Consider the following 72,089-nt stretch of genomic DNA (forward strand, 5'->3'; position numbering starts at 1 on the left):
CCGTGGCTTACGGCTTCTTTAGCCTGATGTCTCAGAGTAATGGCCAACACAGACATGCAGAACTGCTGGAACTGTGTGTAAGTAACACAAGGCTTGCAAATATTTGCTTGTCATCATTCCTAGGGGATGCCCACTTAAGAATAATTATGTACATTGTACTCAAGATGCCTTTTTTTTTTTTTTTTTTTTTTTTTTGCCAGACTGGATAATGAGACATTTTCTCTGCACATCCAAGGAAAGTACATGATGTGATTCTTGGACTCAATGGTCCTGATGCGTTCCTTCCAAGTCAGCATACTCTGTGATTCTAAGAACCTGCAAAACCTAGGGGAAGATATTCCAGGGCATCTCTCTTTGGATTTGGCATTGACTGTAGCGTTCAGAAGTTAACCACACAGCTAATAAAAGAATGTGCAGTAATTCATTTTTAATGATCGTTTCCTGGGTGTGGCAAGTGGTTTTGTCGCTTTAAATTCTTATGCAAATAAAATCAGGCTAATCTTCTTAAATAGGTAGCTGTAGCTGTGTCAGCCTATTCCGAGCTGGCAGGAGAGCTGCATAATACTTGGAATTCTCTAAATTGTTCATGTCAGTGGGATATCAACTATCAGCACAATAATAATGATAATAGGCATGTGTTTGCTTGCAAAGACGTTATTGCATAATTAAGGGCCTCATTAAGGGTTTTCAGTACCTCAGAAGAATGCCCTAACTTTCTGGTTGTTTTCATCCTATTAATACCAACATCACACAAGCCACTCCCCAAGCGACTTGTTGTTTTAATCACTGGTTAGCTGGGAAATTCAGATGCAGCAACATACCTGAAATGAATTAACAGTGCAATTATGACCGAAGTGCTTTCATTAACAGGGAAGAATGCCTGCTTGTGAGACTGCCATCCCTTCGAAGTGATGCTCTCTCATTCTGGCTTTCTTGGATCGTGCAACCATGCTCCTAATATGATTCCAGTCATCCCACATAAGTGGCATGGGAACAGTACTTGCTAAATGTAAACCTTCTAGTATTTTCAATTCCACTAAAAAAAGTGAATAGTACCAACACCTTCCCCCCCGCCTCTGCCCCCTCCGCCACCCCCTCCCGGGAACACAGGAAACCAAATGACATTGCTGTGCCACCCAGGAAAGGTCACCCACATCCAAAAATCCAGGGCATCGCAACCATAAGCATCCTGCAGGCTGACAAGTTCCAGGGAGCATCCATATCCCAGTCCTCATCACAAGGTGCTCCATCACCCAAAACAATCTGAAAACCTGCTGCAGCATAGGGAAAGAACCAAGAGAGAGGAACAGCACAGCCAGAATTCCAAATTGCACACTTACAAGGATTCTATTAGGTGGAGATGCCCGGACCACAGAGCATGAAGGATGCTGAGAGCTCTGAGGATGCCTTGTGATGGAGGCTCTGCACAGGGGCACAAAGTGGCAGCAATCACTATCAGAGGCAGGCCTGAGACCTGCAAGTTTGGGCCTACAATTCCACCTGTGGACCTAAAGCCTGGGTCATTAGCATTTCTTAAGATGGCAGTAGATAATCTAGGAAGCCAACCACAATCCACACTGTGAAGCAAGGGAAACAAAAACAACACAATCGTCCCTGCCAATATGACCTGGGGCAAAATTCCTTCCTGACCCTAGATCTGGCGATTGGTTTAACCCAAGTATGTGAACCACACCTGCCCACAGGTACTTGAGAAATTTTCCAATACCACTACAAGCATAAGCATGCTTGTCCAGCCTCCTTTTTTTTCAGCCAGGGCAGCACCGGTACTTCAAAAGTGAAATTAAACTTTATGATGTGGGTGATAAATCATAGGAGTTGTGAAGACTGTTTCTTCCTAGTCCTCAGGCAGCCAGCAAGCATGAAGTCTGTGACAGGCATTAGATAAATACAGTACAGAAAATGGCATCTGAGTCACCTTCAAACTCCTTTTGCTCATCCTCATTACAGCATTGAGAATAACAACACATAAACCCCAGCACCAACTTCAGCTTTGTAGGAGAAAGCAACTCCAATGGCACAAAATCCTCAAAAGAGTCTTTAGCACAAATACCGGTAAAAAAACTTCAACCACACAAATATTTCTGGTAATAAATTTTCAACCATCCTTTCTCAGGTAGCTGCCTTCAGGACTTCTTAACTGCTGTGATGAGCTTTACTGCCTCAGACACATTAGGCACAGATTTTCTGTCCACTCATATGCAGTGCAAACAGCAGCATTGTGTTCACTCCATATTCCAGCACGAGTGTGTGAAAAAGCAGCATAATCACAGGCAGCTGAAGTTCCTCCCATCCAGTCAGTTCCTCACTCATGTCTTCAGGATCCAACAGACAGATCCTTCCACAGAGGGAACAGACCTGGGGTATCTCTACTTCAGAGTTTTTCTGCTCCACCAGCATCTCTGAACTGATTGCAGATAGGGCCAGATTCTCTTCCCTTTGAAGTGAAGAGCAAAACTGCTTTTGTCTTTTGCTTCTGAACAGGCTCAGTCCCCATGAAGTCTGTGGGATGGAGGCTCCTAAAAGTCCGAGTGCTGTGTGAAATTTGTACATCAGTTCCAAGGTCAGGTGGCTGCTTTTGAAAGTTTGTGTGCTCTGCTCCTCAGTTAAGGCTCTGTGACTGTTGGCAGTTCAGGGGACAGACAAAGTGTAGCTCATTTACACCTTTGTTCCTTGTCCTTCTCACCCTGAACTTGACAAAGACTCATCACCACCATAACCGCGTAGTAATTACTACAGGTGTTGTACCACCAGCTCTCAACTTGAAACACAGCCATTACTGTAAATGATAACAACAACAACCTTATATCTGAAGGTTGTGCATAAATATCAGCCTACCTGTGCTTTTACCACTCCTGCTGTGGAATGGAAGGCAGCTCCCTTTTTCCTCTGAAATTAGAATGGCTCCATGGATGTTAGCATAAAACAGTGCAAAGCAGACAAGACAATCACAGCACTTTGTGAAAATTGGAAGGTCTGTGTTCTGCATTTTAACTCTGTCAAGCTGTATTAAAAAGAAAAGAAAATTGGCTGCACCTTTGTTTTTAAACTCTTATTCTGACAGCCTAAGATAAGGTCAGGGCTAGGAGTAGGAGCAAGGCTGGGGAAAGAATTATGGTTAAGGATAAACACACCCAGAACTTCGGAAGTAAGGCAAAATGAGCATGTGCTGTTCTCCTTAGGTTATCCTGAATCCTGGTAATCCTGAATACACATAAGACATCAGGTGGCCAGCAAATAGAAATTGGATCATGTTATTTATGAAGCTATAATTTTCACATATCTTACAAATCTGGTTGTGTGTTATAGCAACAGGTAGGAAAATAATAACCTGCTCAGTGCAGGGGAGCAGCTTCACCCTGATTGTTACAAGCAAGGTGTGAGGTGTTTGGACTCAGTTCCACCCTGGACATGGACTTGCTGCAGGAACTCCATCAAGTCCCTCATCCAGGTTTCTGCTTCCCCCTCACCTTTGGTCTGGTGTTATTTAGTCTGAAAGCCTGGGAACAGGCACTTTTTTCAACACGTGTTTTCTTCAGTGCCTGGCATGACAGTGTCTGATTTCACAAGGAGACTTTCCATCCTACAGAAAAGAGACAAAAGCTGCACTAAAAGAACATAGTTTACGCTGTGATTATCTCTAACACTGTGGTCCAGCAGTAAAATATGTGGGCAAACTCATCTGCTAGGCAGGAAAGGGGACAGACTCTGCCCCATCTAGGAAAATATTAAATCCCCCGCCCTCCCTTTATCCCTATTTCCATGGCTTGGACAATCAGCATGTGTCACTTCCTCACTTCTAGATACATGGCTGTGCCAGTTCAGCAAGCCTGGTTTTGTACCTGTTTCCCTTGGATTAATTTAGAAGTAAAACATTACAAGATGTCAGAATCCTCCTACTCATCAACCTCACCAGGGAAGAGTTTTTCACCCAGAATACCTAGGACTGCAACATGCATCCCTATGGCTTTGTCTTCAGGCCTGTGCTCAGTCTCAGCAGAAATCCTGGAAGCTCAGGAATGGTTTCTTCATGCAGTGTCAGTGGGCCTGCATGAAAAATAAAGGCCAGATGCCTCTGTAAGAAGCTACCACCAGATATTCCCAAAGGAACACTGCTCTGAAGTGACATTTCATACTCTTACAGGGCACTTCAAGTGTCTGTGTCTAGTGGTATTGTGGAGATTTTCCTGACAATAATAGAGAAAGAGCAAAAGGATTTTTAAAGCCCTTTCAAAAGCTAAATCTGTCTGGAGTTTCTTAGGAGACAACAGGTTTTCCCATGTCAAAACTTGCCTTGGGTACATTTCAAAGGTCTACCATAATAGAGGAAAGCACAGATAGGGGTCATCATTTCTCCATCCTGTAACTTCAGCAACAACACCAGCATAAGATAGACTCAGCAACAAGGTCTACAGATCTGATTTGGAGCTGACAAGGCTACTCTGTTGAAAGCAGTGGAGTTATTTCCATGTAAGTGAGAGGAGAAACCAGGCAGTGTTTTGTCCTGTAGAGCTGAGGCACCACGACCAACACGGTTGTCTCCTGCTTTTTCTGCAGGACCACAGGTGACATTGCAGTGGCAGCAGCTGAAACTGAACCCAAATACTTAGATTTGACAGTAGAATGAAACATGTCTCAAAGAAGGCTCCAGCAACTCAGTCTTTCAGGCACTGGAGGAGTAACAAGCCATCGAGGCAGTGCTTTAACATACTGAGATGTTTCTGAGAGAATGCCTTCTGAGAAAGAGATCAAATGAGAATCTGTTTTGCATGGCTGTGTTTTGAACCACTGCCTCCAAAATTGTGCAGCTCTTTCTTCCTTGTTTTTGCTCCAGATTGTACCAAGAGTGTCTCACATCGCATCGGGTGCTTCTTAGGAGCCCTTTCAATAGGAGCAGGATAATTGAGGCATCAAATTGCATCCTGTGGGAGTTCCAGGATTAGGCCACAGAGCAGGTCATGTTCTGTGTTCGAAAGGACAAAGAGCATTTTATGTTTTGTCTGTTCACTTAGCTATGAAATGGTGAATTTTGGCTTGAAATACCTATCATTTGCCTTAATCTTGTTCTCCTAGACTGCCACACCCCAAGTGGTTTTTGCTAGGATGGTATATTATACTCATCATCTCCTGATGCAACAAATTGAATCACAGAGTGGTTTAGGTTGGTAGGGACCTTAAAAGATCATTTCTTTCAACACCCTGCCATGAGCCTTCCACTAGACCAGGTTGCTCAGACCCCCATCTAACCTGGCCTTGAACACTGCCAGCTTGTGTGGGAGCATGAACATGGCATGAGGGACTAAACATCAAGGCTTCAGTATCTGGCCTTTTCAAACACTAGGCCTGAATACTCAGTGGGTTGGCTCTGGACTTCACTCTTTCCTTTGCACACAGTTCAAAGCAGGAAAACCACGATCCCTTTGGACCACTAAAGGACTGCCCTGGAGAATTTATCTTTTCCTCTTGTGCAGCAAGTTAAGCTTCTGCCTTTTACCCTGCCAGACCAGAGGCTGGTGGATAGTTATGGTAATTTTTGTGGCTGGTGAATTATCCTGGGGAAGAATTCTTGTACTGTTGCTATTATTTATTATTTGCTGAGTGTTGGCAACATGTTTCCATGCTGAAAAAGAGACTTTATGCAGAGAAACTTCTTTATCTGCATGTGCACATGTACATGAATATGCTCTCACTTCTGCCCTTTGATCCTTCTGGACTTGGGAGCCACAGCCCAAAAGCTCTGGGGCAGCTCCCTTTAAACTCAAGCTGGAATCCAATATGAGCATGAAAAATACAAGCTGCACATTAGTCTCTATTGTTTATTTTGATATTGAGGAACATTTATCTTAGCCTTTCTCTAAACATCCTCAGCAGTCTTCTGCTGAAGTAGGAAGAGCAGCACAAGGAATACCGCAAATACCAAGGTAATGTTATCTGTTTTTTCTACAGCAAACTTGGCGGATTTTGAAAGGATACCCACTGTGGCAAATTCAAGGCTTCAATAAAACCTTTTGATAATGAAAATAAGGAATGTCAGATATCAATAATGAGGCCAGATTCTGTGTTTTGTTGTGGCCTTTTTAGACTGGGGCAGAAAAGGATCCATTCAGCTTTGCAGCAATGGAGTGTGAGAGAGAAAATCAGGGATGTACCCTCCCCTATAGCACTTGGACCAAGGGACTCGCCAGGGAGATACAGAGATGTGCTGGGAGCACATAGCTTCAGCTGCTAAAACAGCATGGAAGGCTGGGTCAAACTGTCTAGGGAGGCATCAGTAAGTGTTCAAGGACAGGTTGGATGGGGCTTTGAGCAACCTGGGACAGTGGAAGGTGTCCCTGCCCATGGCAGGGGGTTGGAATTAGATGATCTTTAAGGCTCCTTGCAACCCAAATCATTCTATGATTCATGAGTAATATTTTCTTTTTGCATCTCTTTGAATCTCAACTGACCCAGTAATTTCCAACTGAACCATACGTGGACATTGGGCTGTATGGAGAATCTGGCCATTGAACTGCTAATTAAACATTTCAGAAAACTTTTAACTTTGTTCATTCTGCCATTTACTGTCATGATAGGGCTGCTTGTGAACACTTGCTCCCTCCTCTTTGGGCAAACAGATGCATATGCAGCACATTATCAAAAGAGAGACAATTTAGGCCAGAAGACTGAGGAAAATATGATGATAATGATGAGACATATTTGCCTACTGAGTAGCATCACTATTTAAAGAAGATGCTGTATTTGAAGCACTGAGGACTTTAACATTTAAAACCCTAGATCCCACACGTGAATGGTCACACCATATGCCCTAGCAAATTTTTCTCTCCCTGAATGTGCAATGTAGACAGCTCTGAGGAAGAAACCTCTGTCTTTGTTCCCTTTTGTAGAAGGACTTTGTATCCAGGCTGGAAGCTGGCTCTGTTTGTGTTGGCCGGAGATAAAGCAGTCCCTTTGCATCCATCGGTGTGTTTGTTTTCACCTCTACCTATGCACGGGTACCACAGCGAATGTTTCTAAACAGCAGATTAATCAGAAAGCACGAGGCACAGCTGCAGCCAGACTGTGGTTTCTTCTCTCTCTCTTTGAGGCACAGAGCATTTGTAACCACTTTCCTGTCTTCACAGAGCTGCTGATGATCGCATCTTCTTGGAATTTGCTGCTTGTGCTGGCGCACAGCGACAGCAGAACCACGGCGGCCGCCGGGGGCTCGCTGATTGTCTCTCTTCTCCTGGGGCTTGCCGGGGTCACTCCAGTTCCTGCGTCCAGGGAAGGGGAGCCCGGAGCGAGGGTTGTGTGATCTGGCTCCAACTAAACTCACGGAGGAGAGCAAAGTCGGGGTGGAAGGAAATGGAAGTGAAGGGGGACTAACTCCGCTGGAGGAAGTGAAACCCCACAAGGTGCTGAAACCCGCAGCGGCAGCTGATGGGCGACAGGGCGGGTGTGGGACATTTGGTCATTACCTCGCCACATCAAAGCTCCTGAGGAAAAAACACCGCATCCTGTGAAAACGGGAGGGCAATTCACCAGAGCGACAGTGCCTCTCCTACGGAGAGCCGGCACTTCTAACAAAAGGCAGCTGATCAGGGCAGGGGGGCCTGAATGCAGCTTAGGGAAGAAGTCTTGGCGTTGAACTTCTGATGAAGTCTTTGTGTGGCCTCCGAGGTCCATGGGCTCCTGACCTCTCCCTGAGCAGGGGGTGGTCGTGGGCTCCGACAGAAGCAGCAGCAGCAGAACACTCACGTAAAGTTTGCCTCTTGCCATCAGCACACTGGGTCGGGTCTCAGCTGGGATGAGTCCTTAGCCCCTCTGGTGGGAGAGCTTTCCCAGTTCTCTCCAGGTGAGGATTTGGCTCATGTCCTGTGGTACTCATTCAGTAATAGCCAGTATTTGGAAAAGAATACCCTGAGGAGTTTCCCCTTTTCTGATGAAATCTCTCTGCCTCTAATCTGTCTATCTGTCGCTAATCTTGCCTGTCAGGATGTATCTCTCTATCATGCCGTTTAAAGCTGGAAGCTGGTCATCCTTTTTTATTTCTTTTTTTCCTTTTTCCTCCCCCCCCTCCCCAATTGAGTTATATCCAGTCAGGAACACGTGTGCTTGCACTAGTGCTGCTCCCTGTTGGGAAGCTGCTGGGGGGGTGCAGGCTGTTGATACCCAGAGAAGAAACAAGGAGGTTAGACCCTGTGGACCACCTTTTGCAGCTCCTTCTGCCCGGGCTGCCTGTGTGACCTCCTCATGGGCTCTGCCGTGACTTGTGCAACCCACGGCCTCTGAAGAGCAGCAGCTTGAGGGAGGGAAGTGACTGCTCAGTTTTGCCCAGGCCTGCTCAGCCTTTAAAGTATGTTTTGCTTGTTTGCAGCCTCTTTAAGCACATGCAGCAGGGTGGGTGCCAGCCTCCTCACGCTGATCCATCAGCTGTTTTGGCCTGATGCTTCCAGGGAAGGAGTGCTGGAAATTATGTGGATCTCCCTGTCTCTCTGGCTGAAAACATCCCCTCCCCCGTGCCAGCATTCTTGCTTGAAAAGCTGTGTGGGTGTCAGATCTGGGACCCAATCCATTGACAGATAAACCTGGGATAGTAAATGATTTGTTTTCAGCCAGGCTAGCTCCCCCATTCATCTGACTCTGTCACAGCCTGAGATCTCACAGAGCTACAGCACAGTGGGCACAAGCAGCCAGAGCAAAGGAAGGAAGGAGAGGGCCATCACTTTTAATGGCTTCCCAGCTAAAAGTCATTTTATCTTGGCTGAGAAAACCACATCCTTGCTATTGCCTTTGTTCTGAATATCCTGAGTCCTGAATCTTGCTCCCACTTTTCATGCAGTCCCATCTGTCCTTTCCCATCCAGCTGTGCTAGACACATCACTCTCCCTCAGCTCTGGATCTTCTGCCTCCTCACCTCAGACCTTCCGATGTGCAGTTCTCAGCCTTTCCCCAGTGAATTGCTCCCTGAAGGTTGATTATCATCATGGCTGACACAATTAATTGAAGCTGCACTGGCCAAATCTTCTACCAAAAGCATCCCCATGCTCTTAGAACAAGAGAATACTTGGTCCTACTGCACCAAGCAGGAGGACAGTATGAGTAATTAATGCTAAGAAACGAAACAGAAGGTTACAACTGAAAAAACCCGCCCAAACCCCAGGATATTGGGCTGAACACAGATCTGCTGCAAAAATAGTGTGTGTGTTTCCATCAGTATCCAGGGATGACATATATTGCTGAGAAGGGCAATGGGGAAATCAAGATGTAGCCCTAAACAGTACATGGGAGCTCCCTCCTGGAGGAAAAGGGGAGGCAGAACTAGGGGGAAAAATTATTCTCATGCTTCAAGAATTTTTTCTGGATTCCTTGGGGTGTGTCAGGCTCACAGCATGCCAGCAGCTGGAAAGTGCACACTGTGAATGCTCTTCTTTGCCATAACCTCCCACTGCTAATCGGACAAATAAAGGACCTTCACTTCATCTGACTTACTCAGTAGTGCTATTGGAATATCCCTCTTGAATTGTAAAGTCACTGCCCAAAGGGCTCTCAGCCTGGGGAAAAAGGTGTTGTCCACTAGATCAAAACACTGGGATCTCTTTTAGATGAGTACCTTTAGGTGTTGAGAACAGGAATGACTGAAGAAGGCATTCACTGCTGTTCCTCTTTATATTCCATTTCAGCCTTAATTCAGAATGATGGAAATGTGTCTGCCTGACTTAGGGGCAGATCCCAAGTCTGGATACTCATAGAAGATCCTCAAATTGGCTGCCTGCTGGCACTGGAAAACTTGTGATTTTTGTTAGCACCCGTGATCTCTAACACAAGCAGCAAAAGCAAATTGAAAAAAAACACAACCAAAACCACATTTAGTCTGAGAACTAAACAGATAAATAAAGAGCAGATTAAATGTAAAAAAATGTGCCAGGTCGAAATATCAGACAGATCTATGTCCTTTGCACATCAAAGGCTGCAATACCCTGAAAGGCAACAGCCACCCCAATTCTATTTAACCTTGGTAATGAGGAGAGGAATTCAGGTGTGACTTACGCAGGTGAGTTAAACCACAAACCAAGAGCTGTTCCACACTTGGAGTAAAGTGATTAGTAAAAACCCAAGTGCTGGAGGAGAGGCGCACAGGATCCACAGGGGTTTCACAGGTGGGTGCTGGTTCTTTCTGAAGTCCACGATCACTTGGAGCAGTGACAAGAGGATGGGAGCACTGAGGAGCTTCCTGACTGCATTCTTGAATCCTCCTAAAAAGACTTGCCTCCTCAGGATCGCTCTAATCTATAACCAGAGCACAGGAGGTATAGCTAAAGGATGCTAAAGGATGCTCAGGACAGATAAAAGGAGGAATTTCAGTTCAGGAATTTGTAAACAGAGGGCTGAGAAACAGAGTTAAGTATAAAGCTGAATCAGACTGAGGTCCTCCACAACTTCCTGCATGTGAGCAGGAGGCTCACAGGGTCACCACTCTCATTAGGGAGTGCATGACACCCTCTGTGTTTGTTCTTGTGTCCGTCCTTCCATGCACACCTTCCAGTTTAAGGAAGAGAGAGACCACATGCTAACACAGGCCCAATCCCAATGGTCTATGGCACTCCTGCCAACCCCAGCACCAACACTGCCGAGGAATGACCAGGCAGCAGAACCTGGGGCTGTGGTGTGCCAAAGTGACACTGCTGGGGTGTGTAATGGGCTGCACATGTGTTGTCTGCTTTGTGTGTGTGTGTGAGTGGGCATGAGACATGCCTCAGCCTTCATGGTTTTGAATGACTTTCTTCTGCTTTGGCCAGCATGGGAAGGCTGCCTCCCACTGCTCACCACAGCCTCTCCCCCCTCCCTGGCTGCTGCAAACCTTTCAGCTGCATCCATCGAACCCACGCGAATATTAAAGCTGTTAAATTGATGGGCTGAGTAAATAGGATTAGCTCCTTGTGCCCAAGGGGGGAGGCCACTGCTTGCACAGACTAATAGGGAGGCAGGGGGGAAGGCTGAGGAGGAGAGGGCTGCTTTCAAGCCAACAAGAATATGCTATCTGGGAGGTACACGGATAGCTTCCAATCTGCCCCTGATTGGATTAGACATGCTCCTAAATGTGAAGTGCCTATACAAGTCTGGGGCTTAGCTGGTGCCGGGCTGCTGAGAACCTGCCGAGGTGCTCCCCAAGGATTGCTGCCACCCCAGCAGGCCCTGGAGACGTCTGACTGTCAGGGGGCAGAAAGCCCCTGCTGCTGGGCCCTGTCTCGCCCACCGTCCCAGGCGTCGGATCTTTAACCCGCTCCCGTGAAAGCTGAGATCCTTTGCCTCCATCTGTTCACATGGGATGGCTTTACAATTCCCCTCTAACCTACCAAAGGGAAGCGTGAAGTGATCTCTTGCTGCCTGGTGGAAGGAAATCTCTCCCTCCCGCCATCTCCCCCTCCTCTTTTTTCTCTTCCAGATGAAGAATTTGAATGTCTTCATGGTCTGTTTAAAATATAAAGTGAGTTCTTGACACATTTTTTGAAGCCGTGCTTGTCTTGGCATTGATTATTGTCACTAACAGTGATGTGAGCCAAATGCTTTCCTTTTTCCCCAAGCTTTGGTAATATTTCCAAGAACTTTGGCTGCTTTTTTGCAAAGTTAGTTCCAGAACCAAAATACTAATAAAGAAGTTTACGCCTAGCCTGTTATGTAGGATAGCAGGGAACGGCAGTGGCTTAGTTAGACCTTTCTTGGGTTTATAGAAGAATAGCTCCAAATATTTTTAATTGGAACAGAAAAAATCTGAGCAAAAAGATTGTAGTTGCTGAACAGAGGAAAAGTGTACAACTGTGATAATTGGGGTTTATTCCAGGGATATTGTCCTTTACTTATTTTCTAGTCACAGGGAAAATATTGGTGAGGACAATCTTTGTTTAACACCTATTTTGACAGTAGTTAGCCAGCACTCTGATGTCCATGCACTCACTCTAAATTAAACACTGTCCTTGTTTTTGAAACAGATGCTTGCCCTGATATTCTATAGAGGTAAAAGTTACACATTTTATTTTCTTTTTTCCTTATTTTTGTTTATTCTGGCTGGAGATAGCAGTAACTCACCCGTGAGGTCTAAGCTGCAACAATAATGTAGATTAATAGAAATAGCTGAGAAAAATACAGGAAGAACCATGAGCTCTGTAGCCTGATGCAAAAACTATTCCTGTTTTAGCCAGAGAGATAAAAAGGAACAAGGAAGTGGTTTCACCTCAAGAAGTGAGTTGTGGAGCCAGAATTCTGGTCCTGGTGCTGGTACTGACTCCTAACCTGCTGCTCTTGGTACTTATCCTGGTAAAGGCAGGTAAAAGTGTGAGGCAGGAATAGAGCAATGGGAACACCCGGAATGGAACTGCAGCATTTATCTCTGCAGGAAAGGTCTAGGCTTCCTTACCATCACCCAAAAGCTGACTGAGAAATACGTCTAGACTTCAGGGGGACATTTGTGTCAGAATAATACCCAGCTATGAATACAGCTGTGATACATCACACAGATACTCTCAGTAAATGATGTCATAAATAGGATGCAAGAACATCCATCGGTGTTAGACACCCTGTTTGCCCGCAGCCCAGCCCACATGAACACCTGAGAACATTAATTTTCTCCCTATTAATTTAGGAGTTGTGGTGACAACATGTTTGGTTGTGTTTCCCATTAGGCTTGGGGGTATCTTGAGGGGGCCTGATTGCATTATCTTGCATTGGAAATTGAATTGCTGTGTCCAGTGCCCTTGAACTACTGTGTAAATTAAAATTTCTGTCTAGCAGGCAGAATAACTGGATATTAACACACACTCTTCATAGGAGATGAAATTCCCCTTCTTTTCCATATTTGTATTAGGGTTAATTTTAACTGATAAGTTAATACAAGTGAATGCAGAAAATTGATGCTTTCTGTAAAATGTGTGTTTCTCAGCCCTCCCCAGCCAGCATCAGTCTTGGCCATCCTTCCCTATCTGTGTCACTCCCCTCAGTCTCACCCCCTGCAACAGATACATCACTCTACAGCAGGCAGAGGTGCATGCCTGCACAACAGGATGTTTGCTTACCCAAATTCCTCTGTGTGTTCCTGACACCATCAAGGCTCCCTGCTTCTTTCTGGACACTGAAACCACTGAATGCTCTGCTAGTTCCAAATCAACTTTCTGACTCCACCCAGCTTCTTCTGTCTTAGCAGAATTCCCATTTCTTTGCTTGAATAGCACCAAAAGGACCTTGAAGTTCCCCTGAGTTGACTCATTTTTCTTCCTTTTCTGGCCTCATTAAAGCTGTTCTTGATTTTATCACTTCTTCCTGCACTCCTGCACTTGAATGTTGTGTAATTATATCAGATAACCTATTCAAACAAAGGAAGGGGAAATTAGAGATGGAAAGGCTTCTTTAGATAGAGGAGACAAGCCCCACTCCCTTGGGAAGAGGGCAGGAAAGGACCATGCACTCCTCACTCACCCAAATGACATGGGGATCATGCCTCCCTTGAGATCCAGCTACACTTTCAGACCTCACTGCTAGGAAGAATTCCCTGATCCTTTACTTAACAGTTCCACTGCTTATTTCCTTGGCCCACATCTAGTTTTGCCCTTCACCACTCAAAATAATTTCTAAAGGTTCATTTTTCACATTTTGTTGTTAAGAAAAGTGACACCACGTAGGGTTAAATGACTGCTGGATACCCACTGTACTTAAGACAGATAGGGATCTCTTGGACACTTAAATTTGCTCATTGAAATCCCAGAAAACATGTCCTAAAATTCATTCCCAAAACTCACCAAGTACCACCTTAATTAAACATCTGAATTAGCCTTTCTGCCCCCATGTCTTTAGTGTGGCTGAGCCCCAAACTGTAGCTCATATGCAGTTGATATAAGGCTTGTGCTATGCACAAAAGTCACTGACTTCCTGAGCTGGGTCTCAGGCTTCCTGCCATTCATTTTGGGAGGTTTAGGATTCAAGCAGCCATTCAAGCAGTCTGCTCTTTGCTCAGCCACACTGAGGTGACCTCAGGACATGGCACTGCTCTCCACCAGGTGGCTGAAAGGTCCAGCACAGCCTGGCCAAGTCCCCCCTGGTTGTTGAGTCACTCTTGGCTGGCTCTGTGGATCCCTGCCAGGGCCACCTGAACTGCTCCTGCTCTCCTGGCCAGGCACTGCTGCCTCCTGCTCCTCAGCCTTCACATTCCACACTGCTGCAAGCACGTGAACAATGCACGGCATCCCTCGGGTTGTTCCCACCCGGCCTCCCTGCTTTTACTGGAAATGAAAGCCTTTGCTGGAGGAGGAAATCCTTGGAGATCCAAGTACAGGTTCCCTCGACTGGCTGCTGTTAAGAATAAAAGATCTGAGAGCTATTTCCATTCCCAGTTGTGCAACACAAAGCAAGCCACTTAACCTTTCCATGCCTTATTTTCCCTCTGGATGAACTGAGACGTAGTATGCCACATTTTTTGGGGAATGCTGTGGTGTAATACCAGGGGAGGCCTTCAGATGCCTCTGAAGGCTGCAACTGACCCATACATAAGCTGGCTGCCATCCTATGGGCTATGAAAGACCCACAAGAGGGATGGAGCAGCTCTGCTGTGAGGAAAGGCTGAGAGGATTGGGACTGTTCAGCCTGGAGAGGAGAAGGCTTTGGGTGACTTTATTGTGGTCGTCAGTACCAGAAAGGAGCCTACAGGAAAGATGGAGAGAGACTATTGACAAGGGCCTGGAGTGACAGGACAAGGGGCAATGGCTTCATTCAAAGTATGTTTAGTTTAGATATAAAGAAGAAATTGTTCCCTGTGAGGGTGGTAAGGCCCTGGCACAGGTTGCCCAGAGAAGCTGTGGCTTCTCCATCCCTGGAAGTGTCCATGGCCAGGCTGGATGGGGCTCTGAGGAAGCTGGGATAGTAGGAGGTGTCCCTGCCCATGGCAGGGGGTTGGAACTGGACAATCTTTAAGGTTACTTCCAACTTAAACCATTCTATGATTCTATGACTCTGTGTCTATTTTGCCCTTATTACCCTGGAGTCTCTCAGCATTGAATGCTTTCCAAATTCCACCCTCCTGCTGAGTAGCTTGATTTCTGAGTATTTTCTCCCAGATGTTTGAGAATCTTATTTTTGCTGAACAGTATTTCCAGCTCCCTCTGTACTGTCTGTCCATCCCCACCACTGTGCAGTTGTATAATATGCCAACATTTTGATCTTCTTACTCATGTCAGCTAGCAATTACTTACAGGAGTTTCAGCAGCTCAATCTGTCTCTCCATTTCCATTCTGTACTGTAAGAGCCTTGTTGTACTGTTTATCCCCCCCCCACCTCTTTATAGATACAGATAAAACTGATTTTAACAGCAGTCCAACTCTGACCTCTATCAGACTCCTGTACACTCTCAGACCTACCCCTTGCACAGCAACTTGCAGTTCCCTCTACATATCTGGCTCCCCAGCTAGGCTGAATTTAGTTTTCACATTTCATTTCAAGGCTCTGCCTCTCCTGCATCTTTGTTCATTAATTAAGTGAACAGGCTTGGACAGGTTTATCTAAAAGGCTGAGGCTTTGAAATTTGTCCTTCTATTATGAGTTTTGCATGATTTTAAAGCTCACAGGTGAGGCTTTCTTTGGGATTTGTCAAGGAGAAATAGGCCCACACAGCGTTTCCTATAGCTAGCCAAAATGCAGAGGTACTGGTTTTATGGGTACATATTCTCACTGCAAGAGGCAGCAAGACAGAGAGAGTGTTCACAGAATCACAGAATCATTTAGGCTGGAAAAGATCTCCCAAGATCATCGAGTCCAACCTGTGACCAATCACCACCATGTCAACCAGACCAGAGCACTGAGTCTTGAACACCTCTGGGGATGGTGACTCCACCACCCACTGGGCAGCCTGTTCCAATGCTCAGAAACCCTTTCACTGAAGAAAATATCCAGCCTAAATCTCCCCTGGCACAGCTTGAAATCATTTCCCCTTGTCCTGTCCCTTGCTCCCTAGGAGCAGAGCCTGACCCGCCCTTGGCTGCACCCTCCTGTCAGGAAGCTGTGGAGAGCAAGCTGGTCCCCCCTGGGCCTCCTTTCTCCAGGCTGAACCCCTCCAGCTCATGTTCAGCAGCTGTTGTTGAGAACCCCCAGGTCCTTTTCATCTGAGACAGAGTTCTAGGATGGGTATCCATGGGATGGATAAGTTTGCAGTGCAACTGCACCTCCCCAGCAAATACACACATCCACGCTTGCTTCACTCCGTGACGAAGAAGCAAAACTGCATTGCCGTCCCAGAGGGTGCTCTGGGATAACAGCAGGACACAGCAGATTGCAGCCGGGTGTGATGGAAGCTCAAGCTCAGCCCTTTCGGTAAGGTCTTCCATCCCTGCAGGGATGCATTCCTCCGCTGCTCTGCCCCTGGACTGGAAGCACACAAAGCAGTGTCCGGCTGGCTGAGGCTGTGGCAGAACTCAGGGAGCAGGGACGGTGCCGGTTCCCGTCGTTCGTGCGGATGCTGCGGGAGGCAGTGCCCGGCGGGACGGTACCCAGCAGAGGGCAGCGGTGCCCGCGCTACCGCAGCCGCCCTACCCGCGCCTTTCCCCCACACTAACCCCCCCAAAAAACACCCTGCATTGCCTCTAGGCTGGCAAACAGCCCGCACGTGTAAACCTGCTCTCCTTCCCTTTGCAGCTGTAATCTCGACCACCCAAGCATCGACATCTGCCAGCGCTTGCTGACCACCAGCTGGGGTCATGGCTCATGGCTGTACAATCACAACATCACGGAATGGCCTGGTTTAGAAAGGACCTTAGAGATCATCTCATTCCAATCCCCTACCGTGGGCAGGGACACCTTCTGCTAGACCAAGTTGTTCAGAGCCCCATCTAACCCGGCTTAAGTCCTCCTGTCACTTGAACAGCCAAGTGTAAGAAAGCTCTAGGATGGAAGAAGATACAGTGGGAGTACTTCTAAATGCTATCCCCCCTTCTGGGAAAATTGGTTTTCTCAGGGTAAAAAATAAAACTGTGACCTAGTGGTTAATTTACATGCAGAGGAGTCAGGAGTCAATTTTTATGTGGTTTGAACCGGTTCATTCATATCTAATTAAAACAGTAAGGGGAGGACGGCTCATTTTATGCTCAGTTAATCAAAAGACTGCAGAAGCTACTTCTTTTCCTCTGGGGATATTGATAACTGTGGGATTCAGCCCTATTGAATTAGGTTGGTTAAACTGTTCCTCTCCAAAATCCCTGAAGCTTAAATCTACTTGAAGTCTTATTCCAACCCTGAAATACATCTGATGCCAGCCCTCAAATCCATCTATATTTTGGCATGTTACAGATGACTGTCCCTGCCTGGGTTAGAAGGGACCTTAAAGATCATCCAGTTCCCACCCCCCTACCATGGGCAGGGACAGCTCCCATTATCCCAGGTTGCTCCAAGCCCCATCCAACCTGGCCTTGGATGGGGCAGCCACAGCTTCTCTGGGCAACCTGTGCCAGGGCCTCCCCACCCTCACAGGGAAGAATTTCTTCCTAATATCCAATCTAAACCTACTCTCTGTCAGTTTGAAATAGACATATCAATACATATCAATATTGGGATATTCAGAACTTGGCTAGAGAAGACTCTGAAAAAATTTTTTGAGACAGAAATTAGCTCATCTCTAAGTGGGGATTTGGACTTCACAGACGTCTGTGAACCTCAGTTATTCTGTCACTTTCTGAATTTATGGCTCAGACCCTACTATTCAGGTGTATGCTAGATATTCCATGCAGGAAGGAGGTGGTGAGAAGGACCTTCAGCCCTTCCCACCCTTTCTGTCCAGTCTCCTCGGGCTCACAGTGTAGCCAAGTAAGCACTGAAATCCACTTCCCTGTTAAACAGCTCTGCCTTTTGTGATCCTCTTCCAGGACAGGGAACTCAAGGTGCTCCTTCATAAAATACTGACATGTTGCTATTCTTATTCTCCTGGAGCTGGACTTGATGATCCTTGTGAGTCCTTTCCAACTCAGGATATTCTATGTTTCTATGATTCTAGTTGGATGGGAACCATATGTCATGTTGTAAATGAGGATCTTGGGGTGCTTCTACAAATCTTCAAGGATGAGTTGTCTTGCCAGACAGGCCAGCAGTAATTTCCTATTGACAGAAGCAAAAAAAAAAAAATCAAGATCTTAGGGTCTTATAATGACAAATTGTCATTTCTTATAACCTATAACACAGAACAATAAATCCTTAATCACTGGTAAAACTTTGTCTTCAGAAAGATGAAAAAAAAACAACTTTAGAGGTGCCCAACTTGTCTGTTTCTTCTAATGATACCATCTGGGCTTATAAAGGGGATTTTCCTTCCCTATAAAACTGACCTCACTTATAAAGACAATCACATGCAAAGCAGCAGAAGTGATCAGTAGAGCAAAGTAAACTGATTAACTGAACTGATGAAAAACGGGCTCTAAATTTCACTATATTTTCTTAAAAGCTGCTTGTCACAAGCATATGCCAACAGCTTAGTAGAAATAGTTACAGAATCACAGGACCTCCTTCTGCTTTCCCATCAGAGCAGTTCTGAAGTAATTCCACTGAAGTGAGCAGAGTTACACTGATGTGAGATCACAATCAGTCAGAAATGGAAAATTCCTAATAGCTTATCCAGTTCATAACCCTAGGGCCAGGGTACAGTTATTCCTTGCACTAAAACCGCATTTAATTCTTCTAAATATGAATAGTGGAAAATGGTGCTTAGGAGGTGTTTTGGTCACTTGGTGGGGTTTCTTTAATTCCTCATCCAATTTCTCTTCTTGGGAAAATCTTTGTTTTTGACTGAAAGCCAAAACCTTAGCTACATTGCCCAATAAATGAAATATGGAACAAAATGGATATGCCACGTTATGAGAGTGTAATTCTGGGTGCCTCATGTGCCCGTCCTCCACCCTGTGCTGGTTGTGCATTCTCATTAGGCTGGTGACACATGGAGGCTTTAGACAACTTAATGTAAAGACCAAGCAACAGGGCAATGCCAGACACATTGGGGTGTCACCTCCAGGGCTCTCCAGCAGAATTCCTTGTGTGTAGCATTGGGTTAACCCATGGCACAGCATCTATCCTTTTGTCAGAAGCATTTCTGCTTTCCAGTGAAATGTCTAAACATTCTGTAGCAGGAAGATCTTCCTCGGTGGATCCACTCTTCTGTGAGATCTGCTCTGTTCGAAACAGCTTTTCCTGCCAAAGAACAATTTCAATAGAAACATTTTAATCAGACCTCGTGGTAAAGAAGTTTCAAACAAAAAATAAACTTTTTTTTTTTTTATCCTAGTAATACCTAATTATATCTATTTGGTTGTTTTCAGGCACAATAGCATTGCTGATGTGTCTGACACAGGAACACTGAATTTGGAGAATGTCCCTTTACTCTCTCCTTGCTTGCTTAGCACCAGAGGTGTTTCCCAAGAGCCATTTCTGTAGAGGCACCTGGGGCATCCCATGGTTGGTGTGCATTGCTTTCTGCATGTAAAGGGGTCCATACTAGCTGCTCTGGAAAAAGCTTAGATGCTAAACAAGGTTTCAAAAATAAGTTTTTATGAACAAACCATTTGTCTTCCACCTTTAAAAGCTGGGGTCTAAAAGCAATCTGCTTGTGCAAGTCCTTGCTGAAGCGTGTGAGATAAATGTGACAGTAAATCACACAAGCCACTAAGCAGAGCCTGATACCATTTCCCTGTGAACGAAAAGCAGTAAGAAATCTCACAGCTGCTGTTCCTGCCCTTCAGCAACTTTTAATTTTTATTGATTGACATGACACCTACGCGTCACATCATCCACAAGAGGCATCAGGTCTGTTTCAGGAAAGGCAAATTATTTGGTATTGTCAACAGCTGGCAGAGGCCACCAGGAACTGCTTCTTCATTCACTTGTTTTTCTCAGACACCTATAAAGAGCTGTCATCACATATCAAACGAAGCAAGTATCGGGCAGCATGTGTGTCTCAATGCTGGCACACAGCCTCCATCGCTGGGAGGCATGAACTGAGGCATGTCAGCCATGGCAAGTGAGCAAAGCGGGGACAAAGTGAGTCCTGGGGCAGTTTGGGGCACCTCAATATAAGAAAAATATAAAGTTATTAGAGAGTGTCCAAGAGAGGGCTACAAAGATGCTGAAGGGTCTGGAGGTGAAGCTACACAAGGAGCACTTGGTCTGTTCAGCTGGAGGAGACTGAGGTCAGAGCTCACAGAAGTTCTGCAGCTTCCTCACCTGGGGAAGAGGAGGGGCAGGCCCTGATCTCTGCTCTGTGTGACCAGGGACAGGACCTGAGGGAACGGCTGGAGCTGTGTCAGGGAGGGTTAGGCTGGATATGAAGAAAAAGTTCTTCTCCTAGAGGATAGTGGGGTACTGAATAGACTCCCCCAGGAATGGTCACAGCCCCAAGGCTGCCAGAGCTCCAGGAATGCTTGGACATAGTTCTCAGGCACAGGGTGGGATTGTTGGGGTGTCCGTGCAGGGTCAGGAGTTGGACTGAATGATCCTTGAGAGTCCCTTCCAGTTATGGATATTCTGTGATTCTAAAGTGAGTTCAAGCACAAACTTTTCAGAGTTGGTTGCCTTCAAAAATCACTGTTGTGGTGGATGGAATAGCAAGAGGACATGGTGAAGAGTTTGGACCTTCTGAGACCAGGTACTCTGCCTCAGGAGAAGCTATCTGTGCTGAAGGCTGTTGCCTCAGTGAGGCTAATACTTGCACTTCACTGCGAACTGATGTGCAAAAGGACTTTGCATGATTGCAAAGTATTATTTGCCCTGAGATAAACTGGGCTGTGAGACATATGATGCTCTCTTTACCTATGCAGATTCCTGATTAACAGTTGTGGAAGTACTGCCATGTGTGAGCAGGATGACCAGGATATCCCTTGATATGCATAAAAGAGGCATATGAAAAAAAGTTTTGCAATGTGCGTGCAAGCCATTTTGGCCAATATTAAAGCCAAAAAGCCACATGAAATACTGCATCTCCTCACTGATGCATTGTGCTGCAGTAGTGAAGAATGAAGCATTTCACTGGGGTAACAGGGAGCTGGAGGTGAGTGAAATACATTTTCCACACTGGAACGTGGTCAAGATAGTGGGTAAATGCCACTGCTGCTGAGGAAGGACCTCAGACATTTCTGAAACCATCACTGGTTGGGAGTTTGGTTTCTCAGTTGTGTCCCAAACCCAGCAGCTTGAGCAGCACAGTCCCCCTTAGCACCCCTTGACTCAGCCCTGACTCAGAGGGAAGAATCCTGCCCACTGAGTCACCAGCCCAGCCTCCTCCAGCTCTGCCTCCTTCTTCTGGTGATCCACTCAAGCCCAAACCTGCGCAGCAGATGGGAGCTGACAGGGCTCAGCCCCGAGCAGGATGGATGGCACAGAACAAAGCCTTGGCAGTGCCAACACATCCAGGTGACCCACAGGAGAGCTGTGTTTAGCGGGTCTGCTGTGGGATTTATGGGATGGACACCATGCTCACCTCAAGGAGAGCTCACTCTGGATGTTCACTCTGCTCTCTGGGGCCTCCACAAACATGGCCTGCGTGCTTTGGACAGATTGCTGAGTCTAAGCTCATGCCCTGCAAGGGCAGGACTGAAGAGCCTGAGGAATGTTACTGTCTCCCACCCACCACCTCTGGAAATGTCTGAGCCTCCCAGAAAAGATGAGAAAAAGCACAAAACGCACGCTATGTTTGATCTGGACTGTGCTTAGCCTATCTCTTTTCCTTGAAACTATACTCAACTCATTTTGGGGTAGTGAGAAGGGAGCTTTCACTAGAAATAGAAGATCTATAATTAACACATGGTCCTAACACAGAATTGCAGCAGCCTCTCAAAGTTAGTAAACTTTGCTTGGAAGTGCATTCCAAGTTTTATCAGATTTCTCTCATCTGCAGAAACAGAACTTTCTAAATCTGTTGTACTTGCATGTCCAACAGACTGGACCCAGTTACATACTTTAGTTTTATGATTAAAAAAATCCTCCACTGACACACATCATGCATATGTAAGTAATTTGAAGTCTTCAAGTACTAACCCTTCCCAGCCTGAAGCAGGGGCAAATTCCTTCTCTCTTCTCACAAGCCTGCTACCATTATGCAAGCTTTCATTCTGAAACCCAAACTCATGTGAAAAACACCCAGGTTAGTGAATCTGAAACACAGCCTAAGCAACCCAAATGAAAATGTTGTGTGTCTGTTAACCCATTCTTTGTTTCTCCTCTCAGGGGCAGGCTGCTTATTCTCCCAGCAACCCAGCTCATCCTGCCATTTATGAAGTTTTCTGCAGGTACAATGCCCTGCACACTTGAACCTGTATAACCTGTATCTTTCCATGTCTCCAAGGAGGAATGTGGCTGAAGTTCAGCAAGGGCAAATGCCGGATTCTGCACCTGGGGAGGAATAACCCCAGGCACCAGCACAGGCTGGGGGTGACCTGCTGGCCAGCAGCTCTGCTGAGAAGGACCTGGAGGTCCTGGTGGACAACAGGCTGGCTGTGAGCCAGCAGTGACCTGAGGGACAAGAAGGCCAGGGCTGTCCTGGGGTGCACTGGGAAGAGCAGTGCCAGCAGGTCAGGGAGTGATCCTGCCCCTCTGCCCGGCCCTGGGAGGCACATGTGGAGTGCTGTGGCCAGTCCTGGCATCCTCAGGACAGGAGGGACAGGGAGGTCCTAGAGAGGGGCCAGCAGAGGCTGCAGAGATGATTTAGGGCCTGGAGCATCCCTGACAGGGAAAGGCTGAGGGAGCTGGGGCTGTTCAGCCTGGAGAGGAGCCCCAGCTGAGAGGGGCCCTCAGCCCTGTGTGTCCCTGTGTGCAGGGAGGGCTCCGAGCAATGGCACCAGAGGAACGGGCAGGGACTGATCCCAGGAAGTTCCCCCTGGACAGGAGGCAGAACTTCTGTCCTGTGCAGTGGCCGAGCACTGAACAGATTATCCAGAGAGGGTGTGAAGTCTCCCTCACTCAGGATATTCCAGAACCATCTGGACACAATCCTGTGCCCTGTGCTCTGGGATGGCCCTGCTGGAGCAGGGAGGTGAGACCATATGACCCTCTGTGGTCCCTTCCAACCTGACCCATCCTGGGATTCTGTGATTCTGTAGAATGAAGTTTCCTTGATCTTCACAACTATTTTTTCTGTATTTCTCAATGTATGGCCATGAGCAGTGACCTCAGATCCTGCAAGTGGTGCTTTGCTACCCAGCTCCCCTCAGGCCCAATGCTTCTGCTGCTGCTGCGTGGTGATCTCCACATGAGAAAGCTTGTGGGACAAGTTTCAAGTGATGGACGATGAAGAATAAAGTGGGGTTGAAGCCTGCAGTAGTCCAGAGTCTAAGAGAATCCAGGAAGATTGAAAACAGAGTATCACAGCAGTAGAAGGAACAATAGTCTGACCACAGAATAGGATGAAAGAAACATCAGATCTATTAAAGAATTAATCAGTATTTCTGCCTTTAGTTTTTCGCACACATAAAATTAGTAGAATAATATTTACTTTTTAATCTCTTGTAGTATTGTGATTAAAAATTGCTTATGGTTTTTAAAGCCCTATGGAGTATGTGGTATTCAGAGATACAGGTGGGAAAGACTGCCAACATACATTAATATCCAGAGAGAAGACAAGGAAATGAAAGCACAGGTATTAAAGGTGCCAGAAAGAACTAAAGATGGAAGCAGGAAGGAACAAAGATTATTAGAGATATCTAACCGCTGGACAAGAAAGGGAGGGGAGGAATATGACATGGAAAAGATAAAGGAAAGATAAGTTCTCATGAAGATAAATGGACAGAAAAAGAACAGTAACAAATATGAATAAAGAGAAAAAACAGTGAGGGAAGAACTGATGAAGATGAAAGCACTGGTTTCCCTTAGTAGGACTGGTTACCATGTAAGTACCAGCAAGTGGGCTGCACATGAGAAGGAGAGGGCAGAAAACAGAAAAATGGAAGAAGCAGGAAAGCAGATTAACAGGGAAAAAGATGTAAGCTGAGCCTAACATTTTAATGATGTTTAAAAATTATTTTGTCAGTAGCTGTGGTTTTCTTTGGGGAACCAATATTTTTTGTTAAAAAGAATTCCCCACAAAAATCTTCAGTGTTGGTCAAAAAGAAGAACATAAAACCTAAGCTTGGTAACCCAAAACCTTTCTGCATTATACTTAAAACTTCCATGTTTTTAGAGTTTTTAATGAAAACTTGATGTTTCTGTGGGAAAATCATCACTTCCCAGACACATCTATTTTTAGGCCTGTGTTCTCAATTAGCCTGGTACTCATTCGAAGCAGCACAGCAACAGGGTGTGTCAAAGGGTTACAAGGGAGCCTGCCTGGCATTAAAAACCCACACCAGTGACTTTATGGTAGCTGTCAGCCAGCCTTTCTTTTTCTCTCTGCATCCCAGAAGAGAAGTATGAGGCGTCAGATATTCTGGTGAGAACTTCTCATGGCACAGGATCATGATGAAAAGTGAAAGTGAACTCCAGAATCACAATGTAAAAGAATCATAGCATCATGGAATGGGCTGGGTTGGAAAGGACCTTAAAAGCCCATCCAGTTCCACCCCCTGCCATGGGCAGGGACACCTCCCATTATCCCAGGTTGCTCCAAGCCCTGTCCAACCTGGCCTTGGACACTTCCAGGGATGGGGCAGCCACAGCTTCTCTGGGCAACCTGTGCCAGGGCCTCCCCCCTCACACAGAACAATTTCTTCTTCATAGCCAATCTATCCCTGCCCTGTGTCAGTAGGAAGCCATTCCCCCTTGTCCTGGCATTCCACACCCTTGCCAAGAGTCTCTCTCCATCTTTTCAGTAGGTTCCCTTCAGGTACAAACCCACAATTGGGTCACCCCAAGGCTGAACAATCCCAATTCCCTCAGCCTTTCCTCACAGCAGAGCTACTCCATCCCTCTGATCCCCTTGGTGTCCCTCCTCTGGACTCATTCCTTAATGAAGCTGAATTCTGAATTGCACTTTGGATATGTGATTGATCCCAGCATCATCCATAAGTAATCCTTTTGCTTCTGCCTTTACATGTCTGAACCATCAGCTAAACTTGCTCTGGGAGAGAACTTGTAATGGCTCTGTCAGAACAGACAACTGCAGTACTAAATGTGAATAAGTCACAGGAGCAGAAATTTGTCCTAGTGGCACTGTTCCCACTTACAAGCTTTGTGCTCGAGGGGATGAGAAAAGCTGTCCAGATGATCCTGGGAAAGTTTGTACACACAGCGACTCAGCCAGCAAAGTGCTGGGCGTAGCACGCTGCCCACAAGTGGGTGTTCAGCCTCGGAGCAGGTTGAATCCTGGATCCATGGACCTGCTCCAGCATCTGCTTCACCTTGTTGACCAAAACAAAGCAGCCCTCCAAGGGGCAGAAGGGCACCATGCAAGAAATGAGCCACCAAAGGGTTCTAGAATGTTTTGGTGGACACTGTGTATCTCTTCTGCCCTGCAGTTGAGTGTTCAGAGAGAGATGGGTCCAGCATCTCTCTCACCCCACTGACTGCCCCGAACCTCTTCACTGGGCAGCCCCCAAGCTCTCTGGCAGTGCCAGGAAGATCACAACCAGCAGTTCCCTGCTGTGATGGAAACCCAGAGACTGCTTCTCCGAGCTTCACCGACCTGGCACAAGGGAGCTCTTGTATCTGTCATCACCGGTGTTGCTATGGCCACGGCACACAGGTATAAACCTTGCCCAGGGGACATTGTTACAGGAGAGCAGGGTGCAGCCCAGGAACCAGTACTGCTTTACTGACATGATTTATCTCTGTGACCCGTCCAGGTCTCTGGAGTTTATTCATTCAGTTGCTTTTGCAGGAAGTCTCCTTACGATAGAGCCCTCAGTGCATTTAGTAATATTTTACATCTATATTGGGCTCTGTGCATTCCAAGTGCAATACAAACTCATTCATCTTATCTTTTTATCTCATGACAGTTGCCTGCAGTGCTGACTTAGTTTGATCCCAGCCTCACAGGCTTTTCAACAGTGGAATTGTTACCTGACTAATTATCCGTCTAAGTCACAATGAGGGACTGGTGGCTGGGCTCCACTCTCAGTTTTAACCAGCAGCTCCTGCCACTCCAGTGAGAGGGCTCTCAGTCTTTCTGCTGCTGAAGAGAGGGAATAGAAAATCTTGGAGGTGATTTTCATTTTGTTTGTTTTCATTAAGAGGGTGTTCACTAGGGGTAAAAATGTTTTCAGAAATGGAAATACACTTGCCATTGATCCATGGAAAACACAATCAAGCACCTCTGTTTTAATTTTACTCACAGGAGATGAGGCTAACATAGCTTGTATTGCTCCTGTCCTTTCTCCATTTGTTGGCTTCAAAATAATGCACTAATTCAGTGTGAAGTCTGTGGCCATGCCTTTAGAGATTATTTATGTTAAACTGGTAGGTCACTGGTTGCAAATAAGGGATAGTATTTCCATAGCAGGCACTCTTGCATGCTGCATGCAGCTCAGGTCACTCAAGTCCAATACTGATGAACCCAGACTACAGGAGCTGCGAAAAGGATTTCAATGAAGGTGTACAAGGAGTGGCTGCAAAGGATGGGAGAAAAATTAGCAAAATGTTCAAAATTATCAAAAAGAAGTAGGTTCTAAAAGTTACAACCATCACAAGGTGATAATTTTCAAAAGCTGAAATGAGTTAGCTCTATCAAAGGAAATTAAGACAAATGGAACAAGTGATCTCACACTTAAAACACAACAGAAAGTGGCTTATTTAGCTTTTTTTTAGCCTAGGGAAAAAATGTCAGCAGGTATATTACTTTTTCAGGTTAAATATGTGATTTGAAACTGGTTTTTAATATTAATGCTGACCACTGGCATAACAGATATGAGTAAAAAAATTGCTCCAAGCTTAAGTTTTCAAAACTTAGTTTACCCTGAGGAATGGAAAAACACACAGGAAGGATCTCTCACTGCGCATCATCTCTCCCATCATGTTGGCTGCTTCAGGACTCTGCTTCATTGCAGCAAAATGAAACAGATCAGCACCATAGTTACTGTTTTTTAAGTGACTTCCAAGAATTTTCTTATCAGGATTAAAATGAAGCAAATTACATAATGCTGTGGAGCCTGGATCTAGCGACTCTTAAGGCTGCCAGAAACATCAGCTATATGATACAGATGGGCTGTGTTAGGTGAGACTGACATACACATTTAGAAAATGCATTAGAAGTTGTTTTTTTTTTCTGAGAGGTCTCTTGCAACCTGCTACCCCCAGTTTTTGCTACCTCAGGCTTCACTCATAGACTTGGAAAGTTGTTCACCAGGAATTTTATGTTCAATTAATGTATTAAAAATTCCTTAAAACTTGTCAAGCTACTTTTTGCATAGAATCATTAATGATCTGGGTTGGAAGGGACCTTAAAGATCACCTTGTTGCAACCCCCTGCCATGGGCAGGGACACCTTCCACTACTCCCAGCTTGCTCAGAGCCCCATCCAGCCTGGCCTTGAACACTGCCAGGGATGGGGCAGCCACAGCTTCTCTGGGCAACCTGTGCCAGGGCCTCCCCACCCTCACAGGGAAGAATTTCTTCCCAATATCCAAGCTAAACCTGCTCTCTGTCAGTTTAAATCCATTCCCCCTTGTCCTGCCACTACTGTTCCTGATGAAAAGTCCCTCTCCAACTTCCCTATAGCCCCTTCAGATGCTGGAAGGTGCCCTGAGGTTTCCACACAACCTTCTCCTCTCCAGGCTGAACAGCCCAAAGTCTCCAAGCCTATCTCCACAGGGAGGGTGCTCCAGTCCCTTTATCAGTTTGTGGCTTCCTCTGGACTTGCTCCAAAATTTCCATGTTCCTCCTATGTACATTCATCCAGCACATCATCATTATTTTGCAGTGGAGAGGTAAGTTTGCCACAGAACTTGGTACTTGAGACAGTGTTGGATCTTGCATCCTCTCCTGATGAAGTCCTTGTGACTCAGGGCAAATATATTTTTATGCTACTATTGCCAGTTCAATATCTTCTGTTTTGTATGCTGTGTCTTCAGCATCTTCTTTGTGGATCTCTTCCTTCCTCTAACTGAAAAACTGATCTGTGGAGAGGAACTCCAGCACTAACACTGCACTCCCAACTCCACAGATTTGGTTGACATACCTATCCAAAATAAAACTGTCTTTCTGGTTTTCACTTAGTAACTCCATGACAGAGAGCACAATCTGAAACCATGTTTGCTGTATTGTGTAAGACAATTTGTCAGGTACATGTAGCCCTAGTACTTCGGAGACATGTATGGACAAATTTAGTGAGCTGGAAAAAACCCATTTCATGCAGCCAACAAAAGCTGCAGTGATTCAATAGCTCAGTCTATTTCTTCTCAAGAGAGGCACTGTCTCTTTGTTCAACTTACTGATTCAGGTCAATTCTACGTGTAGGAGTTCTCCACTAGAATCATCTGGAAACTCTGGGGTTTCAACACAGTGCTTGAGGAACCTTGAAGCTTGAACCTCTAATGCTCACCTCTGAAAGGGTGATCCGGTGTTGCTAAAACACAAGTGTGACTGTTCCCAAGTCCCACCTTTCTGTCACCACTTGAGATGACTGTTTTAACACCCCTGAAGAGGACTGTCCTCAATGTCATTTGCTTACAGCCTAAGTGAGGGCGGATCTGTGAGACTCTCAGGCTCAAAATTATTTTCCCAGTTGGGAAGAGCCAGGCTGGTGACAGCTAAGCTTCCTCTGGTGGCCTGAGGCACACGTTCTGCCTCGAAGCCCTCACCAGGTAGCTCCTGGGAAGGTCCCATGGCTGGGGAGGCACTGCCCTGCCCAGCCTGTCCTGGAGAAGGAGCTGGCACCACGGTTGGGCACCATCTGCTGCAGCCTCTCCTCAGCTGCCAACGCTGTTTGGGTGCCCGTGGGGATGTGAAACTGCTGTTTGCCCACAAGGTGTAACTGTTTGTCAGCCCAGCCTACCATGTCCTTGTTGCTCCCTCAGCACGATTATTGCTGTCCCAGCCTTTGATAAAACTGTACTTTCAGGCGAGGCTCCAAGTCAGCGGCTACCTTTCATCTTCGTTTTATTGCCAAGGACAGGGACAGGCAGGCCAGACCACTAGCTGGCTAATAAGTAATAGGGAGCTTTGCTGATCCCCACAAGCCTCCTCATCAGGTGGTACATTTTTCATCCATATAGGTTTATATACATTTTTGGATATCTAGAGCTCCCACAGAGTGAGGAGCAGGCGAGGACCAGCTCATGGAGGGTGTGTGTAAGCCAGTGGAAATGCAAGTCTGTAAAGGGACTCAGCTGTAACTGGGTAACTTGACAGGTAGAACAAACTCTTGCAGCCCTTTGCTCTTTTCAGTCCCCAAATATGACAGCTTAATCATTTCCTAGACGCAAAATGTCAGAGATAAAGCAAAGTTTATAAAGGACGGCTGGTCACATCACAGAAAAATCTGGTGATATATAAAAGCAAAGAAACTCAAAGTTCAGGAAGCATTTGTTTTCCTCTGAACTTGCCTCTTTCTTCTCTCTCAGCACTCAGAAAGCTGGAAATTCGGCCTGAAGGTTCCTTAAACAAATATAGCTCTGTGCTTTACATCACCATACGGTTCACCATCTATGCCACGTTAGGTAAACTGTGAAAGTCGAAACCCAGTTGCTTTGTTCCAGGCCTTCAAATGAACAGAGGCGCTGAAATTTTGCTGAAATAGCTGAAATAGGAGTTTCCTGTAATAATTACCTTGTAGTTTTATGTGTTTTATAGTATCATCAAACGCATTCAAATTTAGACATGATTTTCTCCCCACCAAAGTGGGAGCATCTTGGCACTTTCAAAGCCATATTTCAGCTGACAGGAGAACCACTGCCTCACCCTGAGGGATTGGGTCACAGCCTTTCACCTCCCTTCCAGGGACATCACTTACAACTCCATGGAGGCTCATCAGCCTCCCCTGATCAGATTCCCAACCCACTTACCTGGGTTGTATCACTGTCAGCTTGGAAGACAGAGTCTGCTTTTGCCTTTGTGTGCGTAGCGTGGCTGAAGTCCCCCACATGAAATGCCACCACACAAAAATCAGCATGGGCAGGGCACAAGTTGGGCCTTTCACTTTTTTGTTTGTGCGTTTGGGGTTTTTTGTTGCTTATGTAACTATTTTGCCAGGTGTTGGGCAAATAATACATGAGTAGGAGAAGGAGCCCAAGGAGGAGAAGTTTGTTCTTCCCAGCAATTCATACCATTAGCTCAATAATACCATTAGCACAGCAGATATTATTTACCTTGAGAAGACAAGGATTGGTTTTTGTGAAGTATAAAATTATATGTGTCCCTGAGCTCCAGCATCATTAGTCAGGTGGTTTCTTGTAAGTGCTTTTTGGGTGTCTGGATGAATCACCCCATTTTGAGGTTTGTCATTTTTTGGTATTTTGGTAACACATCTTAGCCAGCAGCACGATTATCCATATTGGTTTGCATTTGATTTTACATTCCTTTACCAGAAGACCTTTGGGGAGGTTAGTGGCTTTCTGCAGCTCACAGTCTGAATGGCAAGATGGGCCTCACTCACTGTGTTTATATGCAATGTCTTAGCAACCATAAAAACACCCTGGGGCCTTCACACACAGGCTGGAGGATGCAGTCTCAGCCCTGGGCAACTTTCATTCACCATCAAGAACCACAAGGTGTGGAAAAGCCATAAGAAAATCTCTGAGAACAAGGATAAATTTAACCCCATTAGCTGTGGCTTTCCAGAAGGTTGTAGATACCACAGAATTATAGAATGGCATGGGTTGGAAGAGACCTTAAAGATCATCTTGTTCCAACCCACCTGCCATGGGCAGGGACACCTTCCACTATCCCAGGTTTCTTAGACCCCCATCCAACCTGGCCTCAGACACTTCCAAGCCACAGCTTCTCTGGGCAACCTGTGCCAGGGTCCCACCACCCTCTCAGCCAAGAATTTCTTCCTCATATCCAATCTAAACCTGCTCTCTGTCAGTGTGAAGCCATTCCCCTTGTCCTGTCACTCCAGGCCCTTGTCAAGAGTCTCTCTCCATCTTTCCTGTGGGCTCCCTTCAGGCACTGCAAGGCCACAGTGAGGTCACCCCAAAGCCTTCCCTTCTCCAGGCTGAACAATCGCAGTTCCCTCAGCCTTTCCTCACAGCAGAGCTGCTCCATCCCTCTGCTCCCCTTGGTGTCCCTGCTCTGGACTGGCTCCAGCAGCTCCCTGTCCTTCCTGTGCTGGGCCCAGGGCTGGATGCAGCCCTGCGGGTGGCGGGGAGGGGACAGTCTCAGCAGAGCTGTGGCCATTGTCCTTTATTTAAAGTGGACCAAGTCAGGACAAGTAGTGAGATGCCACTGGAGGATGAAACACTGTGTTTTGGGTTTGAAATTTCTATAAAAAGAAAATTTGCTTGGTTCAGAGAAGTCCAGTTCATGCAGTATGTATTGCAGCCACAGAGGCAGTCCTTTCCTTTAAAATCTTAATTTCAAGCTACCAAACCTGCTCTCCACTGGGATTATTCTGAACACAGCTGTGACAGTATGCAGGACTTGGCTAGCCAGCCACTGACTTTTACCTCTGGGTGCTTTCTTGATCTCCTATAACTCACTGCTGATGATATTATTTTGCCTTTTTTGATTATCTTCAGGAGTGTGGGTGCGTATTAGCTGTTAAAAAGCAATTTACATACCTTGGCTGCACTCAGCCAAGAAGCAGCCGCAGAACCCAACCCAATAAATCACAACAAGGGGAAAACAAAGAGGAGGTGCAGAGTGAGGGACACACAGTTTCAGCCCAGAGGAAGGGGAGATGAGTGTTTCCAGCAGTTTCCAAGAAACAGTGCTCCCTTATTCAAACTCTGTTGCAGTTCTGCTCTGGTGTATGTAGTTTTGGTTATCTGACCACCTCTCATCAGTAGTTTCTTCTGGAACCATAAGAAACCACATAGAACATCTTGCTAAGATGGCAGAAAACTCTTTGATTGCTTTTTAGAAGGGTTTGTCGCAGGTTTAGCAGGATGGATTTACCTGGTGGATTACAAGAAGAGAGTGAGAAAGGGCAAGGCAGCCCTGCTTCAGATCAGCTGCAGTCACTGTGTTAGCTCAGCTACAACCTGAGCCCACAGCACACTCAAAACGAATGACACTCAGTATTCACCCTTTCATGCTGAGGGGAATGTTGGCTCTGGAACTGTATGGTGATAACACAGATAAGATATCTGGCTGCTGGGAGTTTTATTAGAAGCATCCATCTGATGGGATAATCCCAAACTCAAGCAGCTCTCCCCAGGGTCAGAAGCCACAACTATGCTCAGCCCATACAGAAGAACCACAGGTTTCCTCCACAACAGCTTCCTGTAAAAGTCACACATTTGTCAATACAAAAATCTGCTGGATACTGGAAACAGGGAATGTGGAGAAAGTATGAAATGGAACATAATTTAAAACAAATAACACAGGGACTAACACCAAGCGTACTATTGGCTTTTATATACAGCTGAGTGAAACCCACTGGAGTTTTCCTGTTTAAAAGAAGCTGCCACATAATTTTGAAATTGTTACCCCAGTGCCACATATTTGAGGAATGTGAGAAGAGACTTTGCCTCTATTTTGGCACAGATCACATGTGAGTTTACTTAAAACGCAAATTCAAACACAGAAATGGACCAGATTAAATACAAAGGGAAAATGACAAATAACTTAAGCCCAAATATTATTTAAGGGCAACCAGAGATAAGAAAACAGAAAGTGAGAGACAGGTACCCAATTAATAAAATGTTTCCTTGAAATGCTGTGAGCTGTATAACAGAACTCTTTCAGAGGAGTATTAGAAACAAAGCAGAAGCCAGTTGGAAACAGCAAGTGATGTTGTCTTGCCTGCTTTACTTTCACTGAGCAAAAGAGCAGAGAGTAAACAAAAAGTTCAGGGAGAAAATGCAAAGGTTAGTTCAAAATCCTTTTAGCTTTAAAATTTCAGCAACACATTGGCCTGAAGCTTTAACTCTCTCTGTGTCTCTCTGAGTGGTGCAAAATTCTGTCTCTATTTGCATCAGTGCTTTGTGGGTTGTTCTGACGCTTTGCTCAGCATGCGCTTGCCTTTCTAACAAGCCAGGGCAGCCAGAGGATGCACTCTTTGGTAATATTAAAAGAGCAGAAAACCACTCCAGAAACACGTGGCAGGGATGAGTAAGCAAAGCCTTCCTGGTCGTTGATCTGTGATACACTCAGCAACTCCAGCAGAGGAAATATTTATCTTAGAAAGGTGCACAGCTTCCGTTAGGTTTTCACTCCAGCACTAAAACCTGGTGCTGAAAGCTTTCATGATCAGATGATTTTATTTCTTTCTTCCTTTGAGTCACAGCAGTGCCTTTTGCTATGTGCTGTACCTGCTTAAGCAAACAGCCAGTGCTATTTGGTGAACTTCGGGGCCAGGCAGGAAATTTCTCACAATGGTGCAGTGACAGAGCAAAACGCTCACCTCCCCTGCAAGTTAGCAACATAGATAAATAGCAGAGCAGATTGGCTGGGTCACAGGTAGGAGACCTCCCCTCCTCCAATAAAAGCTGCCTTCCGAGGCTGGGTCCCTGGAATCCTAACAGTGCTGTTAGGCCAAGAGCAGAGATCCTCATGCCTGTGGTATTTGCTCAGAGGGCATGACCACTTTGGGCAAGTCTTTCATGTGAGTCAGCTTTAGCTGATCCATGGGAAAATTCCTTTGTGTTGTCAGGCAGGGTTTGGTCAGAGTTTCAAAGGATAATCTGACTGAAAGGAAAATACATCTAAATTTTAGCATATTTTGGTCAGGTCTTTGACTAAACGTGATGCAAAGCAAAGGATGCTCAATTTTCTTTGCAGGTCACTTGTAATGAGGAAAGCCCTCTATAAGGAACATGCAGAAATACTCCACCCTATCCCTGGATTCTACGTCATCTCTGACTGCACCAAATGTCATATGTGCAAATACTGATTAAATAGATTCAGGTGAAAAGTGTAAGTTCCAGTAATGATGCCTGGAGAAAGTAAATAGCTAATCCTGCAAACATTTATTCATTTGGTTACCCTGTGTCTTGTCAGGTTCTTCAGTCGCTCAAGAAGGAGCAGCAGGGTCAGGGCAAAAGCAGGGCAGAGCATCTTCCAGCCCCCTTCTGTGTCTCTGCATGAGGAGCATCCAGAAACCTCCACTCCCCCATTGCTGTGGAAGAGCTGATTATTCAGAACTGAACAGGGGCACTGGAAATCTTTGTGTCATTTCATTACCACATGGCTGTGACAGTCAGGCCTCTGTCAGTTGAATCCACTGCCAATAATGTGCAGCATTAATGAGATAGCAGAATGCAGGTCTGCCTTCTTCCAAAGCCTTCCTGTACCTGAAGAGATTCTGCAAGAAAGGTGGGGAGAGACATTTTGCATGGGCATGTAGTGACAGGACAAGGTGTAATGGATTTAAACTGACAGCGAATAGGTTTAGATTGGATATGAGGAAGAAATTGTTCCCTGTGAGGGTGCTGAGGCCCTGGCACAGGTTGCCCAGAGAAGCTGTGGCTGCCCCATCCCTGGAAGTGTTCCAGGCCAGGTTGGATGGGGCTCTGAGCAGCCTGGGATAGTGGAAGGTGTCCCTGCCCATGGCAGGGGTTGGAACTGGATGATCTTTAAGGTCCTTTCCAACCCAATGCATGATTCTGTGATTCCATAACACACACACCCCTTGTCTGTCCTTGGTGTCCCACTGCCATGTAAACAACTGATGGTGTCTGTAGGATGGTGAACATGTCCTGGGCTTTCAGAGCCATGCTGCACTGTACCTGCAACATGGCTGAATTCTCCTCTGGTTCAGGTATTGCTTCCCTAAAAAAGCCAATTTCCATGATGCCTCAAAGACAAGTTCAGTGACTAAAAGGAGTTCATATGTTGGCTAGCAAGAAATCCTGCTCTTTTGGCCCACAGAACTTGAGGACAGCTGCAGAGAATGAAGAGCTTGCAGACTGGATCCACGGACACAGTAGTTTAGTCACAGACCCCTGTCTGATGTAAATTCTCATAGCCTTTTGCCTTCAGTGGGTGAAACTGTTGTTCTACACCAGCTGAGAAGGGCAATACAGTGCATTGTAATCACTCAGCCATCAGGCATGCCAAGAAAGAAGTTGCTAATCACACTTTTGTTTTTTTCCAGTGTAAGTTGCCAGTCCTTTTCTTATGAAGATAACCTTCAAAATGCCTTCAACCTCACTGCTGCTGAAAGTCTGTCAAGGTGAGCTCTCTGACAGAAATCAGATTAGTCCCTCCTCTTACCTTTAATTACAGCAGGCTGTGAATCTTCAGAAAGTGTAAACACAAGATCCACTGGAATTACAGTCCAGCCCCAGCATCCTCATGAAGCGAAGGATCTGGGTGCTGCTCTGAAGATGTGTCACAGGTGAGGTGAACCCTGTGCGAAGATTTCTGGTGGCCTGCAAATGCAGAGAGAGTAGAGATCCCACTAGATGTCCCTCTGCCCCTTTATGCTCTTGCGGAGCGTTGGCATTATGAACTGTCCCAGCTGTGCTCAGGTGCTGGACCTGGAAAACGGGATGGATAGGTCCCTGTTACACGGAACTTAAGGAAGAAGCAATGCATAAACAGCTGGGAGACACTTGGATACTGCAGCAATGGAATTCATAAACATTCCAGAATGTGCCTGATGTCTGATGGCTGCCCTTGAAAATAACTACATATTACTCAATTCTGCCACACTTTTTGCTCACAAGAGTCTTACAAAGAAGGAGGAGGAGCCTCTGGTCCTGTAGAGGATGTCCTGATGGGCACTGGAACTCTCCATATGATGCAGCCCTTCTGGGGATACATGCTGACTATAAAGGCTTCAGTGACTGCTGATATTTTCACCATTTAACAAAGGTTTTATGAAAATCTGTTCCAACTTCTTGGCTGTTTATAAAGAATTTCTTTTGGCTACAATTTGCATATTTGATGTCCCCACAGATGTTTGCAAAGGCCTTATGAGAGTGTGTGTGTGTGTATGTTACTTGCTACAACATGAAGAACTTGAAAAGTAAATACAGTGAGAAATATCAGTACATAACATTCCTCAACACAAGTCGCTGGAAAATTGTTTGGAGGTTGTATGTCATGTACACAGAGGTTTCCACAGGTGTTCCCTGGAAACTCGATTGAAAGTCCTTGTTTTACAAAGGCTCCTGTACAACCAGTCTCAAGTCCCATGTGCTCAGAACCTCACAGCTGCATGAGGCCAATCAGGATATTTATTTCAGTACCAAATTTTAGAAGATGACTGAATCAGTCCCAAAGTGCACAGGCATCTAAACCCCATTGAAAATATTGACAATTAGACACTTAACCACTCTAAAGAGTTGGGAGTTTGGATATTGTATTGTATTGTATTGAAGGGGGCATAATATTCACATTCACAAACACTAAATTACAAATGACAGCTGACATGGTTTTACCCTAGAATTGGGAATAAATTAATTTGCAAACCAGCATGGGCAAAACCCCCAAACTAATAAATGATGTTTAAATCAGATACAGTTATAGAACCAGGGTGAGGGAAGGGATTGTGTCCCTCTGCCCCGCTCTGCTGAGACCCCCCTGCAGGGCTGCATCCAGCCCTGGGCCCAGCACAGGAAGGACAGGGAGCTGCTGGAGCCAGTCCAGAGCAGGGACACCAAGGGGAGCAGAGGGATGGAGCAGCTCTGCTGGGAGGAAAGGCTGAGGGAACTGGGATTGTTCAGCCTGGAGAAGGGAAGGCTTTGGGGTGACCTCACTGTGGCCTAGCAGTGCCTGAAGGGAGCCCACAGGAAAGATGGAGAGAGACTCTTGGCAAGGGCCTGCAGTGACAGGACAAGGGGCAATGGCTTCACACTGACAGAGAGCAGGTTTAGATTGGATATGAGGAAGAAATTCTTGGCTGAGAGGGTGGTGGGACCCTGGCACAGGTTGCCCAGAGAAGCAACCATCTTTTCAATGTGATGCAGGCTTTAGACAAGATGTTTTCTGTGATAATTATTGCTTACTTAATTAATTATCAAAGGGACCCATTTCTTCCTGGCAATTTTAAATCACCTGCTGTGCTTTCAATACCTGTTGAAAAGTATTTGGAAGTGACCACAGTATCATTATGGAAACATAGTAACTTGGCTACTAATACTGCAAACAAGGCTGTGTTAAATGTACTGTTCATCTGGGGAAGAGGAGACTGAGGTCAGAGCTCACAGCCGTTCTGCAGCTTCCTCACCTGGGGAAGGGGAGGGGCAGGCCCTGATCTCTGCTCTGTGTGACCAGGGACAGGACCTGAGGGAACGGCTGGAGCTGTGTCAGGGGAGGGGTAGGCTGGATATCAGGAAAAGGTTCTTCCCCCAGAGGGTGGTGGGGCACTGAACAGGCTCCCCAGGGAATGGTCACAGCCCCAAGGCTGCCAGAGCTCCAGGAGTGTTTGGACAGTGCTCTTGGGGATTCACAGGGTGGGATTGTTGGGTGTCCTGAGCAGGGCCAGGAGCTGGACTGGATGATCCTTGTGTGTCCCTTCCAACTCAGAATATTCTACAATTCTACAATTCCACATTTCATCTCTGACACGTAATAATTTCTGTGTGACACTTGTCAGCCTTAGAAACTCTTATTAGTACGCTAAATCAGGTAACCCAAGCCACTCTCACAAGTATTCTCAGTGTAATTAAAGCTAACGAGTGTTTATAGGTACATGCTTACTAGTACTTTTGATACCAGGGCTAAGAATTTGCATATGAGATAGAATCCAGTACTCAAGTTTAGGCCTGTAGAGCACATGACTTTTCCCTTTAGTTTTGAAAGTAGGGATTGCTTTCTGGGGTACCGGGATTATTTGCACAGAGGGTTTCTTGAAACTTAAAAAAGCCACCTGTCTGCCCAGCTTCTTTTTGAGACACTGTTTACACACAGAACTGCCCAAGGGTTTTGCTACAAGGCAGAGCCTTGGGTTCCTGGACCCAGTAATGAAAATGAGACCTGGGAGGCAGGGCAGGTAGCTGGCAGGGCAAGGAATCACAGGGTAGGGAAAAGGGCACCATCCCAGCATCTCTGAAGGAGGCAGAGGAGAAAGAAGCAATGGGATCAGGAGTCTCCATTGCTGAAGAGCTGTAGACAGAGTCCTGAGCTTGCCATGCAGCTTTTGGCACAGCTTTCTATTCCTCAAAAACTCCACAGAACAGCCATATCCAGCCATCATAGTATCTGATTACTGAGCACTGTGCCTTCTGTAAGGTCCCTGACCTCACAAGAGCATGTCTTTGCAAACAGAGGCCATTACACTTGAGAAGAAGAACATAGAGAAGAAGACAAACTTCTGGCACTAATAAAGAGCTTTCTGGAAATCTGGAGCATTTTTCTTTCCCCCTTGCTTTTCACTTAGGTCACAGCTTGGGCTTTTCTAGCAATGGCTGGGAGCCAAATTCCGTAAAACTGCTAGAAAGGCAGTTCTCATACTATTTACAGCATAACTGGAAGCCAGAAGTAGCAGATATCTCATGAGTAAGCTCATTCTCATGAGATTTCTGGTCCAACTTTGCACAATGGGGGAGATAGAAGTGTTATGGCAGGACCATCTTAAGCTCCGTACAAATATTACACGCCCAAACTGGTGCATTGCTTTAAACTGAACTATTTTAATCAAAGGTGTGCCAGCACCCCAGAAACAGAATAAGGGAGTTCCCTAATGACACGTTTATCTCATATTCTGGCAGTGAAAGCTTTTCAAAGCCTCTTGTCTGTGTGCTGCACAAAGATGGGGCCAGGAAACAAGATGTTTACTTGCTGGTTTTGGTGGGGCTGTTCTTTTTCAGGAGCTAGGAGATGTGGTTTTGATTTCTCCCACTTTTTCCCAAACAGACCTTTTCCTTTCTCGAGATGAATCGTTAATTATTGGGGTATGAGGAAAAAGAAGACGCGCCCCAGAAAGGTCAGGCTATTGGGCTTCTGAGGATCCTTCTCAGTGGTGACATGAGTTGGGGTGAGAAGCTTCAGGATGTGGGCATTTGCTGCACGTCTCCTACTGTAAAAACTCCAGTGCCAAGGGAACTTCAACCAAGCAATGCACCTGGAGTGTTCAGGTGCACTAGCAATAAGTATTACAGCGCCTCAGGGTGCCTAGTGTTGGACTTGAGGACCAAATAAATGCATTTTATGGGTTTGGACCAATGTGCTCTTCCCTCTTCTAGTTTCTGGATTTGCAGATTGGTGTCCTCATTTAGTTTCAATTTATTGTCAGGTAGCAAAAGTGAAAACCACACAATTATTCTGGGTGAACTTCCAGTCTAAATTATCACTTCCTTTAATATGAAGACACAAGAAAAACCTAAATTCATAGGAGCATCTTCTTGCTAAGCAGCTATTTATTTGATGATTCAACAACACTTGAGGTTCTCATGTCAAACTTTAAAGCAATTTGAAATGATGATTTATGAACTAAAATGGTATGGAAACCATATGTCAAGAGAGACAGGGAGCTTCATGGGCCTTCCTCAACAGCAGCAGCAGGACTTTAATTTATTTCAGTGTGTTTAGACTTTAGATTTAGCTTTTAAATTGGACTCAATGAAGAGTCCTTTTCTGTTACTGTTTCTGATAGAAAGGAAGATCTGTTCCTATGCATACTAGAGGCAAGGCCAAAATTTTTTTTTTAATATATATTTAAGAGCAGGATCAAACCACTATTTATTTATACACCAATTAAGAAGTTCCATCCTTCCAGCTGGGAAAATGCTGTCAGACCAAATTTGTTACGTACTGTACATTTTATTTTTGGAGCACGGAGCTAACAGTAAGTTGAGAGATTTTTTTCCCAGCAGAAAAGATATAGTGAATGTTTTCAGGCATTCCTGGAATTAGATCAAGTTTTGAACTGGAGGCAAAATCAGTGGCTCACATCACGAAAAACAATTTAAAAAAAAAAAACAAAAAAACTGAAAAGAAAAAAAAAAGAATATCAAAACCTGTGCAATTATATTAGGCACAATAATATTAACAGCAATTATTGTCACTGTTATTTATTGATCAATGACTGTTGCAATTGGCATTTGGGAATAAATTCCCAAGAAGCTCTGGCTGCTCTACCCTGGAAGAGTCCAAGGCTAGGCTGGATGGAACTTAGAGCAACCTGGGATAGTGGCAGGTATCCCTGCCCATGGCAGGGGATTGAAATGGAATGATCCTTAAGGTCCCTTCCAACCAAAACTGTTCCGTGAACCATGATATCTGTGTTTTCAGGAAAAATGAGGTCATTTTTCAGCAAATTCTCATTCACTGTTTCCAGAACATCAGTCCCACTTCTCCATCTTGCTCATGCTTGGTCTTCACAGCAAACAGCCCAGTGAACTTTTTATGGAGAAGCTTTTCTGCTGCAGGGTAAATTCTACCCAAATCCTACAGAACAGTTCCATGAAGCAGCTGGAATGAACATTTGTGATTTGCTTTAGAAACCTAACTGCAGAATTTACATTCCTCAGGGAACAGGGACATTAGCTCTGATGACATTTTTTCCAGTAAACTGGCCCGAAGTTCAAATATTTGCAGCAAAATATTTCTGTTGACCATTGGGACATGTGTATGGATCACAACAGTGACACAAATAAATTTTAAATAGGTCAACGAGATAATTTCCAGGGCTAGTCAGGAAACAAGGATTCCACTCCACACCTAAGAAAAAAACTGACACCACTGAGAAAAGTATTACTCAACAAAAGCTGAAATTTAACAAAATTACATGATCACCATTTGCAAGTCAATTGAATGAAGGTTCATCAACTAAATTATTTCTTTTATCTCAGTTAATCTTACTGGATATAACATTCAAATCATGTTTTTTAATCACATTCTGGAAGGAGTTTTATCCATCTGAAACAGCTGCCTCTCTCAGCAGGTCTCTCTTGAGCTCAGAACATGAAGAGAAGAGGGGTAGCTCAAGAAATTATTCTTACAGAATATTTTCTGTAACAATGCAGAATAATACAGAAAACATTCTTTTTCTTTAGAAAAAAACAAAAGCAAACAATTAATTTTCTAGTTTGCTCATACAAAAAAAACCATAAACAACCAAAACCCCAAAGAAATGGTAAAAACCACTTGATCTAGAAACTCCACAAACTTTTTGTACCCCAGGATCAATGCAGCATCCAAAAGGATTTGGCATCAAGGGCATCCCATGGTTTGGGAGTACCTGATGAATAAGCAAGTGCTCAGAGGGAGGGACGCCTAAAGCTTTTTATAACATCTACAATAAACCTATGTAAACTCACTCCTCTGGCTCTGATTTCATTCACCTTGATACATTGGGCCATCATATAAATGCAGTAAAATTCTGAGGAACTCGCAAATTACTGGCTCGGACCTGTTAGAACTGGTGGAACCTGACAAAAATAAGAACACCTTTCATTTTCCTCAGGCAGCGATGCTGAGAAGGCAAAACTTTTAGCCAAGGACAGGCGGCAGGACTCTTCAAATCAACCCATGCTCCATCAAAAACAAGTCCTGCAGGAAAATTTGTGTGTATTACACTGTGCTAGTAGCACGTTAGTAAAAAGAAGGCAGTACACCTGAGAAATGTCTGTATTATGAAATATTTTGCATCTTGGCTAGTTTTTGTTATTCCCACAGCAGAAACAGCTCATCCTGTCTTTTTCATTCAAGAAGGAATTTTTTTTTAATGCAAGAGCTTCTTACAAAATTACATGTTTGGGATTCAACACTTCTAGATATTCACTTTTTCCCAGACTAAGATGGGAAAATACCCTCCTCAGGAAAAAAAAAAAAAGTGCTTTGAAAAGTTGTAAGCATCTGAAATCAACATGTTTTAACAGATCACAATTTTTAATGTCAGCAGACCCAAAAGATGCTTGCAACAATCAGGATGAAAGAACAGTGCAATGCAGGTTCATTATAGCAGACCTTCTTCCTTTTTTAAAACTCCAGAAGTTACTTGCTTTGGCATCTGAGAAAGGCCTTATGGCACACATATCCTAGGTCCTGCTACTTTTTTTCAAAATATTAAATTTCTTTTGTCGGAAGTATGAGATGCTGGTGTGAGGAGGAGGAGGAGGAAGGTGAGCAGGTCTGCCTGGGTTCTGTCCATGTCACTTGGTCTCTTAACTTCTGGTCAGTTTTGGATGTTATCTTGTTTTGTCAGTGCCAGACATCTCTGTTTACCAGTTTGATTGAAATTAACCCGTGTGGTCCTTAACCTACCAAATACCCCTGTGCTGGAGTCCGGGGACAGTGAGAAACCCAAAATGCTCAAAAACTTGCTTATTAACTCCTCTCAAAGCCGAGCACTGCTCTGAGCAGGAGTTTGGCTGTACTGCTTTGCTGGGAGAGACAAGAATGTGTACTTTGTGATCTGATATCTCATAAGGAAGCAGCAGAGGAGTTGCTTAAATATCCCAGCCTCTAATGTGTTGAATGGGCACCGAGGCTGCTTGTTCCCTGCCATCTGTTCCTTGAGGAGTCAGAGCACTACGGAGTTCTTCTTTCAGCTTGACAGATCCAAAGACACTCTTATCTGAGAGAAAAGTGCCCTCAGGGAGAAATGGTAGGAGGTAAACCTTCTGCTAAGACTGTGCTTGCTGGCATCATGGCCATCATTCAGGAGTGCTGAAGAGAAGTGGGATTAGAGCAAAAACTGCTGACACGTGTTTGAATGAGACCTATGCAAGACTGTTGGTCAAGTAGTTCCCTAAATCTGCATCTATTCCAGGTGCATGCCATGATTGGTCTCCACAGGGGGTAGGGATGAGCCAAAGGGAAGCAGATCACAGAGTCTGCTTTTGGCATCCCCGCATTTTGGCTGCACAGCCACACATGAACATGACCTTAGGCTGCCATATGGATGGGGCATCTTTGTGAGGTAGATTCTTCACAGCCTGGGTGGGCAAATGGAGCACCAGGAAAGGATGCCAGCGCAGGAAGCCAAGGGCTTGCTCAGCCCAGAGTGTCTACAGGGGTGGCTGCTTCCATTGTAAAGCCTTGGCCCGAGAGGACAAACACTGGGCAAGCAAAGCACTGCTGAAGTTGCCTGGGAAACAGAATGGGTTCCTTATGTCCATTCCACCATTTCCAGTGAAGGGCTGTGGGAGCAGCAGAACAGTGTCACCTCTGCACCCATCCAGCTGCTAGCTAGACCCCAGTGCACACCCCTGGCCTTCAGCTGCCTGTGCCCCAGCCCAGCTATGGTGGAGCTGTGTGACCTTGGATCTGACTGCTGGGAAAGAGCTGGGAAAAGCCTCACTGGAAGAGTCTCCTCTTCCCTTGGGAGCCACCCATAAACTCAGGCCCTCACCTTTGTTGTTTGCATGAACTGCAAAGCAGCTGTGCCTGTGCCTGGCCATGCACCTCACTGATACACACCGGGGTCCTGCCTCATTTCTCCAAATTTTCCTGGCCATCCTGGCTGCTCCTGATCACGGGCACTCAGGTACTGTGACACTTTTGCATTCAGGTGCTGCAGGGCTGCACCCTGGTTGGTGAGACTCTACCCTGCCCACCCTGTTGGCTCCCAAACTGCCTTCCCATGGGGAGCATCATTAAACTCCCAGCTGTAGCTGCCTGCTCCATCACACCAGTTAATGGTGGGCACTCAGGAGAGGGAATAGCTAAGCCATGGTTATTTATCATTGGTTTAAATCAACTGAATTTAGGGACCTGTTTCTGATGCTTGGTAACCTGAAGAGAACCACTGTGTGTTCACTAAGGGTGGGAAAGACTTGTGCATTTGTTTTTGCTGTCAGGAAAATATCGTCCCCTGTATTCTCCAGAGATGTGTCCTGCTTATCTTCACATGACTGAAAGACTGGAAATTTCATCATTTCCTAGAAAGGCTATCATACAACCTAAAAAATTCTTAGCATTAGGAAATACTAAGAAAGAAAGCATCTTCTGGGAGGAAAAACTTTTAATCAGAAGCCTGTGAATTGAGCTGCTGACCAAGTAGCAGATTCTATGGGCAATATTTTTTGCTTTTGAGAGCCATGGACCACTGGAAGTGAGACCCACAAAAATCCCAGAGAAACCAACCAACCAACCAACATGTTCCAGGGACCAGCTTTCTCAGTGCCAAAAGCACAAGGACTACCAAAAACCAGAGTAACCAGGACATCTGAGTTGAGATGTCTGCACATTCCCACCCATTGGAAAACTCCCCATGGCTCCTGAGCAGCCTGGGGATCCCCATGGATCTACCTGTTGCCTCGTGGTTTGTTACAATTATGGTAAAGCAGTCAGGGAAGATTCCATGCATGTTCACAAAGACAATTTGCTGTTTAGAGAGAACTATCTTCATCCAGTTCATGGAGACCTGATCTCCGATGATTTTTTCTGTGGTTTGACCTGTATAAAAGGTCACTAAATACTAAAAAAAAAAAAAAGGTAAAATATATCATATAAAAATATAATGTAAAATAAAATATATTATATCTTTTTATTAATGTATATAATATTTTATGTTATATAAAATATTACATAAAAAAAGGAAGTTCCATGTGTATGGAAAATCACGCTATGAGAAGCCAGCATCCATAAAGGAGACAGAGGATGCCTGAAACTTTATTCGAATAAAGGGAGAGAAACCACTGGGACACTCACTCGTGGGGTTTTCTCTCTCGAGGTTTAGGAGGGTGCAGCCTCCTTTTACCCTAAACTCCCACTTGCTGCCCTCTTCCTTTCCCCATTGGCTGAGGTACTAGGAAGGTACAGCCTTCCTGAACCGCCTACCACATATCCCCCTTTGTACCCGTCATTTTACCCCAGAGCTCAGAAACTCAGGCGTGTGCGGCCTCATTTGTGTGTTTCAGGAGGCAGACTGTCCGGGCTCTGTAACAAACCTGCCGCTTGAAGTTGGTAAAGACATTAAGCCCCGTTTCAAAGATGTTAATACCTACCCTCACCCATCCAGCTGTTTGTAAAGACATTATCACACATCTTTCCTTTCACATGCAACCACTTGTTTTCTTTTTTCAGTGACCACCCCAAGCTGACATGGTTATCCTCTAATACCCTTCCCCTTTTAAGGCTATAGATTCCTTATCTCCTATTGGTACAGAATATTTTAAGCAGTATTGCTGGAAAAAGCAGAAAGATTTACTTTAAAGGCAGTGCAGTACCTGCCTGGAGCCCCTTTTCCCAGTCCTGATCCAAGTGTGGGAGGGTATGTTTCTTTAAGGCTGGTTATGTGTTCATGTAACAAGGCAAGTGCATACGTGAAATGAGCTTCTGCTGAAGCTTTAAGTCTGCAGGGAATTTTCTAATGATCGTTTTTAGTTAATAGGCACAAGTTGTTAGCCTGAGCTGGGAAAGCCTTTTTTTGTGTGAGCCAATTCCACCCCCTCTTTTTTTTTTTTTTCCTTTTTTTTTTTTTTGTCATGGATTTAGTTCCCACAGCTAATGCACCTAATAATGAGACTGGGCAAGCGAATGCCAGCGTAATGATATGGAGCTTGTTTGGCCCTGACAAAGAACACAGAGCGGCTGGATGGCCTAAACGGCAGGCCAAGGGCTCCATTCATCCCAAAGGATCTCTTGCCTTGCGTGCCACCGAATCCCACAGCAGGAAGGCCGCACCTCAGGGCGGGCGAGGTGTCCAGCAGGCCCCGCAGTGCCCCCCACAGTGCCCCCCAAGCCCCCGGCGCAGGGCCTGTCACTAAATGGGGGGCGAAACACAGGAACAATCAAGGGTTAAGCCCTTGGCTGAATATTTTAATTGCTGTTTCCTAACACACATACGCAGCAGCCAGTTAAGAGAGAGGGAAAACATCCTTTAAAACTTACCAGACAGGTTACAAGGACCTCGCTCAGCCGCAGCTCCCTCAGCTCCGGTGGACAGCAGGGGGTGGTGGTCTGTCTTTTTAACCGGCATTTTCCCCTCAGCGGTTTTCCTCTGCCCTTCCCCTCCTCTTGCAAGCTGAGTTAATAAACACCTAGCAGCTTACTCCGTGGCGTCTGTGTGCAAACAGCTCCCACTGAGCCAGTGAAAACTGTCCCTGCAGGAATTCCATTAGAGCCTTTTTCACCTTGGCCTCCCAGAGCACTGCACAAAGGAAGGTGGTGTTCCTGCATTCAGTCCGTGGGACGGAGCAGGCCAGCCAAGATCTCTTCCCATCGTTCGTGTCCTGCCAGTTCAGTCACTCTGACTTTCTATTTCTGTGGCTTGGCTCCAGTTTTCCACTTGTCACATCCCACCAAATCCTCCTCAACTCAGGGAACTCCAAGCATGAGAGAAGAGCAGGTGAAAATCACTGCGGGCGTGAGAGACATAGGGCTGGCAGCAGATGGAAGCTCAGTGGTGTCCTAGAAGACCCCACTAGGACTCCTTCTCTGTACCAGGGATCAAACCAGAGGAAATTATGGGCTAAGCCTTGAGGGTATAATCAGAACTGTTTTGTAATACATAAAGTATTTTTAAAGTGGTACATTTTCTGGGTGGTATGTTTACTTTTTTTTTTTCCCTGAATGTTTTTCTTTTACCAGGAAACTTGCCTGATACATTAAGAAAAAGAAAAGAAAAATACAAATAATTGGTTTCACCATCTGTAAATCTTCTATTAAGAACAAGAAATAACAGAAGAAAGTCCATGTAATACTCTCATTTTTGTTCTATCTATGTTGTGCATTGGAGTGAATAAGGTATTTTTTTAAGTAGCTCTATGGATAAGTAATTTGAGAGGAATCATTTACTTTAATGTATTTTACCTCTTACAGAATATCTGCCAGCAAATGATCATATTCTCAGTACTCTACAAGAATAATCAGCACTGAGAAGATTTTTTCATAATTTACATAGTATTGCATTATTTTAAACTAATTTCCCTCTTTGCTAGAGGAAATAATTTGCTTTGGTGTAGCTGAGTCTATGACATGTTCTTTGTCCTGAGCTGGATGACCATGAACTCCAATATTCGTGTGTGGAAATACTGACCCGTCCAAGGCTGAAATGTGTATAGACTGGTTGTTGGTGATAAACAAACTGTGAATGCTCACAGAAAGCTGACCTGAGGGGGACATTAGTATGGCTGGAGCAAATTCCTGTATAGATTTTAATGAGCTCTCATGGAGAAATGTTTGCAGAACCAGTTTGATCTGAAAGTGTCTGATGAGATGCTTCTATGTACAATCAGTACATTGGCAGGACCTCCATAAATCTGCCTTGCGCACTCTTTATGATCTTGTGATCAGGCACAGGGGAGATGCCATTACACAGATACATCTCCTTTGCTTCCCTCTAAAGAAAATTACTGATCAGGCTTTGCCTGTGGTTATGACGGGCAGGGAGATGGCACATGAAATTATGGATTCTGCTTTGCTACTGCAGGGTCTAGAAGGAAACTCTCAAGAAGCAATAGTCTGGGTTAGAGGTAGCATTGAGGTGTAGCATTATTATTTTTTTTAATCAGAGCCTTTTACTGTACACTATAAAAACCCCCATTAGCATTTTCTTTTCAGATGCTCTGCTGCACCACAGCTGCTGTGACTCTGCAGTCAGGAAAGCAGAACTGGTGTGACTGCAATTCAGGAAAGAGGCTGAAAAGAGAGAAGAAAAAAAAATAAGGCTTTCTAAGACAGCTTGAAGAAAGCATGCCAATTAAATTTTTAAAGAGAGACAGAGGGTAGGAAGAAAAGAAAAAAGAGCTAAAAATCTGGAGGAACCTGATGAAAGTTGGGGAGGGGAAAGGGGAAGGAGCACAAGAGAACCATAGAAATGAGAAGTGGGATGAAGGATGAAGTGAGGAAACTTAAGGCATTGTACAGCAGCAGCGCACAGATTGAAGCCAATTACTAAGGGAGAAGAAGGACAGGAGGACCAGAAGAGGACATATGATGAAACAAGGAAAGAAATCCTTGCAAGGAAAGAAGGGAATCCACACAGAAACAAGAGAGAAAGTGAGGACGAATGTGATCAGGACAAGAAACCTTTCTTAGAGGAGTGCTGTGTGACTGAGCAGGAAGGCAGGGAACAAGCGAGACAGGATGTGTATACAAAAACATTTTCCCATTGTTCCTTCCAGTGAGCATTTGAATTTCACTGCAAGCAATGGCTTTGCACTTGGTGGGGAACCTCGAGTGTCACATCCCACTGGTGGGGGTAGAAACAGCCGTTCACCAGCTTGGGTGCAGTGAGGAACCCTCTGGCACCATCATGGAACCTCCAAGGAAAAGTGTCTCCAAGTGGGGCAGGGTTAGCCTGAAGCCTTAGATGTTCACTGCACCTCTCATTGCAGTGCTGTGTGTTCCACATGGATGTGACACTACTCAGAGAGTAATTCCTAGCACAGTGGCTGTGCCATGACATCATTTAAAGCCCAGGATTCAAGTTGTATTTCCTACAAATGACATTTCTGAGGCTCCCTCACATTTCTCACCCAGCTCAGTTTAACCACATCCTGGGATAAAAGAAGGGGGAGCAGCTTCTGTGCTCCCCATTCGTGTCTCAGGGATCCTCTGTGCCACAGCTGCTCTGGAAACCTCTCTTCTTGCCGGAGAAAAAAGTCTTAGGAACAGATTGAAGGTATGTGGGCACCTAAAGGCACAGCCAAACACTCACAGAATTTTTCAGGAACACCTCAGCTGCCTCAGTGCTTCTCTAGTGCCGGTCTTCATCCTAAGGTGCCAACATGCCTTTGAAAAGTTGGCCTTTAGCCCCTTATCCTTATAAAAGTATTTCCCCTGGAATAAATGGCAGGCAATTAGTTTAAGAATGAGGCACTCCCTTTTAAATCCAGTACAAATAGTGAGAGTAGATAAATCACCACAAGACCAGTGACTCCAGATAGATATTTCGCCAAAGTAAACCATAAGAATATAATTTTTAAGCTGCCTGACTATGTTAATGCATGGATATAATGTTTAAATCCTGTTACAGAAGTTTTTTAAATATAGTTCTCACTTAGCAACTGTTTTCCAAAATAAAGGTATTAATGTCAGAATTAAGGTGTGTTGGAAAAGAGGTTTCCTGAAAGCTGGTGATATGTCCTGAGATGCAGATGTGAATGAACAATTAGATGTTAAAAATACTGAAAATCTTATAATATTTAAAAAAACCCAAACATTTAAAAACCAAAATCCATCAACTAGCTGGGGCAAGGAAGAAAAATTACTTCACGAGTACAGTGGTGCAAAGTTTTTCATTACCATGTGCTTGACCAACCACTTTCAAAAATATCAAATCAGAGAGAGAAAAAGTGATAATCCACACAGAGATGATTTTCATGTCTTTCTCAATACATTTGTGTCTATTAATGCTCATTGACAAAGATTCTCAATGACCACCAGTTGTAGAAAAAACCCTTCCGGCTAATTCAGGCACTCAGGGATGAATAACTGCTGGGGAGGAATGAAATCCATTAACAAATGAGGACAAGGAGGAGGAAGTTCAAAAGAGCAACAGTGAACTCCTTTTCTAAATGTATCATCAGGACAATAAGCCGGAGTTCTCTGAGAAGGAACGAGTATCCTGTGAATATAAACTGTTGGTAAATGGCAGGAAAGAGACCTCCTGGCACTTGTGAACATGCAAGAAACATCTGGTGCTGGCCAGTCATACCAAACCTCAGGTGACACAGGGAGCATAGTGACACCCTGCACTTCAGATGCCAAGTAGCCCAGGGACATTTCAAAATCAGAGGATGAGAGGTTGCAGGAGATGTCTCTGGATTTTAATCTGTCATGTGCTTATCTAGCAAAATAATAAAAATCAATCAATCAATCAAGCAAATCTTCAATTTTGCTGAAAATTGAATGGTTTTGACTAGACAGAAAACCCACTGAAATCTGTTGAGATTTATTTACCTTGCTGTAATTTTAATCTCTTTGGCTGTAAAAAAAAAAAAAAAAAAAAAAAAAAGCTGATATACATCTTCTGAGGTACCAGCTCCATTTCTAGAAAGTGTTCCAAAAAAATAGCAAAATGCTCAGTGTGGGAGGAGTCTAATGGGTTGATTTGGGTTTGGTTGCATTTCAGGAGTGCCCAAGGGGGCAGAGGAGGAGAACTGATGCTGTAGTATGAGTTGTGAGTCTCTCCACATTAGGGGAAGAAGGGATGCATAACTGGGGAATGAGGGAAATAGTCAAAAGAGGCAGTGCCATTGAAAACAGATAGGAAATAAAATAACTTTGTTTGGAAACATGTTTTCTTCAATCAAGCCCTTTCCACAGTTTATTTTGACTGATTATATTACAGCACACCATGCAGATGATCACAGTAGCATCTTCTGGCCTTGTATCATGATCACAAGGCTTCCAGCCCTGCTCTGGGAATGGCTTCCTCAGATAGATCCCTGACAACCACACCTCCCACCTTTCCCACACACTGAAAGCTCTTGTGAAGGAACAGAAAATTAGGAGGTCTCCCAGAAGAGATATCCTCTGAGGAGAATACCTATACCATAAACTTCATCGTGGGTGCAGAGGACACAAAGGCAAGGGCTGAAAGACACCGTGCTTGGTGGTACACCTTTAAGCTCCCTGTAGTGACACCAGGGCTCTACCTATTGAAATAACTGCAATTTGAGCAGTTAGGACTCTCCAAGGAACATTCCTTGAGCTGTTGTCAAGATTTTCTTCCTGCTGTTAGAAAGGCAAGGAGCATCACCAGTGTAAAGCGTGTGCCAAGCAAGAGAGAAACCACACTTCTTAGGTTCAGTCTTTGCACTCAGAAAATAGGACAGCTGCAGAGGCTCAGCAGTAAGATGTGGTGTGAGCAGCGGTGGCCCCAAGCCACAGGGACTGGTGACAGAGTCACGCATCAACATAGAACAAACCACAGGTGAAGAATTTTCACACTGGAAATGTGCTTCAACCTCATAACAAGGCAACAACCTTCTGTGAAACCCAAATATAGGTTTGAACTTGCTGTTGCTCCAGAGCATGGGTATGTTTAATGAGCTCCCTATTTCATTTTGGTGTCATTGTCTAGCTAACTAGCACTGAAAAGGGGTATATGTTTATGTAAACACCTTGGCTGCTTCTCTGATCCTGTCTTAAGAAGGATCCCAGTTTATTCATTTATTTTTGTGGCTAAGAAGGTATGTCCCCAAGCATACTCATATTCTTTAGGAACACTGGTTCAGTCCTTCCTCACCTGCCAGCAAGCAAATTTGGCTCCCACATTGCAGCTGCAACATTTATTCTTGTCCTATGGTTGTCTTCTTACCAATTTAGCCCAAAGCATTACATTCCCTTTGCATTTGTACCATATTTCTGGTCATTTAAACACCATGGTCACCAGCAGAGCTATGATCCAGAGCTCTGGAGATGCAAATCCTCATCAGTCAGGCTGGGGAATAAGCACAGAATCGTGAAATGGTTTGGGCTGGAAGGGACCTTAAAGACCGTCTCATTCCATGGGCAGGGACACCTTCCACTATCCCAGCTTGCTCAGAGCCCCATCCAGCCTGGCCTTGGACACTGCCAGGGATGGGGCAGCCACAGCTTCTCTGAGCAGCCTGTGCCAGTGTCTTCCCACACTCACAGGGAAGAATTTCTTTCTAATATCTTATCTTAACCTCCTCTCTTTCTGCTTGAAGCCATTCCCCCTTGTCCTGTCATTACAGTTCCTGATGAAGAGTCCCTCTCCAGGAATAATAATAATAATAATAATAACAACAACAACAATAACAATAATAATAACAATAGTAGTAGTAGTAATGGAAGGGCTTGCATCTATGTGTGCTTCTTACACACAGAAGTGCCTTGTAACAGATTTTCAGACCAGGAAGTTCCATTATGATCATCTAAGACTTCAGAATCCAGGCAGTAATGTCAGTATTAAGGCCAGAGTTCTGACTGAGTTACATCAAAACATTTAAAGTACTCCAAAGAAGCAATGAAGGCCCTCCTCAATGCTCCTCTGAGAAGATGTGCCAACAGTTCCTACTCCTCCTTGTTAAAAATGTGCATCTTATTTCAGACATGAGCTATCTAGGGAGCTTTATGACTGCATTTTTTTATGCTTTTGCCCACACAAATAAATGGTTCCTCTCTAGCTGCAATTATCCCCTCACATGGAGGTCCTCTCAAAGAGATCACAACTCCACCTGCAGCAGGTGGCTTGTCGGTTTGACCCACCCAGATCACAGGCTGGCACCAGCACCTGTGGCTGTTGATTATCACACCTGAAGCACCTTTTTCCTGGGTTTTCCATGCCAAACCTCCAGCTGTCCAGCAGCACCCACCCAGTGAACAGTGCCACGCTCTGGACATGGCTTTGACTCAGTGGGGGGAAAGGCACACATGTGTGTGTGTGTATGTGTGTGTGTGTGTGTGTCCATGGGATCTGCTGCTTAAATGTTTTCCTTTCCCAGGGGATATATTTGACATCAAGATAAAGGGGCAGCGTGGAAAACAAACTTACTTTCCACTCCCCCCGCTTGGAGTCTGGTATTGTAAAACAAGCTGTGCTAGCTGGGATTCCTTTTGAAAGCTCCCGGTTATCTTAGCAGCTGTAATATAAACCACAGTCTCCTTGAAGTATATCCCTGCCACAGATCCCTTCCTGGCACTGAGTGGAGGGGCAGTACATACCATAGTATTCACAGGGAATAATGCTTTTTTTTTGTAAGGTCAGGCATTTTCTGAAGCTGGCTAATGCAACCCCTTATGTTTTCTTTGGGAGCTCTGCTAAACCCACTCGTCACAGATGTGCAAAATGTGATAGCGTCCATCCCCCTGCACCTCATTAACGGTATCTCCCTTGCTTGCCTTGTTTTGGTCAGGATGAACTGGAACGGGAAGTAAAAGCGGTGATGGTTATGAAGTGTGTGGGTGAAGGGCATAATCAGAGTGGTTCTGCCTGAGTGTTGCTTGTTTTGGTGTTACGGCTGTTTGAGGTGTCTCCTGCTGAACCGTGTCCCATGCAAGCCAGCTCACGTCTGTGTGCCGCAGAGGAAACATTCCTGTCATTCTGACACCCTGCGAGGAGCATGCCTGGAGTACAAGCACCTGTGTGGTTGGCAGTCACAAGACTTTCAGCTGGTACCTCTTGTGGTTGCCCAAAGGGACTCTTTCTCCTCTTGCAGCCTCTGGCCTTTGGAGGCAAGGGACCTGGCCCTGTGGGGAGGCTCTGGGAGGTGTCTGGGCTGGGCAGGGATGTCCATACTCATGTTCCTTAACCCACTCCATTTTTTTCCCCTCCTCAATTTCCTCCTGTGCAGGTGTGAAAATAACTGGAGAAAAAAGAGGAAACTGGAGGTGCCAGGCTGGAGAAGACATGGGCTCCCTCTTCTGCAGCTGATTTGCCACTACAAGCAGTAGCCAAAACCTTCCCCCTTCCTCTGGAAGCCCCGGGCTCCCTGCCAGGCTGAGCATGATGTTCCCATCGATGCAGCAGTGGGAGCCCTGAGCCGGGTCAAGCCAAAGGCACAGCAATAAAGGAGGAGGAGGTCATGGAAACCTGTTTCCATTATAGTGCTTGTAAATAACCTTCCAGATTATCTTGTTGATTATCGTGCCCTACCTGTGCTGTTTCCATCTCCGAGGAGTTGAACGCTTTTAAACCTTGCAGCCCTACCCACGCGGCACAAAGTACCTGCAGGGGCAAAGGGCCAGCAGGAACCCAGCTCAAGGGTTTCAGTGCCTCTGGGAGAGGGTTTCTCCCCCTCTCAGGTGATGCCTGACTTCCTAAGAGCATTACATGAAGGAGGGAGGGCAGACCTGGAGACCACCCCTCAGCCATGTGTGTCATTGGTTATCCTCATGAAAACTGCCTTCATGTTATCCCATCTTTCACTATAACCTGCACCTTAAACTGTGTGCTGCAACTGAAACTCTTTTTCTCTGGAAAACAGATTTGACACTCTTTCAGTTCCTTCAGGGAAGCAAATAAGCGAGTAATGCTTTCAAAGCTACCCAAGTAACTCAGAAACTTTTATCCCATTGTTAGTAATTCTCATTGATTGATTTATTTTTTAAACTTGGCCCAAAATCTAATTTCCCAAAATAATTAAAGCACTTTGGAGCCATGAAGTCTAACTGTAAATTGAATTTGGTTTCAAAAGTCACCTGCATGCGTTGGAAATACTAACCTTGATGTTCACACAAACCCAGTATGACTACCAGCACTTGTTACAGGTTGTTGCTTCCTTCATGTGATTCAAGGATGGGATTGAAGGGCTCAAACCACACCAAATTAAAGTACCCCAGCTGACCCAAGATAGCCGGCTGGGTGCATATGCTCTTACTGCCCAGCCAGCATGAGCTGAAAAGTGCTTAACTTCTGCCACTTTCTTCTGAGGTTTCACATAACCTGGTTTTCCTCACTTTTGCCATGGGCTGAACGTGCACACAGTCACCACTGAGCAGAAGACAGCCATAAGTCATCAAGCAGCAGTGACTGCCATGTGTCTGTGCTCTTCCCTCCCCGTCTGATATTTGGGCTGGGTCCCTCTAGCCCTGTGGAACTCACCTCCAGGGATCTGTTGGGACCGCTGCTTCCAGCGTCAGCCAATACACCACGCACGGGTGCAGATGAAGTTCAGTAATGAAAAGCAAAAATCCTTTTGTCAGCTCCTCAAATCCAGGCTCTTCTTGGTGGTGCCAACCACTAGGACAAGAGGAACGGGCAGGAACTGATGTGCATGGAGTTCCACCTGGACACAAGGAAGAACTTCTTAAAATTCTCCCTCCCTCACTTAATATTTTAAAATTAAGAATGTGGAAATTAGGTTGGAGAAGACCTCCAAGATCAGCAAGTCCAACCTTTGATCAGTGCCCACGTTGTCATCCAGACCAGAGCACTGAGTAACGCATCCAGTCATTCCTTTAATACCTTCAGGGATGGTGGCTCTGCCACTACCTCCACCACTCAGGAGTGGTAACACTACTAAGGATTTATTTTACACAAAATAATCATAATTACCAATACTCTAAACCCAAAATCTTTTATGGAAATGCCAGTCATGACAAAATCTTGGAAATGGTTAATAGTTTTTAAGGTCCTGGATGGAGCTCATTGCAGAAAGACAGACTCAAAGGCAAGAGTGGGCAGAGCTGTCCTTCTCCCCTCCCAGGAAGCCATGAAATCCTATCTTTTCCTGGCAGTGCCTCGTCTTCTGGGCCACCCACTTCCCTCTCAACTTTCAGCTGAAGCACCTCCACAGGTATTTGCAGAACAAGGAAGCCAAGTGACCCTCTTGACAAATGGTGACTTTGAGTTTCTGCCATTAACCCCACAATCAAGAAATGGGATCAATTTTAGTACAGGGAATGATTTGGTAGTTACTTTTCTCTCACTTCAAAACTAAGCATTTCAACTTGCATTGAATAAAGGGTTCCAGGCTTGAAACAGGATGTTCTCACTTTGCAGTTCAGACCAAACCAAACCTAACAAAAAACAACCCCCCCCTCAAAAACAACCAACAACAAAAATAGGTGAAATTATTTGTTAAAACCACTGATCAGGGAGAGAAGGTAGTTGTGTCCCCTCTTTCCCACTTCTGAGTGGTGGGGCTCATTTAGACCACTCCTTTTGCCTTAGGAGTCTCCTCTCAGGGAAGTGACTTCAGGACCTCAGTGCTTTCACCAGGAGAAGAGAAATCAAAGCTGCTCTCAGTCCCTTGGCTGACCTGAGTCTTCTTTGCCTGAACAAATATGCAAGAGATCAGATCCTGTGACTCAGATGCTCCCTCTTTTTGGTAAATGTCTTGTGGACAGACTGGCCATCACTTTTCCTCCTTCCCAACCCTCCCTTCCCACCCCTGCTCCACAGCTTGGTAAATATTTGAGTATTCCACAAAGAACTGGATGGCTCCCTTAGGAGCAGCCATGAACATCACCAACCAAAATAGCCCAAACATGATGGAAAGTTAAGATCATGTCACCTCAGGAAAAAGAGAGGCTTGAACTTTTCTCTCCCACATCCTTGATGCTAAGAGATGAAATAATTTTTTCCTTTGGTTTTGTCCATGTACCTTAATACATTTTTTATCCAAACAACTTGTCAATGAATATCAAATTTGTGAACAGTTTATAGACAATAAAACCAGCATTTTTCTCAGCAAAATTCCCTTTTGCCACCAAGAGGAAAGAAAAATCACCCAGCTCTGTCTCACTACATGTAGGTGAGCTGTGTTTCATGTGAACTTGAATCGTAGCTTGAAAAAAAGCTGCACTGAACCAAGACCAACACATACACTTGACCTCAGCACCATGGTCTGGCTGTCACTACACACAAATCTCAGTTTGAACATTTCCTGTGACAAAAGGTGAGGATCCAGGGCAGGGAGAGAGTTGTGTCCCTCCCATTTTCTGGAGATGTGAACAGCACCTCCCTTGCACACCCCCATGTATTATATTCCACTTGTCCCTGTCACGCTCTGGATAATGTTGATTCTGTGCTGTGAAGGGTGTCTGGCTCTCCCCTTGACTAATCCCTCGGTGCTGGAGGGTCCTCTCTGGAGCTTGAGAACTTGACCTCCGCTGACACAAGTTTGACAGGGACGCAGATCCATGTGGCTGTCCTCACTCATCCCCACTCACCCAGGAGTTCTCCCCTGATGCCCTGTTAGCACAGGCTTTCAGACAAAAGATACTGGTGAAATCAACAACACCAAAGGAATGTGGCCTTCTGGCCTTTGATTGATATTCCTTATTTCAACAAAACCTTAACTCAGTTGAAAATATAGTGAACAACCTGTTATGGCATTTCCAGACAGGACATGTCTGCAGAACTTGCAGGGTCACTGAGGCAATGTGTTTCAAAACAAATAATGGGTCTCGCTTTCAAAATCACAAGGTCACTTTATCTGTACTTTATTCTGCAGTCTGCCAAGCTGCTGCTCTCAAACATAATCAACCCTTAGTTACTACCTGCCTTACAATAATGCCTAGAAATTAAGGGTTTCCTGGTGCCAGATGCATAATGGGACACATCTCCTGCCCTACAGAGCTTCCCATCCCGCCAGGCTGTTTGCAGTGAGGGATGTGGGGAGAGCTGAGACTGTAGAAGTGAACGCTCGGCACAGAGGCGGAGAATGAAGCCTTCTTTGGGAGCCATGGCATGCTCCTCGTACATCCCTTTTCAAAACAGGAGCCCCTTTTCCCAGAGAGTGACCCTCTTAGTGCCTTCCTGCTGGGAGGTTTCTGCCCATCATCTTGGAGCATCCTGCCCACCATGCCCAGTCTCCCAGAAAGGGGGAAAACAGCACCAGCCAGAAAAGCCAGGATAGCAACTGTGATGTCAGACAGACATCGTACCCTTCACAAAACAAGCCTTTGAAGGGTGCCTTCAGATGCTCTTCCTGCTCTCCACAGGGAATTTCGTGGTCACTCCCCCTCTAAGAAAAATTGCAACTCTCTCACATGAAGTTGGAAACATTTAAAAGCTCAGGCTATGGCTAGCATCTAGTCTAGGCCAAATTTTGATCCCTTTAATGGAGAAGTGAGAGAATTTCCATGAGGGATAGGGAGTCAGGAGAGATTTCATGTGCAGAGACCTCTGTCTTAACAACAATATTTTATTGAAATACTAACTATAACACCAAGGTATTTTATAGCTCCACCCTTTGGAAATGATTTTCTTAGAGAAGAGGAAAAACGTTTAATGCCCTGGTTTTCTCAGAGCTATTCAGCCCCCACTTGCAAACAAAATTTTTCAAAATATTTTTCTTTCCTATCACACCCTCTCTCATTTCTCTGGGTGTCAGCAACTTCTTCCCTCTGATGCAGCAGCCCTGCCTTCCACCAGCACGCCTGGCTCCTGCTGCTCTCACATTAGGAAGGAATCATTTGTTGTCCTTTGCAAAGCTGCCAGGTACTCCTACATGACAAAAAGCCCCAACTGTGCTTTAGGCAGAGCAGCCACCCCCCTCCTGCTCAGTTCTAGCTGGTTAATGAATAGAGTGATCCCAGGATATCCCAATATTTGAAAAAGACACTTCCAAAAACAACAGACAAGTGCAGTGAAATGTAGTTGCAAATCAGGAAGGTGGAGCAGGTTTCTTTGGAAGTCTGTCTTTAGTCCATCCTGACAGAGAACCTCTCTGCAACCTATAAAACACAGGCTGCTAACGACCTCACACAATCAGAACTCAGGCCTTTATTTCTGCAAACGCTGACACCTTCACAGAAGACACAGAATCACAGAATCATTTAGGTTGGAAAAGACATCCAAGATCGAGTCCAGTCTTTGACTCATCACCACTTTGTCAACTAAACCATGGCATTGAGTGCCATATCCAGTTATTTTTTGAACAAAGGATTGTGATTCCATCACCTCCCTTGGCAGCCTGTTCCAATGCCTGACCACCCTTTCCACGAAGAAATTCCTCCTGATGTCCAGCCTGGGCCTCCCCTGGCTCAAACTGAGGCCATTTCCAAACAGGAACACCAATAAACACTGAACTAATGGACTTAACTTGTCTTAATGAGATTGTGTCTGCTCAGCTGCCCGTAGCATGTTTTAGGGATGGGGGTTTTTGGCTGGCAGGACCTTTTGCCCACTTTGGTAACACGAAACATAACCAAATGGTCTCCACTTTCCTTTGGGTAAACCAGACGTGGTCTTCTCAAGGATAAACATTACAACAGATACCAGGAATTGTAACATTCATGAGACACATTAAATACATTGTTTCCACTGGTGCAAACACTGATCCTATATGAGACTCTGGAGAAGACAACAAAATTTACATTTGAGAAGTATATCAAAGGAGACAAAAGATGCAGTTCAGTAACAGCAACCTGGAAGTTTCTGCAATTTAAGATCAATGAAGGTGTGAGATCTTCAGCCAGTGCAAACTACTGCTGATGGTGCTAAAGCAATTCATATAGTTTGAATATTGTCTGGCCTAAGGTAGACATCATCTTTTAGAAATTCTAACATAAAAAACCACCTTATTAGTTAAGCTATTCCTCCAACATACTACTAAAAATGAAGCCTGTATTTACCTTGGATGAGCTGATCTTAACAGCAACTTCAAGGCATAAAAATGGCCTTCTGCTCAACCTGAGTACAAATACCCTCATATCCTACTCTTTCCAGACAGGTAAGTAATTGTTTAGTAAAATACACTGCCCCACAGCCCTGGAACCAAAAAACAAAGGTAACAGGCCCACAATCATCATTCTGGGATAAGCACACCCGAAATCAGTGCAGCCTCAGGTTATTTTGTATGTAGAATATCAGGGTCTTTTAAAATGAAAGCCACATTTAATATAAGAGAACAACAAACACTCTATATTCCTTCTCTCCAGGTGCTTAAGGATGGTAGAGATGTATTTATTCACACCTATTTACCTCCTCTGCCTTGGCTGTACTCAGAGAGCTGCGGCAGCAGTCAGTACCAAGCCATATCTCACTGGATGATCTACTTTGCTATCAGGGCTACTTATTGTCCAACACCCTTCTCCCTCCAGAGCTAAGCAGATGAGATATGACTGCCCTGTGCTCAGCAGACTTCCATTATTGGAGCCCCATCTCTGATCAGATGGCATCTCACAAGCTGCCTCCTTCTGATTGCCTGTGCTACACAAAACTCATCGCTTCCTTGAGGCTGTGGGAGATGGAGGATTGTCCAGTCTGCTCAGCTGAAAGCCTCTGGACACAAACCAGCTGCATGGAGAACCATCACTTTTACAGAGATAGATGGTCAGAAGCTGCTGGAGGCTGGAGTCCAGAACCACTTTGTTACCAGTGATTTATATGACATCTGTAATTTCTAAAAGCCAGCTGCTTCTAAAACCAGCTACAGACAAAGAGGCCAGGCTCTAATCTTGGTTATGTCAGTTTATCTCTGCAGTTACTCCCACTTTACACCAGGTAAGCAGAGATCAGAATCTCGCTCTGTCTCGCTTTGCCTGGGCCATAAATAAACCCATTAGGGTTTGTCCCAATGATGTAATGCAATACCCCACATCTATTTGTGTCACTGGAATTGCTGTGGGGGGCAGCCAGAGCTGGGATTAGATAATTCCCATGTTTTCACACAGGGAAAATTAGACTTTTTTTCCTAGCCCCCCATCCCAGCATCCCAGTGTCTTTTAACTCCCAGCTCCAGACAGCTGCTTGACTGTTGGTCCACGTGTGATGTTAGGTGCAAACCACTGGGATACATCCTGCCCACTGAGCCTGGATAATCCCAGAAGGAGACAGCATGGGCAGTGACCATTTTCTTCAGCTGAAAAGTCAGTTACCTTCAGTTTCTATCAATCTTTAGGAGCAGGAAAAGGAATACCTGCTGGAGGGAATCTACATAATACCCATATATAGAGATCCTTGATTTATACCCAAACACTAAATACTGTTGTTTCCCATCATATGCTTGTAAATCATGGTAGTGTTTACAGAATTTTTATCTGGAGGTCCTGAATTGCTGTAAACAACTGTGAATCTCAGCTCTCATATTCAAAGATAGTAATATTCTGTCCCTCAGCTGCAGAGAAATGCTTGAAAACAGACTGTGTGAAGACTACTACTGCAAAAGAGTAAAAAAAGGAAATAAGAACCCAAAATTTGAGCAGTGGAGGGGTTGGGAAACCCTTGGAACTGGAAGCGGAGTCCATGCAACCTCTGTCACTCTCTCATTTGCACTCATATCCACCCCCTGAACTGGGGCACAGCAGCCCTTTGCCACCTTGTGCTAATTTAGGGAGATACCTGAAACTGAGGTGCACCAAGAGACTCAGCAACACTTTAGAAACTGCAGTCCTCATTGGGTTTGCACCAACACCTCCAGTTTTCAATTAATCAACCATGAGTGACTGTGCTAGAGAAGCCAGAACAAAGCTCTGCAACTACCCTGGGCACAACTTTTGCAATGGTTTCAGAGAAGGAACAAAACAACCCTTCCTAGCCTGGCCCCTGTGGGCAGCCCATAAAAGAGGCATCCTGTTGGGATGCTTCCATCCCAGTGTCTTGCCTGCAGGCCAGTGCCCTGTGTTCTTGTTCTACAGCTATGGCTGGTCCTCTGCCAGCTGCAGGGAGGGCCCCTCTCCCTTTCAGGGTCTTCTGATCCCAATTCTCCAGCTCACAGCTCTCCCGTTCTCCTGCACAGCCAGCTGCTGCCTCCGTTCCACAGCTCCTGTTCCCCTGCAGTTCCCACTGACTGGGGCCCCTTCTGCCTGCAGATAGTTGGGAATTGGTCAGCTGGAGCAATTTGGAACAGGAAAGCAGTGGCAGAGATTCAGCTCTGAGCTGCTGGAATATTCCCACTGGACATGGGAGAAACAGTTCCACATCTTTCCTATAAATCTGCCCAAAGAGCAACTCAGATCCAAATCAGAGAGCCCAAATTAGTCCTTCTCACCCCATGCACACATTCACAGATCATAGAATCACAAAATCAAATAATGGTTTGGGTTGGAAGCTCATCCAGTTCCAACACCACTGCCATGGGCAGGGACACCTGCCACTATCCCAGCTTGCTCAGAGCCCCATCCAGCCTGGTCTTGGACACTGCCAGGGATGGGGCAGCCACAGCTTCTCTGGGCAACCTGTGCCAGGGCCTCCCCACCCTCACAGGGAACCATTTCTTCCTCATATCCAATCTAAACCTGCTCTCTGTCAGTGTGAAGCCATTGCCCCTTGTCCTGTCACTGCAGGCCCTTGTCAGGAGTCTCTCTCCATCTTTCCTGTGGGCTCCCTTCAGGCACTGCAAGGCCACAACGAGGTCACCCCAAAGCCTTCCCTTCTCCAGGCTGAACAATCCCAGTTCCCTCAGCCTTTCCTCCCAGCAGAGCTGCTCCATCCCTCTGCTCCCCTTGGTGTCCCTGCTCTGGACTGGCTCCAGCAGCTCCCTGTCCTTCCTGCGCTGGGCCCAGGGCTGGATGCAGCCCTGCAGGTGGGATCTCACAAGGATTTCTCAGCCGTGTCCCTAAGTGTGACTGTCCAGCTTTACAAATGAAAAATGTCACTGTTAGATTGACTCACAGGAAGTCGACTGAAACTGTTGTCATTTGTTAAATGCCAGTCCTTTCTGATCATCTCCCAGCAATTAGAGCTACCCTTCATACACACATCAGCTGGTTCATAACACCATCAAAGTGGAATGTCAAGGATGCAACATTTTTAGTTAATTCAAATTCTTGGGTGAAACTCATGACTATTTACTGGGAATGCATCGTAATTTAGAAATAGACATTCCTTGAAATAAGAAGAGTGTGTCAAAAAGAACACCATCATAGCTCTACAGCATTGGCCCATTTCAGCCATGAAAACACTCACACAATCCTATGACAGAGCTTTATACATTGCATAATTGAATAGTTTTGTGAGCTTGTAGACGTTGCAGTTTCCTGGCACTGATGAATCACCATGGCAGCCAGGAATATACATCCAACAAAGAGGAACACCTTTCTCCACAGGGAGATGTGTAGTGGGACTGTTTACAGATCAAGGGGCTGCTCCACGTGAGCTTAAGAGCAGAACCAGGTCCCTTCAGGTAACCTTTAATATTAAATTCAGAAATCTGAGGCTGAGGGAAGATTTTGAAGAGCTGTTGCCCTGTCATACCACATTACAGCTGTTTGCAATGCAGAGTTCCATTTTCTTTCTATTTTCACTGCTGTAAAAATAACTCTTATTCCAAGGTCCTTAGAAAACATTAATTTGCAATGTAAAGGCAAACTGGTTACACTACTGTCACTACTTTGAATACGTTTGTCAAATCCACCAATAAAACCTTATCCTGACAAATGACCATCCCTGACCACAAGGTAAATCACCTTAATGGTCATTAAAATGACCTTAATTCCTAGTGATGGAGTATTATATTCCATAGCAGTTGACACCTAGCTAAAGTCCAAATATAAAGAAAACATTTCACTTGATTTTCTTCATGTATTCTGTATTTCTTTTGTCCAATTCAAATGCTTTAGCACAAAGAACATACCTCTAAATTTAATTCAGAAATGTTTCATTTGCAGGCCTGTTCTTCCTGCCCTTCTGTCACAAAACTACAAACCTTCTGCCACCTTGTGTGACAGAGAGGCAGCTGACTCCAGCAGTTCTTATGAATATTTCGCTTGTGACTGCACAAAACAACCAAAATACTTTCAAACTCATAAGAACTCCTCCCGAGAACACTGGGAAATCAAAAAAATCTACCTGTGAGTTACAGCCATAATTCACCCCCAAGGATCCAGGTGGTATTCAAATAGCTGAACTCAAGAAGGCTCCGTGAGTGAAGAATGCATCAAAAATTTTCTACTGGGGAGGGGAAAAGTGTTTGAAAAGATTTTTTAATTCATCCATATATTTGGTAGAACTGGTTTTATGGATAAATCCATTTTATTCACAGTTTGACAGCAATATTCAAATATTTATGCTGATCACAGAAGAAAATCAGATTCATTTTTAAATCTGCCAGAATGTTTGTGTACCTCCACAATTTTTCTCAGTATTGCCATTTTATAATAATTTGAGCACATATGCAACAGAAAAAGGTGTTCATTACACCTGGAGTTCAAAGGGAGTTCCCACCTGTCTCACATGGAATCCCCACCTCAAGCCACTGCCCTCCAAACCAGCACTTGAGGCTTGAATGTCTCTCCTGGCAGATTGCTGGGAGCCTTCTCTTCAGATCCCCAAGCGTGCAGCAGCCAACTGGCCTGTGAGGAGCAGCAGAAAATGGTTGAGATAAAGCAAGCCCCCCAAAGTTTGGATGCCCATCTGAATGCTGGCTGCTTCCATGAGGAGTAATGCTTTGTGCAGGGAGAGAGCTGGTGCTAATGACCCCTGCTCAGGAGAGCATTTAAACAGGGGCTTAACTCTGTCCCCATTCAGGCTGGCACTTATGTCTCAGTTTAAGTGCTGTGCTGAATAGACTTCTTTCCCCTGAATCGGGGCCAATTTCAGTTCATCATCCCTGAGGAACAGATGCATTCTTTTCCTCCTTTCTGACAAATGTGGAAAACGTGTAGCTAATATTTAACATGGCAGAGGGGACATTCTGGATTAAAAAGAGGAACTGGCTTTCTAGCAGCACACCTGTGCTCCCCCAAGTCTCAGTGGTACTCACTTCTCGCAGATGGATGGTGGAGGTCACAATCCTCCACCTTGTGAAGCAAAAGGATGTGTTACATCAGGCTGGGTTGATGGGGAACACGTCCTCCTAAATCTATCTTTGCATTAGTAGGAAGCAGGAATTTGGTTTTTTCCAAAATACTTTAAGACTCAGGGGAGAAAGAGCTCCAAAATGCAAAATATTATCAGTCATTATTCAATGAGTCATGCCTGATTACCCCACATGGACAAAGTGGTAAGAACATATCTCACCTCCTAAGGCTCAACCATGACCTTAGGAATAGGGGATGGGAGGAGATGCAAGACCTTCACTCATCATAGAATCACAGAATTACTGGGGTTGGAAGGGACCTTAAAAGCCCATCCAGTTCCAACCCCCTGCCAGGGGCAGGGACACCTTCCACTATCCCAGGGTACTCAGAGCCCTGTCCAGCCTGGCCTGGAACACTGCCAGGGATGGGGCAGCCACAGCTTCTCTGGGCAACCTGTGCCAGAGCCTCAGCACCCTCACAGGGAACAATTTCTTCCTCATATCCAATCTAAACTCAATCTACACCTGGGCATGAGAATAGGCATATTTCTGTCTGAGTTCAGCCCAAGGAAAGAAAATGGACACTGAGACTTCTGACTTTGTGGGGGCACTGGTGATGCTTGCACAGTACACACTGCAGCTTGTACAGTCCTGGCAAATCAAATGCTGTTTATATTCAGCACAAAGCAGGGGAGGAAGGAAACAGGAAGACTAATTAAAAGTTTTCTAGGTGGTAAACATGATGACTAGAATCCATGGAGCAGCTGTCTGTCCTGCTGGAAAATGGTATCCTGATGTCTTTAGCTGCAGGACAACTCATAAGCACCCCCGTCACTAAGATGCCAAAAATAGGTTAAAATTTCATTGAGCTCATTATTCACATGGGAAGGAAGAAGAAGGGGAAATATGGGGAAGGTGCTCCTAAGGTCCCTGGAAGTGTAGTGCTAGAAAAGCTTCATAATCTGTTTGCAGGGAACCTGGAAAAGTGAAATCCATATTGAACTATGACAATGTTCTCATTACAATCAACATATTTCACAAGGTTCAGCTATGTAAATACAGCGAGTGCTTTTTTCCTCCACACAGGGTGCACTTTGTGAAGCCTAAGGAATTTCTGGTTGCATTTTCTCATATATGATCTTGCAGCTTTCCTTTCTCTTTCATATTATAAACATATTATTACAAACAAGCAGTGAATAGACCTTTTTTTTTTTCTTGCATTACTTTTTAAAAAAATGAATTGTTATCAGATTTAATGATATGATAAGCTTTAAAGTTCCCCTGGGAAGCTACCACAGCCATACTGATTTACATAAGCATTTTCCTACACATAATACAGCATGCAAGCTCTCTGATCTCATTATTCATTAGAAAATTAATGATAACTCTCAAATGTGAAAGCAGAGCAGTTCTGCAGAGAGTGCTGGAAATTGGCTAGTTCTCGACGCGGTAGTCATTTTCAATTTACTGCCTTGAAAAAAAGATGCTTTTAAGCAAATAAAAGGGTGCTGACATCAAACAGATACTTGTCTTGCTGCCAGGGAACGAGATGCCTTTTAAGGCAGGAAGGTGGGACTTGAGTGATGTGAATAGGAAGAAAAGAAAACAAGCCAGTCAGAGTTAAGCAGCTCTACCCCATTCATGAAAAATGTCTAGGCTCATTTCCTCATTGCCAGAGGTCTTTTTTGCTTAAATTCTAAAGCCCGTGCTCTGTTCTTGCCAATAATAAATAGCAGCCTGTTGTTAAAAAAAGTGCAAACTATGGAGGTTTTTTTAAGTGCTTTTCCCCAAGCTACACAAATTGTGACATCCCATAGACCAAGAGACAATGTTAATAAACCCCTCAAAACTTTGCTAATAACCATATCCTGAAATTAAGATTGTTGTGGAATGAACTACGGCATATTCACTGCTGGGGAACAAGAGCTGATAATCAAGGATGGCGTGGATTGCCATATGACTGACCAGATTAAGATCTGATTTTTATCCTGGCTCTCTTTAGATGGTAGGGGCAGCAATGGGAAAGGATAACTCTGCTCTGCAAGTCTGCGTTTTGGATATGACTAACAAACAGGATGATTGTTTCTGTCGCTGTAGTAACACAACTGTCAGGGCATGGGGTGGCAAAGGGGGGCTCTCACTGCACGGTGTCTCAAAGTGGAACACCTTTGTGTTCATCTCTCCCAGCAAAATGGATGAAACCTGTGCCTGCTGCATGTTGAAGTAGATATAATCTTTCTTTGTGAGATTTGATTGCTGCTTTTTAATGCAATTCATAGCTCAGATAGCAGCAGAAATTGCTCTGGGGTGTGGTAGAAAAGGGATATTAGACATGCACTGCAACATCCTGTTTTGGAATTAGTTTAGTATGAGGCTCACAGGCTCAGCATTACAAAATTCTGCACTCAAGCTGTCACTTGCCAAAAGTTTTGCACATTAGTTCTGTTTTTTTCTTTCCTGTGATCAGTAGCAACATAAAAGGAAACATCTGGTTCTACAGGGTCCAAATTAGGGGATGCCATAGGAAAAACACTGCAAAGCAACATCAAATTTGAAATAACCAGCCAGTGTGAGAATAATATAGTGTCACCACTATAATTTCCAACAAATAGAGGATACAAAATAATTAAACAAAATAAAAATCACCCAGTCACAGGTGTCACCTGAGTGTCAGCTGCAGTTTGGAGGACAAGACTTTCACACCTTTTCTGAATTGAGTTAAACATCCCCCAGGGAAAAGGTGGTTCTGTCAGACAACATCACTATGGAGGTCTAATCACAGAATCACTGAATGGTTTGGGTTGGAAAGAACCTTAAAGATCATCCAGTCCCACCCTCCTGCCATGGGCAGGGACACCTTCCACTATCCCAGCTTGCTCAGAGCCCCATCCAGCCTGGCCTTGGACACTGCCAGGGATGGGGCAGCCACAGCTTCTCTGGGCAACCTGTGCCAGGGCCTCAGCACCCTCACAGGGAACAATTTCTTCTTAATGAGGATATGTGTTGGGGTTTAGATTAAAATCTCTGATGGGTCTTGATTAATAATAAGAACCATTTGGCTGAAATATCAAGACATGTTTACAGAGACAAAAAGAGACTTCCAGTCTGGAAGGAAAGGAAAATCTTACCTGTGATTCATCAGCTGCAAGACTCTTGTATGGAACCCCTCAAATCTGCACTAGAAATTATTGAACACAAAATAGACTCTTCTTATTCACAGCATAAATCTGTGCAGCCTCCAATCTTGCAGCTAAGAACGATGTGATCAACACCTACAAATATCTTTATGGTCCAGAAAAGCAAAGGAAGTGTCCCAACAAAAATCACTGCATACAGAAAGTCAGGACAGCCATGAGATGCAAAGTAATTTTACAATATTTTACAGTAAAAATTTCCCAATATTTTACAGTAATTTATATAAATATTTTCCTTTAAGTTGCAGTTCTACAAATCCTTGAGGCTGACGAGATTGAAAGCAGCAGGTCTAATCGCCTGTACCACTCCTCCCTTCTTCTAGCATAGGTCTTCCTGCAGCCAGGTGGAATGTCCTGGGGAACTGAAAAAACATACTATTTTTCTTTAATGTGTTTAAGTCAATTTTTCTCCCTGCTAATCCAGACCAGAGAAAAAGAGTGGCCAGCAGACACAGAACAAGAGTGGGGCTGTTTCTTTAGGCAGCAGTGCTAGCTGATTTTACATGTCTGTTGAACCAAACATTGCCTGGGCAGCTACTGGTTCTTTATGGGACCAGTCAAACAATGGGGATGCCTCTAAAGGGAGCATTATAGGTAAGGATGCTCCCAGCACTACTGAAATTAAGGATTTCCTCTAGAAATCTCACTGAGTAACCACAAATTGGAAATGGCAATCATAGGTGCCTGGATAAAGGGGGAGAAAAAATGCCCCAGTGAATGAAGTAGGGTACAGACAAAGTGTAGGTAGCTTCAGAGAGCCTCACTTGTGTCCAGCACACCTAAAGCTTAACTGTGCAAGATAACCTTTAAGATATGACATGACCCTGGGTGGATGACCTGTAGGTTTCTGCAGCTGAGAAAAATCTCAGTGAGAACTCACTCTGCAGAGTGGCCCAATGAAAATGGGTCATTCCAGCCTGGAAAAAATCCTAGAGGACAACTAAGGTTACAAACTGCGTCAGGGATACTCTGAAATTGGAATCTTGTCTTTTTTCTAGGAGTCTTAAAATGCTCCAAAGCTCTAATCAAGTGCCATATGTGGGTTTCCTACAATGGGCTTCTCTCTGTACCTTGTAGGTGGCATTTGCAGCTAATGCAGTAAATTCAAAATACTTCTAATCAGTATGGCTTGTCCAGTAAACATGGACAAATGCTTGGGTGACCACAGCCCAAAGCAAGATGGAAAATTGAAGGCAGTGGGGTAGATTTCTCACCAAACTGCAACCGTTAATTTGAGGGCTGGTATTGCCTTATCCCAGTTCTTGTGGCGACATTTTTTTTATGGAAGTGTGTAAAGTCTTTGGCCATAGGCAAGCCATGGAGAGACACTGACAGAGGACAAATAAACAGTGCCATCCTCCTAGCTCAGCCCCCAAGTCTGGAGTCTGGCTAGCAATGTATTGCTGTGTGCTGCACTTCTAAGATGGGTGCCTAAATCCACAATTCTGCTTCTAAAAGCAGGTACTTAGGAATCTAAAAATAGGTCTGCATAATTATCCTTTGGAAAGCAGTTTTTAAACTGTGCAGCTGACACTTGGGAATTCCAAGTGGCTGATCAAACTGAATAGAAAACTGTAGCTATAAAGTGAATGAGCCACCAGACTATATTGAAAAGACCGGCTTATTATGACGAGAAAAGCCAGTAGCACTTTTCCCATGATCACCAGCACTCTCATTTCCACAGCACAAAGTCCAGTGAAGATGAGAAATTAGTCCAGTATCCCACATCTGGGTAGTGCCCTGTTCTGTATTTTCCTTTGTGTTTTTATCAGACTTGAATTTTATTTCAGTGGGATGTTGTCTTTAATTTGCAAAGTGTGTAAGGCAGGCTGTATATCCAGGAAGCTATTAACCACAAACCTCTGATTCCAGGGAAGAGGGGAGGGCAAAATTATTGGAAATCAAGATTTAGAAGAAAAATGGTGTGGATGTTAGTTGAAGAAAGCAAAAGGTATTGATATATGAATCACGCTGAACAGAATAAAACTCTGGATATGGAAATTTATATTCAGGAATCTCACAAAATCTTTCTTTCAAGGCAGATGCACTTGGTACTTGCAAAGTGAGTGCCACACAAACAGCAAAAGTTAAACTGTAGCATTAGAGCTGTAGAGTTGCTTCAAAAAAACCCAAAAATCCAAGATCAGGTTCAGTATTGCCATTCCTGATGGGATCACTGCTTTAAGAAGCTTCTTGCCTTGAGTATTGCTGGGGAGCCATCACAGGTGCATGATCTAACACAAAGCTGGACAGCAGCAATGCACAACATCTGATACAACATAAACCATGCACAACATCTGATACAGGACTGATCTCCCAAGAGCTTGAACCAATGAGCTGCATGACACAACACTGACCTTGGTGTCCTGTGGAGGGATATTTGTGACCTGATGCCACAAATCCTAAAGCAGGATTCATCGTAGTGTTAAAGTACAACCAGAAATTTATAGTTTCAGATAAGCTGAGTAATGGAGACAGTTTTTCCTTTCAGAGCAAGGACATCTAAGACACCAAAACCTGGAGTCCATGTTTGTGTCCATTTACTGGTGTCCCTGCCCATGGCAGGGGATTGGAACGGGATGATCTTTAAAATCCTTTCCAACCCAAACCACTCTGATTCCATGATTCGGTGGCTCCAAGGGAAGCTTACACAGCAAGCTCAGATGGAGATGCCTAATGACTGGGAAAACCACTGCCATTCCCACTACTTCCTTTAGGCATCCATAGCCCCAGTGTCCAGTCTCACCTGGACACTTGATGGTAGGTGAGATGAATCCTGACTTGAATTTCCAGAGAAATGTGAAATTGTATAAGACTTTTTCTGCAAATCACATAAACTTCTCCTTCCTTGGCTCCTGGAAGGTTTTTCTTCCAGCTGTGACTCTGCTGGTACCAGGCAGCTTGGGGTAGAGATATTACAGAGAGGAAAGAATGCCTAATCCAATGGTCCTATTCTGCTGTGGATCCTGGAATATTAAGATTATGAACTAGATCTGAAGCTCATATTTTGGGACAGAGAAGACAAAAAAAATTTATAGTCTTCTCCACCAGATCTGTGCAGGAGGTGAAGTGTAAAAGGTGCCTCACCCTTTTCTTCTCTTCCTCTCTGCGACCTAAGAAACAGCCAATATTTTTATTCCAGCAGACATGCTAATGTTAGTTCATATAATTCCAAATGTACCTGTGATATATTTAGATGCATGTTCTATTATATTTATGAAATATTTTTCACATTTCACTGTGAAAGTTTATGCTGTGTAACAAGATGGAGTTCACCATGACTGCTCATTTCATGTGACCATTAAATAATATGTATGGACACAAGCGCACAGCAGTGGGAGAATATTAAATGCAATACAAAGTGATGGATCTAAAAAATAAAAAAGGAGTCTTGGACTGTTTCAATAGGATCAAACTCCTTCTGTACTGGAACAAATGCTATTTTTTCCTCTTTAAAAGGAGTTTTATTTTTGTCATTTAGAGGAGCATATTAAAAAAGTAAATGCTTATTTTTGATTCCTCAAAGTTTGAAAAACTCCAAAATATACTTTTAAGATTAGTCTGTTTCAAAAGACTTCATTTTTTACGGCATGGAGATCGGTCAAATATTCAGTGCAAACTTGCCATGTCCTCAGTGATGGAGGTTAGGGAGTCCAACCAGCAGTTCTTCCAGGACAATTTGGAACACCAGAACCACACAGCTCTCCCTCTTTTCTCATCACATGCTTCTCCTCACTGGTTTTAAGGACTAATTTTATTATGTGAATCTTAGAGGATGTGCTGGGAGGCCGGAAAACTTGGAAAACCCTCAGGGTCGACATTCAGGGCGTATCTGTGTCAGCTCTGTGCCTACAGGGTTTCATGGCATCAGATTCCCAAATATACCCGTGGAAAAGGCCACTTCCCCTGAAAAATGCCCTTTCTTTGAAAACTTTTGCTCCTTGAAGAGGACTCCTGAGCTTGTCTTTTCCTCGAGAGCCATTCACAGCTGCGAGTGTGTTGAACAGCACCACAGCCCAGCAGACTCCGTGTCCAAGCAGGGCACTGATGGCAAACCAGGATGACACCAGCAGAGCACACCCGGGTGCTGGCCCCTGACCAAGAATTAATCCCACCCTGAAAGTGCACAATGACAAAATGCCCTGCCTTTCAAAAGGGCTTTCTATGCAGCACTGGGCTGGGCCATATGGACATCATCAAAGCAGCCTGGGGGGCTCTTAGGGGTCCCAAAGCAGCCTACCTGTCACAGTGCTTGGCCAACACAACCTTCACATCAGAGACATTCACTCCTCTGAGCAGAGTTGCTAGAACTGAAGGGGAGGCTGAAATTACCCTTTCTCTAGAGAATAAGTCATATATGGAGTAGCTGAGGGGGCTGGGGGTGTTTAGGGCAGGAAAAAAAGGAGGTTTAGGGGAGGCCTTCTCACTCTCCACAACTCCCTGACAGGAGGGTGCAGCCAGGTGGGGGTCAGGCTCTGCTCCCAGGAATCCAGCAGCAGGACAAGGGGAAGGAGCCTCAGGCTGCACCAGAGGAGGTTCAGGTTGGACATCAGAAGGAATTTCTTCACTGAAAGGGTTGTTAAACTTTGGAAGGGGCTGCCCAGGGAGGTGGTGGAGTCACTATCCCTGAAGGGATTCAAGACGTGACAGGACATGGCACTGAGTGCTTGGGTCTGGTTGACACAGTGGTGATCAGACAGTTGGACTTGATGATCTTGAAGATCTTTTCCAAACTAAATGATTTTGTGATTGTGTTTTACGGTTCCTTAGGATCTACACCTGGCCTGACACCTGTGCTCTCTTTATCTCAGTGATCCACCCGCACAGCACTGCATCCCATGATGCTGGCTTTTCCAAGACTCCTGTGTCATTGTGAAGAGCACTGTGGCACCATCACCACCCAGGCACTTTGGCACAAAGAGCT

General features: G+C 45.0%; 1 long non-coding RNA gene across 2 annotated transcripts; it reads right to left on the reverse strand.

Moving 5' to 3' along the window:
* Positions 1-17,482: 17,482 nt before the first annotated feature.
* Positions 17,483-46,293, reverse strand: LOC109146086. 2 transcript variants are annotated; one of them, XR_005604609.1, is made up of 4 exons: positions 45,760-46,293; positions 35,248-35,513; positions 19,022-19,203; positions 17,483-18,120 (listed from the first exon to the last, which is right to left on the reverse strand). It is a non-coding gene; the product is annotated as an uncharacterized LOC109146086 (long non-coding RNA). The 2 variants fall into 2 exon arrangements; XR_002047878.3 differs by lacking the exons at positions 17,483-18,120; positions 19,022-19,203 and adding an exon at positions 32,563-34,336 and having other exon boundaries at positions 45,760-46,174.
* Positions 46,294-72,089: the final 25,796 nt, after the last annotated feature.

This window comes from Corvus cornix, chromosome 1A (assembly GCF_000738735.6).
Source record: "Corvus cornix cornix isolate S_Up_H32 chromosome 1A, ASM73873v5, whole genome shotgun sequence".
NCBI classification, from domain to species: Eukaryota; Metazoa; Chordata; class Aves; order Passeriformes; family Corvidae; genus Corvus; species Corvus cornix.